Raw genomic sequence first — 72089 nt, forward strand, 5'->3', positions numbered from 1 at the left:
ATTGTAATGTGTAAATACCAATAAAAACATTTTTTTTTTTTAAATGATCTTGAACTGCTCGAGATTGTCACTGGTGGCCTGCTGGCATAGGTGGGCTCCACCGTTCTCCTTAGGATAGGAGGCAAGGGACCCCTAAAGATCTGAGTTGAGATTTTCAGTGATGGCCTTTTTCAGGGTCTCTTCTAAAACTTGTCCACTCGGTCCCCTGTCGTTCTTGGTCATCGATTATGCATTTTATTCTTTTAATGGCCTCAAGATCTTCTTGCCTTCCAATACGGTTTATTCTTGATCATTGTCGGGATCTTAAGGCCAACACTTCACGTATTAGGATTGTGTGGTCACTAGCCAAGGTTGGAGCAACTTCAAAGTAATTTATACACTTAAAGTGGGCTTCGGTCAGTATGAAAAATGAGAACCTGCCATTTAGTACACTGAGACCTGGTTGATTTAGGCTACCTGCTAATGCTTTGCCCTGATTATCAGGCCTTTGGTATTGCTTCCAAATTAGCGGCATGGCCCAAATTTCGTCTTCTAGACCCAGAAGGGTATCGTTTAGCTCTTCCCACATTAAGTTAGAGTTGAAATCTCCCATAATGACCCACATCGCATCTGGATGAGATTGTTTTCATATTCTGAGTGTTGGGAGAAGTGTTGCCAGTGTTGACTCTTTTGTTATGGTTTTTAGTAATCAAACAATAAACTTGAATTTGAATTTGACTCTCTGGTGTCCTTGGCTGGATGGAAATAGATGCACCTTATGATGAGAGAAGAAGTGGGACTTTTGCTTTCAGTATTATCAAAGGGTGCCAAAAGGAAAATATAATCACCCTTACCCGTACTGAGCACTATTGTTTTTACCATTAGATTATTTTCACAAAGATTGACACGCCTCCTGAGGCATGACCCCTGCCTGATATACCATTGCCAGACCTTCATATGCAGGGAAGTCATGCCAGACGGAATAATGGAGGGCCCATGTTTCATGGAGCTCCATATTGTCACATTTCTTCACTTGTACAATGATGTCATTCTTTCAGAGCCTCTTATGTTCCATGAGCTTATTTTCAAGGTGGTCCACACCTTGTATAGTTCTGTGTGCTAGGACTTAGGATTTGATACTTAGTGCTCTTGGTAACTGTCCCTTCTAGAAGAGAGGAGAGGTGCTCCAAATATGATTTAGCCACCTTGATAAGGGACACAGCCTTCTCTCTGTGATGCCAGGAAAGTATGAATACTTGACTTCATATTTGCATTCCTCTGTATAAGGTGGCAAACTCTGCCATTTGGAGCACCTCTCCTCTGCAAGGAATACCTCATTTCTGAACCACAACCTTACGGCACAATTGCATTCTGCCATATAAGCCCTAATGAAGATCCAACAGCTTGTGTTTTTGAGGAACGGAACACGTTGGCTGTTTTTATGAGCGATTATCTGTTGTAAGTGACCCTTTTTGCAGGGTTATCCCCAAACATTTTGCTTCTTCCTCCTTTTTTTTCCTGACCTGCTGTAGTTGGTTTTAGGACTCTGGGCACTTTACCACTGCTGATCAGTGCTAAAGTGCATATGCTCTCTGTGTAAATTGTGTTATGGATTGGTGTTTCCATGATTCGATATTTGATTTACTTGTTACTCCCTAGTAAAGTGCACTGAGTGTGCCAAGGCCTGTAAATCAAATGGTACTAGTTGGCAGTTCGGGCTGGACTGTTCCCATGAGGCACAGGGTCAGACTGATTTGCATATGGCCATGTCTGAAATGGGGTGGCAGCGTGGGCTAAAGAACGCTGATGGATTAAACCCAGATTTGTTGACTTTTGTGTGAGTGTTTGATTGGTTCAGATGCTCCGTCCATCACCACCCCCTTTTGTACCACTAGTGGGCCTGCAGCACTGATTGTATCACCCACATGAGTAGCCTTAAAAAGGAAACTCAGACCTGCCCTTGCAGAGTCTGCGCACAGTTGGTAACTGCCATGTCGACTTGGCCAGTGCACACACTTGATTTTTACATTCTGTGTTTAAAAATACCCCTTTTAGGAAGTAGGTATTTTCTTGCGCAGCCATCCTGTGAGCCTCTGCTGGAATGTCGATTGCTTGTCTGGGTTTTGGACGACAGCTGGCTAGGAGGCAAGGGTGGCTCCTGATAGTCTAGGTAGGTCAGGAAAGGGCTGAATAGACCTGGTCTGCGATGGGGGAAAAGGGAGATTTTCTTTCACCTCAAAGGGCCTTGTCTGCCTCTGACAATGCCGTCTCCACTCCCTGCCAAGAAATCACACCAGAGAAGGCAGAACTGGTTCTGGCTGGGCACAGACACCCTCTGCTGAGAGGATCAAAGGATTTTTGGATACAAATACTGGGGCCCAGACCCATGAACTTTAGAACTCTTTTGGATCAAGAAGGCTGACAAGAAGAAGAATCTCTGAGGAGTAACTACCACTTTGCTGTGTGCTTTGCTGTGTTGTCCTGCAGTCGCTGCTTCTGTCTTGGGCAGTGAAAGGACAGGACTGAACTTTCTGCAATCTGCTTTGTGAGTTTCTCCAAGGGCTTGAGGTAGAGCTTACCCCCTGTTTTAAGAAGTCTCAGGAACAACAAAGACTTCAAGCTCTTCTGCCCGCAGCACTGGGGACTGTCTGTTTTGTGCTGTAACAGAAGAAAAGCAACTCAACGCTGTCTACGATGCCGCTGCTGACTCCATGTTCTGATGGCATCACAGAGGGCACCACCGCAATGCTGCACCGCAACCCTGGTCTCACTGCCGAAGCCTGCTGAGGCCGCCAATGAGCTGCTGCTCGCACCATGACCTGTGGGCACCGCACTCCACACCGCCTCGCTTCACGACGACACCTTGACACTGCAGAGGGCACCACCGCAACGCCGGACTGCGACCCTGGTCTCACCGACGATGCCATCTGATGCCGCCACCGAGCCATTACTCGCAACGCGACCTGTGGGCAATGCACTCCCCATCGCCTCGCTTCACAACGATGCCTTGGTATCCTCGGCGACAACGCTCCACGCCGGAATCAACGCCGCTGCTTGCACCATGGTTCGAGGGCACCACTTGTAAAGTTACACGACACACCACCCTCATCCCACACCGCAAGCGTTGGCCTACCGACACCGGTGTAATCGAATCCAGTTCGTCAGCCAATGACAGCGCTTCAGCAACGACGACACCGCTGCTTGCACCGTGACCTGCTAGCACCATGACAAGCACAGCCTTAATCTCGCACTGCGACCCTGGTCTCACCGATTATGCCATCTGATGCCGCTACTGAGCACCGCACACCATACCGCTGCACTTCGCACAGCAGCACCCGACAGCGGCCAATGCCAGCACTCCTGACTCCAATAGAGAGGAGTTCGACCTGCAACAACTGTGACTTCGAGGACACCGACGACTCCTTCACCACCCTCTGGAACCGACGCATGTGGACGTCGTGTTTTCGGTAGCTCAATGAGAGGTCGCCGACGCTCTACATTTCTAAAAGGTACTGTTTGTGGTTCTTCCCGACACTGTAGCTGGCCCGCGACGCCGCGTCAGCCACAACTGTTTGGATTTGTTTACTCATGATGCTTTAATAGCCCCTGATGGAGCTATCGACATCAAGGAACTGTTTTTAAAGCGTATTTTGATAACCGTGGCTTTTTAAGTACTGTATTGTGGATTTTTATCATTTTTGGTCTTGTCTTAAATATATAAAAATATTGGATATTTTTCTAAACTGGTGTGGTGTGTCCTTCCGTAGTACTTACGCTGTATTATTGTTGGTTATGTGCAAATGCTTTACTGCCTCTAAGATAAGCCTGACTGTTCGTGCCAAGCTACCAAGGGGGTGATCAGGGATTATATTAGGAGTGTAACTCCCTTATCCTGACTAGAGTGGTGGTTTCTGCCTGGCTTTGATACATGCCCTAGCCTGCCAAAAATCCAATTTGTAACATTATCGATGTTGAAGCAAAGGAAGAAATGAAAGAAATCACAATGGACTAAATATGTTTTGTTTGGTGCACCTCATTATGTTCAATTTGCTCTATAAATCTGTAACCAGTGGCACCAAAGGGTTGACAGGTGCTGGAGTACTGTGCACAACCATTTTAAATACGGTAGCAGTGATACAGCGAGGTGCTATCTAATAGGTCGGTCACCTTGCATCGTCTTTGCTTTATGTGTTTAGGTGTATAGCCAAGAATCCCCTTAGGATAGAGACAACCCCATTGCCTGATGTGGGGGAGCAAAAGACCCCATCTTGGTCTCGAGATGGAAACCTATCGAGGGAAGTCAGACCACTGCATGCTGGAGTGTCTGCTTGCAGAAACGTCAGCATCTTGTGTCAGCATGGAAGTCTTTCTCCTCTGCCTGTCCCAGCAAAGATATGGTGCTTTTATTCCCTAAAAAAGGTACCCGCAGGGGTTCTACCTTTATGTGTCATGTCGGCCGAGGATGACGATGGTGATAAACCTTATACACATTTATTATGCGGAAGATGGTAATCTTGTTGTGATTCTGAGAATCCTCATGCATAATAAATTAGTCCAATTTTTAGGGGAAATACCCCACAACATTTATGCAGCACATAACTAGGTAAAAGGTCAATACCAAAACCTGTTAAGCAGTGCAATGGCAGGGAAAATGTAGGTAAAAGGTTAGGAGACCACCCAAGCCTATAATGGGGTACATTGTGATTCATAACAGTGGCTGCCCATTCAAGATACTGGTTTGAGCCTGGTTTGAGTCAGATTGTCCTGAGGGGCCATAAAGCAAAGTTTTTGAAGAGAAGAGTGATAAAATATTCCTACAAGTTTCTTAGATTTCCGGGGTTTGTTCATTACAACTTCACTGTTTACTTTAGTGTGATTTATAATATTAAAAACTCTATCTCCATCCCTCACTACTCCTTGCCCTTCGGCCTCATTGAAGACTTGGCCTAATCTTGTACCTGCTACCCTCCTGGAAATCTTAAGCAACATAAAGTCTGGCTCACCGATGGATCCCTTACCCATTTCGGTTTTACGTCAACTTGAGCCTTCTCAACTAGATGTAATTTGTACCTTGTTAAATGCTTCTCTTGATTTAGCCACGGTCCCTCAGAGCTGGAAGCATGCAATGGTAACCCCACTTCTTAAGAAACCCCCAATGCGGACCCAAATGTTGCTGCCAACTTCCGTCCAATCTCGTTGCTGCCGGCTTTTTCGAAAATTTTGGAACGGCATATTCATCTACATCTGTCTCGCTTTGTTGTCACTAATAATCTCCTTCATCCCTCCCAGTCAGGCTTTCATCAAGACTTCTCCACTGAATCCACTCTATTAGGAGTAACTGAGAATATTCGCCAACTACTCGATCGAGGTGAAACGGCTGCACTGATATTGCTCGATCTCAGTGCAGCCTTCGATACTGTCTCGCACAGTATCCTTCTCAGTAGCCTTGCCTCCTTTGGTATATGTGACAAAGCCCTGCATTGGCTTTCGTCCTTTCTTACTGACCGGACTTTCCAAATTTTCTCCAACACCTCCACTTCCAACACTTATCTTTCTCCTCATGGTGTTCCCCAGGGTTCTATCCTAAGTCCTCTTCTTTTCAATCTTTATGTTGTCCCTTTAGCACATGTTGCTTATCACTTGGGCTTAATCTTTTTACTTACGCTGATGATTCACAGATTGTGTTCTCCCTATCCCAAGTTGACCCTTCATCACCTTCTTCTCTACAATCTGGTCTTAGGGACATCTCCCGCTGGATGAGCTGTAATTTTCTTAAGCTCAACAGCGATAAGACGGAGGTGCTTGTCTTCGGTAACAAGCCTGACCTATGGAGTTCAAGACATTGGCCATCAACCATGGGAGACTTACCCATTCCATCGGAACGAGCGAGAAATCTCGGGGTCATTATCGATAGGGAGCTATCGATGAAGGATCAGGCTAACAAGGTTGCAGCCACCTGCTTTACTATTCTTAGGTGGCTGCGTAAAATCTTTTGGATCCTGCCTTCTGACACCCAGAGATCTGTTGTGACGGCGCTGGTGACCTCCAGATTGGACTACAGTAATGTGCTCTATCTGGGGGCAACCAGGGCGGTCATGCGCCGTCTCCAACTAGTCCAGAATGTCGCTGCTCGGCTTCTGTGTGGATGTCGGAAATATGATCCAATTTCCGAACGCATCAAACAACTCCATTAGCTCAACCTTGATAAACGAGTTAAATTTAAAACACTATGCTTTATGCATAAGATAAAGATTGAAGCTGCCCCCACCTATCTCCAATCTCTCGTTAAACCCTATGTTCCCACACGCTCCCTCCGTTCTTCCTCCCAACATTTTTTCTGTGTGCCTAAGTTTAGGCTCACCAGAGTGGGCGGTCGTTCCTTTTCTGTACTGGGACCCAGACTTTGGAATTCTCTTCCTTTAGACCTACGAGTGGAGCACTGCCATCTTCGCTTCCGCAAGGCCGTTAAGACCTGGCTTTTTGCTCAATAATTTCCCTTCGGAAAGCTGCAAAGCCTTTAAGTCCTGGCTTTTGCGCTTTAACTCCCTCTGGACTACTATGCTAAAATGTCAATCAGCGCCGGGAAACCCGCACGGGTAGCTGTTCGCGCTCTACAAGTCTAATAATAAATAAATAAATAATAAATAAATAAAATATGTAGTGCAAATAAGAACAACAATCTACTAACCTGGGGCATTCATATTTTAATGCTTATTTAAAGTTCCAACATATGTTTAATCAATTACATAACGACAAGCAAGGTGTTTTCTATTTCCTCTGAAACAGTAACACGGTGTACAAGACAAGGATACAGATGGAAGACAGACAGGTGGATCAGCTGGTATTTTCAAAAGTAAAACAGTCCTTGTGTCTGGCTCATCAAATACTCTTATCAGACACTAATGATGTGCTTCGGTCTCTGTATGATCCCTAAAGAGTGCCCCACCGCTAAGCAAGCTAGAAGGTATTGTCAGAGATGGGCTATGCAAATCTATCTTCAGAAGACCAGGGGAAGATCTTATCCAGGCACACGAGTCTGTCTGCCACACGTGACCTGAAATGTACAGGGGGTTACCCAATAATGTGTGCTCACTCAAGGCTGTCTAATGTTCTGTGTCAAGGGGGTTTGATCAGCAAGATGCAGAGGAGTCAGCGAAGCACATCCTTCCCTCATCGAAGAGTCCTTCTTGTAGTGGACTCTGGAAAGGATTCTTGATGCGAGATCTGTCCGGTGCCTCCAGTGACAAGCACGAACGGAGCATGAGCTAGTCATGGATAAAGGGTGGTGCACGAGTGGATTCACCTAAGGAGCAAATGAAGAATAAAATCAATACAATTATGAATCTGTAAAGATATAAACAATCAAGCTAACCACCCTCCATTGTAACAACTATCCTCATCTACTTTCTACTTACTGTTCGCTCCTACAATGTATATGCACTGGAGTTTATAAACAATATTTATTTTTATTTATTATTATTTTAAATAATTTAATTTAACATTATTTCCTATGGGGTTTTATTTTGAGTTCCTACTTGCATTGGTTTCTGTGAGGAGGAGGATGCAGTACCTGCAGTAGGCCATATCTGGTGTTTGACTTGTTACAGTTTCTTTTTGCAGTGGTATCATACACCCATATATTTGGCTCCACTTCCTCTTTCAGGAGGTTGAAATGTGTAAGTCTCAAAATCACTCATGTGTGCAAGGTTAACCTTGTGAATAGTGCCCATTGCGAGGTCATAAGCTTTGCATTTTGTGTATGGATTGTGTTCGGGCACAGCGGGGGTTTGTCGGCCTGCGCCCCACCACTGCGGACTGCACTGCTCACTGAACACAGCGTTTGGCTACAGAGCTCGGCTCTGGCCAAGCCATTTTAGGTTTGTTTTTATTAGGGTTTGTGAATCTCAGTGTTGGGTTTGCAAACCCATGGCCAGCTTCAGAGCCAGGAACCGTGACTCCAGGGCAAGTTTCAGGAGCCTACGCTGAACCCTCCATTGTGGTCTTGGACATGATTCCGGGTCCACAAATCCTGCAAAGATGCTCTTTAGATGTTCTTGCTGCTGCCTGTTAATGTATTTATATTCATGAAAAAACACACAGTTAAAGGAAAAAGCCCCAAATGTGCCAGTTATTGTTTGCAACACACTATCCATGCCAAAATTCATTTAAAAACAATTTTTATTAGGTTGATAACACAAAAAGACATTGCATTAGTAAGTGACATATCAGTCATAATCGTCTGCATTCCACAAGGTAGGCACTAGTTAAGCCAAATTTCCATAGGAAAGACCATTGTCTCATTTGTATATAGTTCTTTGCAGCAGTGTCATTGTAATCCATGCTTGGATGCTGAAGAAAAGTCCCTCAACAACTACCCCCTCCCTAGCCCCAACCAGCCTCAGTCCCCCCAACCATTCCCCCCTCTCCTCCCTCCCGCAACTCACTCCACCCTCCCCCCCAGGCGTGTTGTAGTGTCTTCACCGGAATGTAAATTTGCCTATAACCCTGAGCGTGCCTAGCAATGGGACCAATGGATACAATGTGGTATTAAGCATCTCACTTACGGGAAGGGGTAGCAGTTTGCCATCCGGTCAAGATGAGGCTCCAGTAAGCACTTAGATATACTATAGTGGGCGCACCTCGAGTCTATTTGCTGGGGCCTCACCATCCCCATCCTCAGAGGGCGTAAGTTCCATGAACAGTCTTCCCCAGGCTCTCGCCCTCTCTAACGCCTGTTCACTACCCGTTCTGTGTGCAATTTGTAGCCGGACAGCACCCTTGCAGTCTGCCCACTTACGAAATTCAACTCTCCATTTATCTAAACTGGGGCCCTTTTTTGCTTTCCACTGGGAGGTTATGGTTCTCTTGGCTAGTAGGAAACCCAGTGTAGCCAGGAGACCCCGCTCATGGAAAGAAAAGCTCCTTCAACAGAATGGTGAGTCGCAGACACGTCAACTCCCCCCTCTTTCCAACCAACCCAGAATGACTGGAACTCAGACACAGAGCCGCGAGGTGGACGCCAAAGAGAAGACGACGAGGACGGCTCCTTTAAGTCGGAGTGGTCCGAGCCGGGAGCCTCGCCCTGGGATGACGTTGCGACCTGCCGGTTGGAGAAAAAGAAGGAAGTCCAAGACTTGGCGTGTGACGACACCGAGGAGGAAGTTCGTGAGTGCCGAGACCGTGAACCAAGAGAAGGAGGACGCGAAGCCGAGTGGAGAAGCAGAGAAGCCGAAGAAGAGGATACGCCTGGAGGCCAAGGTTTCCACGAGTCGCCCAGCCACACTCACGGAGGAGTGCGGCTCTCCCAGGTACAACAGAGGTTGTCGAGCTGGGTCGGGAGGCGGGGCGGGTCCGCGAAGAGTTAGTGCCGGTATTCTTTTCTTCCGAAGCACTCTCCCTGTGACTCCCAGCATCTTCTGTTTCCCCTCCTCCCTTCTTATTGCACCTCCCTCATGTTAGTGCACTCGAGATCAGTCGATTCGTAAATACCTTCACGAGAGCACCGGTGACTCCCTCACCCCCTGGGTTCCCTGGCAATCTAGTATACAGACGGCTACCTGATTGTACCCCTCTGTCTTTTGTCTCTCCCGCATATATTCTGGAGGGAAAATCCTGCCCATCAAGACCTGAAGCTCCAGCCATCCTACATTGGTCGAGTAGCCCACCAGGAGTTGCCCTCAGAAGCGGGTCCCGAACATCGAGGCCACAACGGATCCCACTGCTCATACTCGGGAAAGGCTATCTAAGAAAAAGAAGTCCTTTGTAAAAATAGAACCTTACCTACCTAGATCCAGTCTCAGGTCCCTTTCTCCGACCCCGCCACAACTGGTGTCAGAAGTGGGATCTCCCCCTTCCAGCTAATTCAACAACTTATCAAGGGACAGGAAAAGCTGGAGTGGGCCATCGAGTGCCAAATTACTTCGGCGCAGGCGGACCGAGAAGTGTTTAAAAGGGCTATGACTGTTCAGCTAGAAGGCCTACAGAAAGCAATTAAAGAACCAGGAGCCACTGGGGTTACAGAGAGACGACCCCCTATGCCTCACCCGTCTGGTGTAGCGCTACAAAAATACATAACGGGAGAAGACCCCGGTGATTTTCTTACCAACTTTGAAAGGGCTGCAAGAGCGTGCGGGTGGCCCGAAGAGAAGTGGCTCTTTTTTTAGAACCCTTATTGACAGGGCCTGCCCAGGAGGCCTACCAAGTAGCTAACCCGACCGGGGACACTCCTTACAAGGATATCAAAATCCTGATCCTAGACCACCTTGGGCTAGATGAAGAAGCCTACAGGATGAGATTCCGGCGAGAAAAGGGAGTCCACGGTGAAAACCCCAAAGACATTGTTCTTTAGACTAAAAGCAGCTGCAGACAAATGGCTGCGTCCAGAAAGCCGAAGTAAGGAAGAAATAATGGACAGTATTTACCTCGAACAGTTTATGGAAGCCCTGCATTACGGTACGCAAAGATGGTTACGACAGCACTTAGGGCTCACCCCCGCCCAAGCTATAGAGATGGCTGTGAACTACTCAAGGGCTCAACCCCGAGCTTTGCCATGGGAGGTGGAAAAAACCAATCCTACACAAAAAACTGAAAAGATACCTAAACCGGAGTTGGAAGCAGCAAGACAACGTCCTTTCAAAATAGATGTCCCTCCTCTGAAAGTGCCCCAATGCTATGAGTGCGGTGAATGGGGCCATACCGCTCGCCTCTGCCCCAGAAGAAAACTCCCAGAGGAACCTATGGAGGTCGGTTACGTTCCTCGAGCCGTGATGTACACCATCGAGATGGGGACTTCCTTTTACGTATGTGTCACAGTGAATGAAAAAACCATAAAGGCCTTGCTAGATTCAGGTTGCAGGCAATCAGTTATACAGAATTCACTAGTCCTTTCAGGTCAGATCCTTCCCGGGCAAGTAGTACATATAAGATGCGTCCATGGGGATGTAGAACCCTACCCAGTAGCGCTCGTAACTCTGTATCCCATGGGTAGGCCCCCCCTGCCAAGTAAAGGTAGGAGTTATCGAGTCACTCCCAGAAGACCTGATTATCGGGGTAGATAATCCCAACTTTATGACCATGTTTAAAAAAGAAATGAGGGAAGCCCCAAAAGGAAAGGAAAGCCTAGCCCCAGCCCTGCTGGCGTTTGACTCATGGGTTTTGGATAGAAACTTCAAATTTGCCCAAGCCAATGATGCATCCCTGTTTAATGCCTGGGAAATGGTTCATGTTGGTCAGTCCAGTCCTACTGTATCCTTCCCAAGATTCATCATCGAAAATGAGTTACTATATAGGGAGAGCAAAGCCCACGAACCAAAGCAGTTGTTGGTACCCAAACAGTTTAGAGAACAAGTTCTCTATTACGCCCACACGCATATAACGGTCGGACATTCAGGCTCAGAAAATACCCTACAGAACATTCTGAAAAATTTCTACTGGCCTGGTATTTATAAAGAGGCCTCTGAGTTTTGTAAAACATGTGAGGTGTGTCAAAAACAAAACTTAAGCAAACCCCAGCAGTACCCCTACAGCCCCTTCCTATCATAGGGACTCCGTTTGAAAGGGTGGGAATGGACCTGATTGGGCCACTTCCTAGAACAGCTAAAGACAACATATATGCACTGGTGATAGTTGACTATACCACGTGGTTTCCTGAAGCTTTCGCCACCAAGAACATAGCGTAAAAATTCATAGAGTTGTTTTTCCGGGTGGGGTTCCCGAAAGAAATACTAACAGACCAGGGAACCCCATTTGTTTCTCGTCTCATGCAAGAAGTATGTAAAATCCTAAACATCCAACAAATTAGGACCTCGGCCTACCATCCCCAGACAGATGGTCTGGTCGAAAGTTATAACCACTCCTTAAAAACCACCCTGCACAAGATGCTGACTTTAGAAAATAAGGAATGGGATTTTCTATTGCCTTTGGCCTTGTATATACTCAGAGCGCAAACCCAAAGCAGTACGGGGTATTCTACTTTCGAGCTTTTATACGGGAGACAGCCAAGAACCTTGTTAGAGATAACAAGGGAGGCCTGTGAAAGTGAGGATAGTGCGGAACAGAGGTCAATACTGGAATACACACAAATGTTAAGAAGCAAGTTGGGAAAGTTGAGAGACTTGGCGTACTCCAACTTAGAGAAAAGTCAACAAAAACAAGCCGAATATTACAACAGTGGAAAGAAGTGGAGACGTATGAAAAAGGGAGACTGGGCATTGGTTCTGTTGCTCTCCTCTGGTAAGAAGTTTCACAAAGAGTGGATGGGACCCTAGCAGGTCATAGAAACCTTGGGCAACACCACCTATAGAATAAAAATATTGCCATCAAGAACCCAATGTTTTCACATCAACCTTCTTAAAAAGTGGTTGGGTCCCCTCCCAAAACCAGCCCAGTTTGGTTTGCCAATGACGGGAGTAACCTCTACCCTAAATCAATTACCCGTGAACTTGAGTTAACACCTGAAATGAAAGGAGAACTCCAGACGGCCCTTCAAGCTTTCGCCCCTATGTTCTCAGACCAACCAGGCCGTACCAACCTCATAGAGCATCGGATTGAAACAAAGGAAGGCGCACAAGTCAAATTAGGACCCTACCGAATACACGCGGCCAGGAGACAAGACGTTAGATAAGAGGTACAGGATTTGTTAAAATTGGGAGTGATACGCCCATCCCGAAGTAGTTGGTCATCCCCTATTGTCATGATTCCAAAGCCCAATGGTTATTCCAGGTTCTGCATGGGCTTCCGGGCCTTGAATGCCATATCCTCCTGTGATGCATACCCTATACCCCGGGTGGATGAATTGATCGAGAAAATCGGAGAGGCCAGATATATAACAGCGCTAGACCTAACAAAAGGATACTGGCAGGTGCCTCGCCGTGAAGAAGACAAGTGTAAAAAAGCCTTTCCCACTGATGATGGACTCTATGAGTTTAATGTACTGCCGTTTGGGTTCCATGGAGCCCCAGCAACCTTCCAGAGGTTGATGAATGAGATCCTACGTCCGTATGCGAAGTATTGTTCCGTATACCTAGACGACATTATGATTTTCAGTGCCTCCTGGCCCGAACATATTGAACACCTCCAAAACATTCTGACAGCTCTGAAAACAGCAGGTCTGCATGTCAATGCAAAGAAATCAAGGGCCGCGTTCTCTAGAGTGAAATACCTCGGATACATGCTAGGGGACATTGCGCCTCAAGAAGAGAAGGTTAAGACAATAGTAAACACCCCTTTTCCCTCCTCAAAAAGGAGTTAAGAGCTTTTTTAGGGATGATCGGATATTACAGAAGGTTTTTACCTAACTTTGCAGAGACAGCTTACCCCTTAACTGATCTCCTTTAAAAAACCACCAGTAAGGCACAGATACAACACCTCTCGGAGTCCAACAGACGGGCATTCACCCAACTAAAAAAGGCCATTACTACAAGTGCAGTACTGATATCCCCGAATTTTGATGAACCCTTTTTCTTAGCCACAGATGCCTCAGATACCGGCTTGGGAGCTGTGCTTTCTCAGATAGGTACAGACAGATTAGAACACCCAATACTCTATATAAGTCGAAAGCTGCACCCTCGCGAAACCAAATACCCAACCATAGAAAGGGAATGTCTAGCGATACGTTGGGCTGTGGACACGTTAAAGTATTATTTGGAAAGGAAACCTTTTGTCCTGTATACAGATCATGCTCCACTACAGTGGATGTACAGGAACAAATCCCGGAACCCTAGAATTCTTAGGTGGTTTTTATTCTTACAACCCAATTCCCTGATCATTAAGCATAAGAAAGGAAAAGAAAATGGTAACGCAGACTTTCTGTCCCGCTCTTCTTTTCTCTTCGATCGGGAGAAACCAGGGGGGGAGGTATGTAGCTGGGAGACCCCGCTCATGGAAAGAAAAGCTCCTTCAACGGGATGGTGGGTCGCTGACACGTCAACTCTCCCCTCTTTCCAACTAACCCAGAATGACTGGAACTCAGACACGGAGCCGCGAGGTGGACGCCAAAGAGAAGATTACGAGGACGTCTCTTTTAAGTGGGAGTGGTCTGAGCTGGGAGCCTTGCCCTGGGATGACGTTGCGACCTGCCGGTTGGAGAAAAAGGAGGAAACCCAAGACTCGGAGTGTGACGACACCGAGGAGGAAGTTTGTGAGTGCCAAGACCGTGAACCAAGAGAAGGAGGACGTGAAGCCGAGCGGTAAAGCAGAGAAGCCGAAGAAGAGGATACGCCTGGAGGCAAACGTTTCCATGAGCTGCCCAGCCACACTCACAGAGGAGTGTGGCTCTCCCAGGTAAGATGCATGTTGTCGAGCTGGGTAGGGAGGCAGGGCGGGTCCACGAAGAGTTAGTGCCGGTATTTTTTTCTTCCGAAGCACTCTCCCCGTGACTCCCCGCATCTTTTGTTCCCCAATCCCTTCCTATTGCACCTCCATCACGTTAGTGCACTCGAGATCAGTCGATTTGTAAATACCTTCACGAGAACACCGGTGACTCCCTCACCCCCTGCGTTTCCTGGCAATCTAGTATACAGACGGCTACCTGATTGTACCCCTCTGTGTTTTGTCTCTCCCGCATATATTCCGGAGGGAAAATCCTGCCCATCAAGACCTGAAGCTCCTGCCATCGTACATTGGTCGAGTAGCCCACCAGGAGTTGCCCTCAGAAGCAGGTATCAGTGTGGACATGTGAGGAAGCAGCCGAGTTGCCAGTATCTTCTCAGGATTTCATAATCCAAGTTGAGCATGGATAGCGGGTGGTAAGCCATTCTATCCCAAGGTTGTTTGCCCAGCTTTAATAAAGGAATAATGATCGCCTCCCTGGTGGAGTCAGGCAACCTACCTAACTTCTTGGCTTCATTATATAGGCACGCCAGGCTAGGGGCAAGGAGGTCGATGTAAGTGAGATAGAATTCTACTGGGAAGCCATTCGAACCTGGAGTTTTATTACGGGCCATACTTTTGATGGCTACCCGCACTTCTCGCACCTCAATGTTCCGCCCCAACAGTTTTGCATCTTCGTCCCCCAGTTGTGGCAAGTTCAGTCCCCCCGTAAAGCTCTGCAAATCTTCCTCAGACGGGAGCACACGGCTACGATATAGCTCTGTGTAGTAGTCAAAAAACAGCTCATTTATCCCTTGTTGATCAAAACGGGCCACTCCCATCTGGTCCCTCAACTCCAGTATGACTAAGCCGTGACGAGCCGGATTAGCCAACCAGGCCAAAAGGGCCCCTGATTCATCTCGCTCTGAGTGCGCCCGTGTGATATAGGCTTTATAATCAAAACACCGCAGACGTTCTACATTCGCTGCCACTGCTTCTTTTGCTTCTAATAATTCATCCTGCTTAACCGTATTTTCAGGGCACTCCTTCTCAAGGGTACGCAAGCTGTCATCATCCCTTTGAATGTCTTGTAGGAGGCCATTCCGAGTCCCAGCCACCGCCGAAATACATCTCCCACGCAGGACCGTTTTATAGGCGTCCCATTCAACAGTCACATCCCCCTCATTAAACTGAAAATATTCTTCAATGGCCGTGGCTATAGTGGTACGGAAGACTTGATCTTCAAGCGCGTCCGGAAGCAATCTCCAAGCAGGGATTCTGGGGCACAGCTGCGACCATGCCAACGGATGTATGTCGTTACAACGCATACTTTTACAACGCATACCTTTACAACGCATGTTTTACACAGCAACATCCATTACAACGCATTCCATTACAACGCATGCCATTGCAACAAATTCTTTGAAACTACCTTTATAACACATTCCACTACAACGGATACTACATTTACAACGCATACCATTACAACGCATACCATTACATTGCATGTATGGTAAGTATTGGATAGTGTAGGGGTAAAAATTACTATTCTAACTCCAGGGGGTGCAACAGTAGGGTAAGTGTTGGATAGTGTAGGGGTAAAATGTACTATTCTAACTCCAGGGGGTGCAACAGTAGGGTAAGTATTGGATAGTGTAGGGGTAAAAATTACTAATCTAACTCCAGGGGGTGCAACAGTAGGGTAAGTGTTGGATAGTATAGGTATGCGTTGTAATGGTGTGCGTTGTAATGACTGTGTTGTAATGACATGTGTTGTAGTGGTATGCGTTGTAGTGACATGCGTTGTAATGGTTGCGTTGTAATGGCATGCGTTGTAATGGATTTTGCGTTGTAAAAGTTTCTTTGTAAAGGTAGTGCGTTGTAAAAGTTGTGTTGTAAGTGTTGTTTCCCCATCTCAACTGGGCTAGCAACGGATTATGGTCAGAGATAGTTCTAGTGAGATACTCGCTACTGCAAATACCTCCGTGCACATCTGGGGAGCAAAGGAATGCGTCTAGATGGACGTGTAATTCGTGCAGGGCAGAAAAAAGGAGTAATCCTTAACCAATGGATCTTGGGCCCGCCAAGTGTTTACTAAACCCCAAGTCTGCTGCCAGGTAGAACGCGCCATAGCGAGTTTATGTGCGGGTGCATTCGGGAGGGGGGGTGTGAGCGATCTAGGTCAATATCTGTGATACAATTAAAATCGCCCCCAAGTAACAGCGACCCTGCAAGGACTGTCGCTAGCTTGTGTGATAGAAGAGAGAAAAAGGTGGGTTGGTCCACATTAGGTGCATACAGACATCCCAGTGTTAAGTCTCTACCATCTAGTTAACCCTGGATCACCACATATCTGCCCTCTGGGTCAATCAATTGTGTTGTGCATTGGAAGGGAACCCCAGCTCTAACCCAAATTAATACCCCCCTCGCCTACGAATTAGGAATGAGTGTATCTTGTGTCACCGATTCATAGCATGCATACCCCGTACGTTCCATGTGAGACATGTGTAGCCTAATGCGGGTCCCATTGCTGACAAAGACATAGACAATGTTCCATTACTTCCACCTCCATGACATGCCCGGGTCCCCGAACCAAACCCCATAATCAAAACATTCCCAACTCCCTCTCCCCAGGACAGGCCCCCAACGAGGCAACCCCATACAAACAAAGAAAATGCGCTTACAAAATCTACACAGTTAAGGCTGCTTGGAACGTCAACCCAATGATTCCAGATATCCTCTCAACCCCCTCCAACCTCCCATAGTTCAATATCTCTATCCAGGCCCCCCCATGGCGTGCTCAGGCAGTCCGCCCCCATACAGGTAAAAGGTCCGAAGGCCCAGTAAGCAGCGCAGATACATCGTGAATTCAGTCACACTGTTAATGCTGCTCTTTCAGCCAAATACCCCATCCTCTGTTTACGGGGTAACCTCTGGCAGATCGGCTTCCGAGAGTCCATGGCCGCTGCTTGAACTGGGGCTTTCTTCTCCACTCTTCGTGCGTTCCGAATTGTTACTGGCTGGACTAAGATCTCCGTGGCTGATGGCCGCCACCGCCAATACTGCCTTGTCCCGCTCCTGGTGCCAGTTCATGGGAGAGACTTGCCGTTGCGTCGGTAGTGTAGCAGGGGAGCGATTGCGAGGCAAGGCCGCAGGTGGTGAACGCGCGCCACGCTCCCCCGGGTTTCCAGCCAGTCCCAGGCGGCCGGCGGTGTGAGGAAAAAGTGCATACCTCTGTCAGCAGACACTCGTATCCGGGCCGGGAACAGCATTGCGTAAGGTAGATTTAGTTGTCGCAATTTCCGCTTCACTGTTAAGAAAGAGGCTCTTGGGCCCTGCACTTCTCTGCTGTAGTCCGGGAAGATCATTACTTTGCTGTTCCCAATTCGCAAATTCTGTAGTTCCCTGGCCCTCTGCAGAACATAGTCCCAGTCACGGTAATGTAGAAGTCTCACCACCATCGGGCGCGGTGGGGCCCCAGGCTTTGGTGGGCGAGCCGGAACTCTGTGCGCGCGCTCCAGCACGTAAAATGGAGAGAGGCCCTCCCACGCCACCTACGCTTTTATCCATGTCTCCAAAAATTGAACAGCATCGGATCCCTCCTCACGCTCCGGGTCTCCCATTATGCGGAGATTATTGCATCTGGAGCGCCCTTCGCTGTCTTCCGCTCTCACCTCCAATACGTGGACCTTCTGCACCACCTTGTTCAGCATCTACCGTAAGGCAGCGACCGTGTCCGGAATGTCCTTCATGGTTGTCTCGTTAGACGCCACTCGCTCCTTGAGTTTCCGGTGGTCATCCTTTAGCAGGGAAAGGACCGAGCCGATGGAATCCATTCTCTTCTCCAGAGCCTCCCTCGAGGCCATGATGGCCTGCATGATGTCACCCAAGGAGGGGTCCCGCGGCTGTGTGGATACCCTACCTCAAGATGCAGATTCCCTGTCTTCCATGTTGTGACCCGGGTCCTCGAACTGCAGTACCTCAAAACCCTTCTTCCTGGACACTCTTCCCATTCTTAGGATCACCAGCAGTAGTAGTTGCCCAGTCCCACAGAGTCTATGCACTCACTTCTCCTGAGGTGGTCCATGCCAAAATTCATATTAGTGAATGGAGCCTTTATTGCCCACCCATGTATCTTTACGTCTCTTTGACAGATCTGCTCAGAATTTGATTTAACAGGAAGCTCAACATTTTGTGTGAATTCCTCAAACTCTGACAAATGTATACTTTTAATACTTTTCAGATCCCTTAAACATGGTAAGTCGTTGCCACAGTTTGTGTCAATCTAAGAAGTAGTGCAAACATGATTAGTAAATATAAACATATTTAACCCTCCCCCCACCCTTCCTTTCACTCTCCATCCATTGGATATGCACATAGCTTGAGATAACCTGAACTACTGGCCCTGGTGCACCTTGCTAACTGCTTAATACTTATAATGCAGATTCATCAAACAGAACCAAAGTTATAAGCAAATCCGAATTCTATTGACGTCCTCTTTAACTCCGCCCCTGTCTTTGAGGAGGTGACTCAGTACATGATATACCGATAGAACCCACAGCCCTCCAAGCCTTTGCCAAGTGTTGTCAAGAGTTGTCACACGGCACTGGTTTAATTAGCACTTTTGTGCCCCCTTTTTACCTGCTCACAGTGAAGTTGCACAAAGTTGAATATACAGGGTACTCTCCACATACCATGTGTCTGTCAGATTTTATGCATCAACAAAGAAACCAAGAGGCGGACAGACAACTGCCCCCGCCTCCCCAGCTGGATCGACACACAACCTGAGATTCCTGCAGCTACAAGGAAATGTAAGCTGTCTCCCTTCCCTCCAGCCTCCCCTCCCCTCTCCTGGATGGATTGACACAAAACCTGACAAAGCAGCAGAACACCGACTCCCTCGAGCATCTGCACACATCTGTGCTCCCATGTCACACAGGGTCAGTGTTATTATAACATCAGCACTTGCCTCTCCCCTTTTCTACCAGCCTTTCCCCTCTGGTGGATGTGCCTGAAGTTGAAAATACAAAGAGGGCTCTCCAAGGATGAAGTGTCTGCCATATGTTGTCGCAGGGTTTCCGTTCTCTCACAGAACTGTGCACAGAGATCTAGAACCTGGGTGAGTTAGGGTGACCCACAACTCACCTTTGTTTCAGAAATCCCCTTACCAAGCTAGCTACAGTGTCTCATCGGTAGTAATAACTTACCAATGACTTAGACAATCCAGAACATGAACTTAGAATACCTCAGGTATCGTGGAACACATGAACACTCTTTCGTTATATTATCATTCCAAACCGAAACTGGGAGGCAAAGAATACACGTGCAAGTTTGAAATGTTTATTTTTCAATGCAGCATTCTCAAACGCAGTATCTTGTATAATATCAATATACATATTATAAAAATCAGAGTCAGCAGCATAGTCACTAATCCATAGTAAGCAAAAGGTGATAGCATTTTATGATGCAAAAATCTATAGAATTCTGTATCATCTATATTTTGCGCACCCTAATTAGCATATTATATTATATCTAAGAAGGTCTCATCTGGGTTCTTAGCAGGGCGGACCCATACCTCTAATTCTCAGTAGGAGGAGATCACATCAACAGCTACCAGCTCTCAGCATGCTCAGCATCAAGTGTGTTGATTCATTCCCTGTAACTGTATCTTAAACCCACGTAGAGCCAAATGTTGGCACAAACATTATTTGTGTTATGACTAACGTGGTGCGAGGATCAGGCCTGCAGCAACCTTGTGTTAGGTTATTCTGAGAGTGTGCAGTTCTCAGTGTGCAGACAGTTGTACCAAGTGTACCAAGCACGACTGATACCAGTGCAATAACATATTATTCTCAAATAAATCACATCTTTCGTCTAGGTTAAAAGCTACAATAACAATTAGGTGTCGTGTGCAAACTGAAGCAGAAAGAAAATATGGCGTTTAAACATTTAATAAGCACATGCTAACTTAACACAATATATAGAAACGTAGTAACCATATGACACCCCCCCAAAGATCCGAGGACTGTTAAAAGAGAAAAATATAAGCCAATACTCTATGAGAGGCTAGACATGAAAGCAGAGTTCAATGATATTGAGCCAAGCTAAATGTATGTAAATGTATGTAAAACTTAAAAACACAAAAATGTATGTATGAATGCCTATAGTGGCCACACAAAATATAAAAAGTCGAACTTGAGGCCTACTTTCAATTAATAGGCCTAGAACATATGAAAAAATCGAATGTTCGTATTGAAAAAGGCACCATTCAGAATTACTAAAAAGTCACGTGCCATAATGATGGAAGTGTTCAGAGTCACTCATCGTTGAATGAATATGCAAAATAGGTAGCTACAGCTTCCAACATGAAATCACTGCCATCATCCGAAAACAGTTCAGCCATCCAATTAAGCAATGGGAAAGAACATACGTGCTCCTCCAACACCGATTCCTCTAGCAACATCAGAGGACAACTCAGTGGGTTCTCGAGAACGCTCTGTGCCAGAAAGTCATGCGCCGCTGCGAATATGTCCCACTGACCCATTAGTCCATACATCGCTGCCACAGCCATAACCCTTTCGCCAGAACAGACCAACTCGTGAGCCACTACGGGGTACATCAGCTGATCAAAGTTGACGTCAGGAGAAGTCGGTAAACAGAGACACAAATCAATGGCCCAGTCGAAATCACAGCTCAGGCAATGAAACACAGGCTGGACACAGGTGAAATAGGAAAATCTGAAGGATAATCCAAAAGCTGTGCTTAATGTCGCAAGCGGCAAGGATCCATAATAATCAAGCATCCGGTTGCGAAACTGCATCAGTAGGGGCTGAGCGTTTCCTTGCGCAGGATGGGCATCCATGTTTTATAAAATAAAATATCACCAGAACGCCTGCAGCCAAAGCCAGCAAAACAGGGAATCCGCCAAACAGGCTAGCGAATATAGAATGAAAGAACGCAGGGATAATACCAAATACTTTTTCAAATGTAGTCACGAGACCACTGCTAACCATTTTAAAAAAATGAGCCAGGCTCATTGTGGAGGAGGCATTGAAGATTTGATGAACCAGCTCGCAGAAATGAAACGGCAAATCAGTACTTAAAAGTGCTTGTACTTCTGTGCGTGTGTTTGCTATGTGAAGGACATAAGTTTTGCGGGCAGAGCTCAGGGCCACCTGCTTTTGAGACAATAGGGCTCTTATACGGCCTAAACCATTGAACTCAGCTCTCAAGGTTGGTATTCTTGGCCAAATTAAAACTTCTGAATTCCCATGCGTGGGTGGGTACAACACATTCTTGCAGCAAACCACCCTTTCTGACACGGTAACCACATAAGCGATACCAGCCTCTAACCCACAACAAAACTCGTTATTCAAAAGTAAATATCTTCCGTTGGACAACAAAGTGAACGTGGGAACTATCGCAGGAACTGGTGTCCCTTTCAAAACACAGGCCAAATTAGGTTTGTCCTGATTACAAGAACCATGCAACTGGATGTGTCTGCATATTAGTGAGCGGTCAGGCGACTGTGTACATTCTTCACCATTCAGATTCACTTCATTTCCCTCCTTAAGGCATCTGTAAGTGTATGGTAAAGACCATGTCTCATGGAGGAAAGCGCTGCCTAATGGTTCATATCGCCCAATGGCTATATATTTCATACAATTTGTAAATTTATACAAAGCAAAAGGTAATGTTATAACACCATGGATAAGCCATGTCGCAGCAGTCACCTCAGCCACAGAAAATGGTAGGGATTCTAATCTTTCAATATGTAACATAGAAAACGTTGCATCTCTCATTGATAGCATGCGCTGTTTTTCAGTCAGATTAAATGGGGCAAATAATGATGAGACGTTCATAAAATTCCATGGCACTCGACCAGACTTAAGAGTCTGTAGTGTCCACGCAAACTGCATCACAGAACGCAATTGATTTTGACCATGATATAACACGGACACTTCATCATGTACAATGTCAACAACAGAAGACACAATATTGTTTAACGTGTAAATTCGGGAAGAAAGCGTGTTAATGCTGTTATCAACAACTGCAAGCACCTTCTCTAAATTTGCTTGATCAATAGCTCTCAGGCGTTTAGCAGCCTCAACCTGGGTAACTTTCCAAATTTCATTGTAAATCGCATATAGCCATCGTTTAGATCTACCTTTAGCTGGGCCTTTTATAAAATCGTTCAAATCCACATTATCATTTAACAGAGATAGATGTAGTTTAACTGCAGCTAATGTGGAATGTTGTAACCAATTCTGACACAGCTTCCCCACAGAATAAGTCGTGACAGTATAGTCTTCTTCAAAATGGGGATCGAGTCTGACTTTTGTGAACCCTTTAGCCAAACCCAGAAAACGGCGTTGGCAAGAATCAGCACTCCTATGCCACACCAGCCAACCCTTGGAATCCAAACTGGAAATGTTAAAGGATGAATTGTGTAAAAGAGTTTGCAACTCATGAATGGACAAATCAGTAGAATTACCCCAACCTATATATTCCTCTAAATCTGGGATGGTCGGTGTATTTAATTTTTTAGAAGTAGCCAATCCAAAGCATGTTGTTTCGAAAATGGATGAATTTAAAAACAACATGTGATTCGGGATGAGACATGGACGGTGCAAAGCCTCAGTGCCTTGTACCTGCCAATCTTTGGTACCCCAAACCGATTTAAGGTCAATTGTTCCTTTCCAAAACTCGTAGCCATCTACAGCCAACCTGTCTAGAAAGGACTTCGAATACAGCAATTTTGTATCGGTAAGTCTAACTTTGGACATGGACTTTTGTGTCATTTTAAAATAAAATGACTCGGGATTAGATTGATTAAAGTCTGTAAAATAGGTGTATTTTTTCAGAAACGTATTGGAACTGCCCCCAAATGGAGTAGGGCAATGTTCCCATTGTGTATAATTTACAGCAACCCTCCTGGAATTTGTTTTATGTAAAAAATGATTACCATAGTGTTGAAAACAAAACAAATCACCATAATTAATAGAATCTGTGTACAGATCCTCAGCATCGAAGGCAGCATAATACTTTAAATCAGAGAATAATGCTTCTACGGCCTGAATATCCCAATCATCAGAACGTATATTTTGTTTAATTACATCTCCCATGTTTACTCTAAGCACATTTGGAACATTAATTACTTCAGTGGGCCCATGTATCTGAAACCTAACCGCATCCCACACAATCCCATCAAGGACAGGCCAAGCAGTAATGTTAACTGTATTTAAGTTTCGTTTCAGTCTGTGCGCAGAATGTGAAGAGGAAAGAGGGGCCAATGTTCCATTAAGGTACCGAATTCCTGTTCTTTCTTTAATGTAGTGACCATCAATCAGGCGGAAAAAATAAAACACAAAACAAATTGACATAAAAAGATAGAATGAAAAAAGGATCAACCAAATGTATGTCCAAGGCGGAATTAAAAAATGTTTTTTAAACAACGTGGCATATCTTGCAATGTTTGTGGGTTTCTTTGAAGGTTCCGAAACAGAGTCAAAAGAGAATCTGGACTGGCCTGCCAAACGGGTCTGTAAATCAGGCATCGATAAATCAGCAGGATAAGTGTAGTTTAGCTCATCAATGTTAGTATCAGGAATAGTATTTAATAAAGGACTGGATATGGCAGGCATCTCGAGGGACACCTCCTGTTCTGCACCAGATGTAATAGCCAGCACAGAGTGCCTCACCATGGAAGGACAGGATACAGCCGGTGTCATGCTATGAAGAATCGGCCACCCTGTGTGTCTTGACATTGTCAATAGAAATAAATCTGTTTTCCTTACGACCTGGAAGTGGTGGTAAAATGACTGTTCTTGTGCCCTTCACTCCAAGAACTCGAAACGGTGCTCGATATGAGGGACCAAACTCTTTCTTGTTATCGATCTTCTCTCGAACCAGTTCTCCAACTTGGGGTAGCCTGCCAACTACCGGGATCTGCAGCGCATCATCCGATGTGGAGGGCAAATGTTCCTTTGCAAGACTGTCTCTGGTCTTTTGTAGATTCTGTAAAACATTGCAATGTTCATCTACGTCAAAGGACGTGGCCTGGGCCTTGCTGTCTAGCCCATCGAGGTCAGGTACATACATCTTGATACCAAAGAGCATTTCGTATGGGGTCCGCCCACCCAGAGACCTTCTAGGGAGATTATTAAGCGCACGCTGCACGCCTATGAGGTGGGCTAACCAGTTTCTGCCAGTGCCTATAACTCGAGCTGTCAAAGATTGCTTTAAGTCGCGGTTCATTCGTTCAACTACACTATTACCCTCAGGTCTGTAGGGACTCGAAAATTTGACTTGGACCCCCATCGAAACCATAGCATCCTTGTACACCTTAGAGGCAAAAGCCGGACCCTGATCCGAATGGAAGGTACCACAGGCAAAAATTCCCACAAAGACTCGCAAATCCTTAATGACAGTACGTGAATCAGCACTCCGATGTGGCCATACCCACACAAAGCGTGTGCATGAATCTACTGCTACTAAGATGTACTTGTATGCAGTATCAGAAGAAAATGGACCGCAGTGATCCAAATAAACGCATCCAAGCGGTTTATTCGAGATGTACAACTGCGTCTGAGGCGGACGCGCAGCAGTTGAAGGTTTAATCTGCTGGCAAATGTCACATTTAAGAACATAATCGCGCGTCTGTTTGTACAGTCCCCGCCACCAGAATCTTTGTTGTAGCTGAGTTACAGTGGCTGAGACGCCCGCATGCGCAGACGCCACACCTTCATGCGCCGCTGTAATCAAAGCAGCTCTGCGATCCGAGTTGGGAACTAGACGTTCGCCAACTTCAGGGATTTTCACATAAGGAACCTTATCGGGACTTAAGTGGTATGTGTATTTAGAAGGGAACCCCGCAGGATATTTATTTCCCGTCTCCGTAGCAGCAACTGCTGCCAAAATGTCATCATCTATTTTGCTTTTGGACCTCGTGACCGCTGCAACTAAGTATTTTGATACCGCTGACTTCGCTGCTTCATCAGCAAGCGAATTGCCAACAGCGTGGACCCCCACGCGCTGATGACCGAGAGTATGAATCACAAACACGAGTGGCAGCTTCTCTTTCAGTTCCGCCACTCGGACCCAGATCATTTTATGTTTTATTGTGCTACCTTTGGAGTCACAAAATTCATTTTGAATCCAAAAGAACAAGTTCTCATTGTAAGACTGGACACAGTAGTAAGAATCACTTACGATCAAAGTCGTCACACTAGGATCAGTGTACTCCAATGCAAGCATCAGAGCACGAACCTCTGCCAATTGTGCGGTGCAGTCCCCAAGCGTCTGCGTGTGCACGACACTGGACTTGAACTCATCGTTCACCATGGCACCGACCACAATGGCGCAAGCGGAAACGTAGGCATGTTTAGAGCCATGCGCAACCTGCACCGAACCATCAGTGTAAATGATGCAATGGAAATCCTCGAACGGCCGCATTGCTAAAGGAGCAGGATGAACAAATTCATACTGTAAATACTCCTGCGACCGTAAAGTGGCGTCAAAAATAAACGTGACATCCTGGGACGTCAAGGATGCAGCCCATTGAATCCACCGAGGGTGCAAAGCTTTGGAATTAGGTACACTGGCTTTCGTAACCGCCTCTAAGGCAGGACACGGGGTAACAACCAACATGCGCTTTCCTTGGGACAGGGCACGTTCCTTAAGAATTGCCATCTGCACAGCCGTTAAAACTTTCTCCACAGTGGAAAAACGCAATTCAGCCGAAGTGTACAAGTGTGACTTGTAAGCAATAGGTACTGTGTCTCCTTCATTAAAAGTCAGGTACGTGAAACCCACCGCCCCAGGGATAATTCTTATCACCAGGTTGGTTTGGTTATCACGAGTCTGTAAGTATTCAGAAGCGAGCAAATCAGCCTGCAAAGACTGCAGAATGGCCGAATGCTCAGGCAGCCAGCATGATTTGGAAAAAGAGGGTTGTATCAGAGCATACAAAGGCTTGATACGCTGGGCATATTCCGGAATGTATGTCCTCCCGAAATTCAGAAAGCCCAGTAGAGATTGTAATTTTTTCAGTGTTGTCGGAGAGCGCAACTGTGCGCATTTCTCCAGGAAGTGGGGTGCTAAACCCTTCCCTTCGTTGTTAAGCTCGTAACCTAGAAACAACACTGTGTACTCTGCAATGTGCGATTTTGCAAAGTTAAACTTGTAACCTATGTCAGCAAAGTTACAAATTATGCTATTTACCCGACACAGATGCTCCCAAAGATCGTCGTCTGTGAGATAAATGTCATCCACATACGAACAAGCAACTGGGTCGAAGCTCTCCAGCAGAGAGACAATGCGTGCGGAAAATACTCCAGGACTGTTCTTGTAGCCCATTGGGAGTCGCCTAAACATTTTTTGCACACCGCCGCATGTAAAACTGGTCCATTGGGAACTTAGACCGTCTAATCTATGGGCATAAAAACCATTGGAAATGTGGAGCGTGGTTTTGAACCGTTTACGCTCAAGACTATTCACTAACGCAGAGCCATGAGTATTCTGTACTGCGCAGTTACGGCAATGCGAATTCAAATGCCTATAATCCAAAACCAAACGATATGAGACGTCCGGCTTGTTTACAGTAAAAAGGGGATTATTCATCGGTGACACACACGTTTCAATTACACCTTGATATTCCAATTGTTCAAGGATAGCTGCGACTGAAGCTTTTGCTTCACGCCGTATGGGATATTGAGGTTGAGGCTGTGGCTGAGACCGTAAAGGAATCTCGTGACTTGGTGACAATTTATCCCAGCCACATTGATTGCGGTACACAGCCGGCGCAAGCGCCAGAGCCCACTCTTCTGCAAAATGCAGCGCTTCCACTCTCGGCACAGTGTGCGCGAAGCTGGGTAGGATTACCTCCTCCCCTCGCGGAGCTGCGAGAACAAAAGGTGGGGGCCAGTCAGCCTCCGAAAGCAAAATGTCATACGTAGACGAGAGATTTTCCCAAAATACCCCTTTTACAGTTCGCTGCATGTCACCTTCAATTAACAGGACAATTTCAAAAAGACGTTCAGGAGGAGCAACATGCGTATCAGCAGTTTCAATCACAACATAAGAATCAGTCGCTGTCACCTTCAACAGTGGACGGAGGGCCTCTCTCACTATGGTAATCTCTGCTGCGCTGTCCAGCAAGGTCAGAGCCCACGTCAGATTCCGAAGCCGCGTTCTCACTATCTGGGGCATAACGATGCGCGGTCAGGGCAGCGACTTTCTTTGTAGCAAACTGTGGTCTCTTGGGCGTAGAGCCTTCCTGCTGATCTCCACCGGCACGCGGGCGGGGCTGACCACGTCCTTGCTGGCCACCCCGGCCCCTGCCGCTCCCTCCACCACCGGTTGATGGAGCCGATGAGTCCTGAAAGGAACGAGGAGAGCGTTGGTCAGAAGCCTGAAACCTCTCAGGCGATTTAATCATCGCGCGGTCGCGCAAATCATAAACTCGGTCTGACTGCGCAGGCAATGGAGACGCAGGAGCAGAAACCTGTGTTTGTTGTTGTTGTTGCTTACCCTGATTCTGCTTTTTAGGCCAATTTTGTTTCTTGGACTTTTGTTGACCACTAGTGTCCAATGTCTGACCCTGGGGCTGTTTCTTCTCCTTGTCAGGAAAAGCTTTAACCCCCATTGCATTGCGGCCCACCATTTTGTAAGCAGCCACAATTATCCTTGCTAACCGTCGGGGTCGTTCGGCCTCGGGAACCAACGCCAATGCGTTAGCAACCTGAAAGTTCACTGCATCCCCCTTGACATTCGCAAGGATCAGATCACAAACTACATCAAAGGAGCCACACAGGCGCATACCCAATTCAACAGCCGACTCCGGTCCGTGGTCGTCTTGAACACGTTTAAGGACCCCACCTAGATTGGTCACAGACGGGGAGCCATAGCACCTCGAATAGACCGCTGCAAAAGTCTTGCCCCAGGTCTCACAGTCAACAAGGTCAGGTGCCAAATCCTTCGGTAAACTTAGTGTAAGAATCCGGTGCTTATCACCCGGATTCGTGTTGGGAAACACAGCTTCCAGAAGGCCGAATTTCTCAGCAAGCCAGAACGGATAATCATCCTTTTCCTGGGGCTTTTTACCCATCACGGAATTTACCATGACCGGATTGATTTTCAGACCAGCATGTTCTGCACGAAGCTGTGCGCCCCTAGGGGCCGCGTCCTGAACATTACGGCTTGTGTATTGAACAAGCGCTCTAATCACTTCCACCGCGACCTCGTGAAGTCGCCGCAGATCAGCCACGTTACAAGTGGCGCGTCGAGGGTGAGGAGTAAATCCAGCCAAAGCGGGCCAAGTAGTGCCCGGAATGGACAAAGGACCTAACCTCGAAGCGGTTAAAGCGTGCGGTAGGGCCCCACCAAACCAAACTCCATGCTGCCAAGCATCAATAGGAACTTCCAGTGCCCTGTACGGAGCGTACGCAACTGGTACATCCGAAGCAGTGTATGTGTGGAACACACCAGAAGTAGCGTCCACTGCCGGAAATGTCACCCACGAATAAAACAGTTCGTACGGGTAAGCATGTTCCGCACTCACCACCAGTACCACAGCCAAGCCTTCCAAAGGAACATCATACATCCGCAAATGGTCACGCACCGCAATGCGACTATGCTGCGGGATGTCCACGGCTTGTGCCATGTCAGCACAGGAAAGCGAAAACACAAAGATCACTTTGTAGCACAACTGGGTAGTAATTCAAAGAAACCGTTTTAGTTAGATTCAAGCTTGAAAAAACCTATTTCAAAAATAGGTCGGTTTTTCCGACACTGCAGTTTTCCGGAAACGGAAATGTAGGCGTCAAGGTCTGAATGATATACTACTCGAGTGTCATGATATAAGGCCAATCAACGTATGGGCGCCATGTCGCAGGGTTTCCGTTCTCTCACAGAACTGTGCACAGAGATCTAGAACCTGGGTGAGGTAGGGTGACCCACAACTCACCTTTGTTTCAGAAATCCCCTTACCAAGCTAGCTACAGTGTCTCATCGGTAGTAATAACTTACCAATGACTTGGACAATCCAGAACATGAACTTAGAATACCTCAGGTATCGTGGAACACATGAACACTCTTTCGTTATATTATCATTCCAAACCGAAACTGGGAGGCAAAGAATACACGTGCAAGTTTGAAATGTTTATTTTTCAATGCAGCATTCTCAAACGCAGTATCTTGTATAATATCAACATACATATTATAAAAATCAGAGTCAGCAGCATAGTCACTAATCCATAGTAAGCAAAAGGTGATAGCATTTTATGATGCAAAAATCTATAGAATTCTGTATCATCTATATTTTGCGCACCCTAATTAGCATATTATATTATATCTAAGAAGGTCTCATCTGGGTTCTTAGCAGGGCGGACCCATACCTCTAATTCTCAGTAGGAGGAGATCACATCAACAGCTACCAGCTCTCAGCATGCTCAGCATCAAGTGTGTTGATTCATTCCCTGTAACTGTATCTTAAACCCACGTAGAGCCAAATGTTGGCACAAACATTATTTGTGTTATGACTAACGTGGTGCGAGGATCAGGCCTGCAGCAACCTTGTGTTAGGTTATTCTGAGAGTGTGCAGTTCTCAGTGTGCAGACAGTTGTACCAAGTGTACCAAGCACGACTGATACCAGTGCAATAACATATTATTCTCAAATAAATCACATCTTTCGTCTAGGTTAAAAGCTACAATAACAATTAGGTGTCGTGTGCAAACTGAAGCAGAAAGAAAATATGGCGTTTAAACATTTAATAAGCACATGCTAACTTAACACAATATATAGAAACGTAGTAACCATATGGCAATGTCATGCATGTCAACCAGAGCCAAAGATATAAGCAAATCAACAAATGGCTTCCAACTGACAAGATAGAAAGAAGACAAACAAAGTGTGAACCCTTTCAAGGCTTTTCTGTACCATGTACAAAGGAAACTTGTACTGCTGCTGCCAGAGCTGCACCTGCACCATGTGTGAAGGAAGCTTGCACTGCTGCTGCCAGAGCTGCACGTGTACCATGTATGAAGGAAGCTTGCACTGCTGCTGCCAGAGCTGCACGTGTACCATGTATAAAGGAAGCTTGCACTGCTGCTGCCAGAGCTGCACGTGTACCATGTGAGAAGGAAGCTTGCACGGCTGCTGCCAGAGCTGCACGTGTACCATGTACGAAGGAAGCTTGCACGGCTGCTGCCAGAGCTGCACGTGCACCATATATGAAGGAAGCTTGCACTGCTGCAGCCAGAGCTACATGTGTACCATGTAAGAAGGAAACTTGTACTTCTGCTGCCAGAGCTGCACGTGTACCATGTACAAAGGAAACATGCACTGCTGCTGCCAGAGCTGCATGTGTACCATGTATGAAGGAAGCTTGCACTGCTGCTGCCAGAGCTGCACGTGTACCATGTGAGAAGGAAGCTTGCACGGCTGCTGCCAGAGCTGCATGTGTACCATGTACGAAGGAAGCTTGCACTGCTGCTGCCAGAGCTGCACGTGTACCATGTGTGAAGGAAGCTTGCACTGCTGCTGCCAGAGCTGCACGTGTACCATGTGTGAAGGAAGCTTGCACTGCTGCTGCCAGAGCTGCACGTGTACCATGTGAGAAGGAAGCTTGCACGGCTGCTGCCAGAGCTGCATGTGTACCATGTATGAAGGAAGCTTGCACTGCTGCTGCCAGAGCTGCATGTGTACCATGTGTGAAGGAAGCTTGCACTGCTGCTGCCAGAGCTGCACGTGTACCATGTGTGAAGGAAGCTTGCACTGCTGCTGCCAGAGCTGCACGTGTACCATGTGAGAAGGAAGCTTGCACGGCTGTTGCCAGAGCTGCACGTGTACCATGTATGAAGGAAGCTTGCACTGCTGCTGCCAGAGCTGCACGTGTACCATGTGAGAAGGAAGCTTGCACTGCTGCTGCCAGAGCTGCATGTGTACCATGTGAGAAGGAAGCTTGCACGGCAGCTGCCAGAGCTGCACGTGTACCATGTATGAAGGAAGCTTGCACTGCTGCTGCCAGAGCTGCACGTGTACCATGTATGAAGGAAACTTGTACTGCTGCTGCCAGAGCTGCACGTGTACCATGTATGAAGGAAGCTTGCACTGCTGCTGCCAGAGCTGCACGTGTACCATGTATGAAGGAAGCTTGCACTGCTGCTGCCAGAGCTGCACGTGTACCATGTATGAAGGAAGCTTGCACTGCTGCTGCCAGAGCTGCACGTGTACCATGTATGAAGGAAGCTTGCACGGCTGCTGCCAGAGCTGCATGTGTACCATGTATGAAGGAAGCTTGCACGGCTGCTGCCAGAGCTGCATGTGTACCATGTATGAAGGAAACTTGCACTGCTGCTGCCAGAGCTGCACTTGTACCATGTATGAAGGAAGCTTGTACTGCTGCTGCCAGAGCTGCACGTGTACCATGTATGAAGGAAACTTGCACTGCTGCTGCCAGAGCTGCATGTGTACCATGTACGAAGGAAACGTGTACTGCTGCTGCCAGAGCTGCACGTGCACCATGTGAGAGGGAAGCTTGCACTGCTGCTGCCAGAGCTGCACGTGTACCATGTGAGAAGGAAGCTTGCACTGCTGCTGCCAGAGCTGCACGTGTACCATGTACGAAGGAAGTTTGCATTGCTGCTGCCAGAGCTGCACGTGTACCATGTACGAAGGAAGCTTGCACTGCTGCTGCCAGAGCTGCACGTGTACCATGTGTGAAGGAAGCTTGCACTGCTGCTGCCACAGCTGCACGTGCACCATGTACAAAGGAAACTTGTACTGCTGCTGCCAGAGCTGCACGTTTACCATGTATGAAAGAAACTTGTACTGCTGCTGCCAGAGCTGCACGTGTACCATGTATGAAAGAAACTTGTACTGCTGCTGCCAGAGCTGCATGTGTACCATGTATGAAAGAAACTTGTACTGCTGCTGCCAGAGCTGCACGTGTACCATGTATGAAAGAAACTTGTACTGCTGCTGCCAGAGCTGCACGTGTACCATGTATGACGGAAGCTTGCACTGCTGCTGCCAGAACTGTACGTGTGCCATGTATGAAGGAAGCTTGCACTGCTGCTGCCAGAGCTGCACGTGCACCATGTATGAAGGAAGCTTGCACTGCTGCTGCCAGAGCTGCACGTGTACCATGTATGAAGGAAGCTTGCACTGCTGCTGCCAGAGCTGCACGTGTACCATGTATGAAGGAAGCTTGCACTGCTGCTGCCAGAGCTGCACGTGTACCATGTATGAAGGAAGCTTGCACTGCTGCTGCCAGAGCTGCACGTGTACCATGTATGAAGGAAGCTTGCACTGCTGCTGCCAGAGCTGCACATTTACCATGTATGAAGGAAGCTTGCACTGCTGCTGCCAGAGCTGCACATTTACCATGTATGAAGGAAGCTTGCACTGCTGCTGCCAGAGCTGCATGTGTACCATGTATGAAGGAAGCTTGTACTGCTGCTGCCAGAGCTCTGCCTGTTGTGGGTGTGAATGATACTTGCACAATTTCTTTCCCTGTTCTGTGTGTAAAGGAAGCTCACACTGCTACTGCTAGGGATGTGTTTGTTGAGTGTGAATGATGCTTGTACTGCTACTGCAAGATCTGTGCCTGTTCTGTGTGTAAAGGAAGCTTGTACTGCTACTGCAAGATCTGTGCCTGTTCTGTGCGTGGAGGAAGCTTGCACTGCTGCAGCCAGTACTGCCCCTGTTCTGTGTGTGGAGGAAGCTTGCACTGCTTCAGCCAGTGCTGCCCCTGTTCCGTGTTTGGAGGAAGCATGCTCTGCTCCAGCCAGTGCGTCGCCTGTTCTTTGCGTGAAGGAAGCTTGCACTGCTGCAGCCAGTGCATCGCCTGTTCTATGCGTGAAGGAAGCTTGCACTGCTGCTGCCAGTGCTGCCCCTGTTCTGTGTTTCGAGGAAGCATGCACTGCTGCAGCCAGTGCTGCCCCTGTTCTGTGCATGAAGGAAGCTTGCACTGCTGCAGCCAGTGCATCGCCTGTTCTATGCGTGAAGGAAGCTTGCACTGCTGCAGCCAGTGCGTCGCCTGTTCTATGCGTGAAGGAAGCATGCACTGCTGCAGCCAGTGCTGCCCCTGTTCTGTGTGTGAAGGAAGCTTGCACTGCTGCAGCCAGTGCATCGCCTGTTCTATGCGTGAAAGAAGCTTGCACTGCTGCAGCCAGTGCGTTACCTGTTCTATGCGTAAAGAAAGCTTGCACTGCTGCAGCCAGTGCGTCGCCTGTTCTGTGTGTGGAGGAAGCTTGCACTGCTGCAGCCAGTGCTGCCCCTGTTCTGTGTGTGGAGGAAGCTTGCACTGCTGCAGCCAGTGTGTTGCCTGTTCTGTGCATGAAGGAAGCTTGCACTACTGCAGCCAGTGCGTTGCCTGTTCTATGCGTGAAGGAAGCTTGCACTGCTGCAGCCAGTGCTGCCCGTTCTGTGTGTGGAGGAAGCTTGCACTGCTGCAGCCAGTGCTGCTGGTTCTGTGTGTGGAGGAAGCTTGCACTGCTGCAGCCAGTGCGTCGCCTGTTCTATGCGTGAAGGAAGCTTGCACTGCTGCAGCCAGTGCGTCGCCTGTTCTATGCGTGAAGGAAGCTTGCACTGCTGCAGCCAGTGCTGCCCCTGTTCTGTGTGTGAAGGAAGCTTGCACTGCTGCAGCCAGTGCGTCGCCTGTTCTATGCGTGAAGGAAGCTTGCACTGCTGCTGCCAGTGCTGCCCCATTCCGTGTTTGGAGGAAACATGCACTGCTGCAGCCAGTGCTGCTACTGTTCTATGCGTGAAGGAAGCTTGCACTGCTGCAGCCAGTGCGTCGCCTGTTCTGTGCATGAAGGAAGCTTGCACTCCTGCAGCCAGTGCGTCGCCTGTTCTGTGCATGAAGGAAGCTTGCACTGCTGCAGCCAGTGCGTCGCCTGTTCTGTGCATGAAGGAAGCTTGCACTGCTGCAGCCAGTGCGTCGCCTGTTCTATGCGTGAAGGAAGCATGCACTGCTGCAGCCAGTGCGTCGCATGTTCTGTGTGTGAAGGAAGCATGCACTGCTGCAGCCAGTGCTGCCCCTGTTCCGTGTGTGCAGGAAGATTGCACTGCTGCAGCCAGTGCTGCCCCTGTTCTATGCCTGATGGAGTCTTGCGCTGCTTTTCTGCATCTTAATAAAGTTCGAAGGAACCTTTTTTTGCACTGGGACCCCTCACCATGGCTCGGGCATGTCATGTATTGAGGTTCATTATTCTACATATATAGATATTTCTCCCGAACCTTAGCATCAGGGATGACGTCTATCTATCAGGTTGGCCTGGGCCTGATCTGGGCTCAGTTGTGCAGTGTGAAGTTGACATCTGTTTATTCTCTGAGAACTCTGACAATGCCATGGAATGCGCCCTCTGCCCTCCAGCCCTACACGTCTGAATGTATGTTCAGTTTACACTTATGGTAAATATCAGGCCCCTGCTTTGTGCCAGTTCCAAGGGGCTGCCGGACCCAAAGCAGCCACAAGTGTGTGAGGCCCCTCCCTCCAGGTGTTGCCATGGAGACCCCTGCCTTGCCCACGTACCTATTGGAAGGCAACTCAAGATGCAGCCTTCGACGAGGCAGCACATGTCCGCATCGCACTCTTCGTTCTGGTCGCAGTCATTGCGGACACCACCTTCTTCCTCGCACATCTCCCTCGTAACCTCTGTCGGAGGACAGCCGCCTCCCTCTGTAATGAACAAAATGTAAGAATCGGTGAGTCTGCGGCCTCATCACCCAGATCCAGCCCCTGAAGAGTTTTCATGATCTTTGGAGCCAGATTGTACAATGCAGACGACGGCTGAGCACAGAGAGGGGCTCTACAGCTCAGGCCCGGTTCTAGCGGGGGGGGGGGGGCAGACCCACCCAAACAGGAGCCTTGGGCCTCACAGTGAGGGCTTGAAGGCCGGCGCGCACCGCACAGGTCGTGTGTGTCAGCCTGGGCCGAGACAGCTTCCCGGGCACACACACACACAGACAGTTTTAGAGATGATCGCAGCCGCACCGAGTACTTTACAGGTCTTTAAATGTTAACAAGGCCTTGTTTATTTTTTCACCCCTTCATCTCTGCATGGTGAAAGGCGACACATCCTTTATTTGACGCTGGTAACCTTTGGTAACCTTTGCCTACTGTCCTGCTGAGTTATTTCTTTTTCTATGCCGCCCAGGAGAAAATAAGTTTGTTTACTCCTAGTCACCTGTCCTGACCCCTGCAGGCTCATCAGGTTGTGACACAAAGTTTGACTAATTTATTAGGAAAGAGAATGTGTTATTTTCTTTTTAAAATCTGCACAGGCCCAGCAGTATCTGCTTCATTTAAACAGTTTTTATCAATATAATGCAGGACAGCAATAAGACGATACAAAATGCCCAGATAACGCTGGTAATTAACGATCCTTCTGGAGAGCAATCATTTGTCTATTAGTAGTTGTCAGGTTCTAAGACCTGGAGGGCGCGCAGGCTGAGGGCGCGCCATTAAGGACTCACGCGGACACCTTGTTCCGTTTGTCGCGTGGTCCCGACTAACCCGGGGACACGCCCACCTTTATTTATATAATCTACGCGGCGCCGTGCGCCACCGCGTGTGCGTACGTCTACGTACGCTAATCAACTAGACCGCAACTGTGCGGTCACAACATTACATTCCTTTTCACCTTTGGTATGAACAAATATCCCCCCCCCTTTTTTTTTTAAGTCTTGCTCTGAGTGTCCCAAACAAATAACAAAACATGGCCATCCGGCCTGTTACCAGTCTCTTCAGGATCTCTCAGCCCACTGCATAGTCCGCCATTCTGGAGGAGGGCACCGGGTTTCTTCTCAGCCCATAGCCGGCCGCTTGGCCACGGAACAGCACTCTCCGGGGTGGTTCACTGGAGGGAGTGCTTGTGTCCCGGGGGCTCTGGGGGTTCTCAGGGAGAGTGGCACTGGAGGTGCCGGAGGCTCGAGGTTCCTCTGCAGAGTCCATGCCCCACTCTTGTATGGCGGCTTCGGGAGTGCTTTCTGGCCGGGTTGGTGATGCTGTTGATCCTCCCTTTTTCTCTGAGCTGGATGGATTGTTCTGGGGTTCGGCAGCTCTTTTGAAGAACGATACATTCCTGGTGACCGTTTCTCCTTCTCGTTGGGCGGTGACCATGGTCCCGTTCCGGGCAGTGACAGTCCATGGTTGCGGCTCAAACGGGAGCCTGAACTTGCTTCCTGGGTACCTGTCTCGGACGTACACTCGGTCGTTTTCGGCAATGGATGACTCTTTGGACTTCCGCCGGAAACTAGCATAGTCGTTGGATTTTTTCCTGTTGTGCACAGTCCTCCATGATTCTGCACTGGCGGGGTCCCAGGTGGGGTGATTTGGGAGGGTGTCCCGGATTATGCGTCCCATCGTGGACGGACCTGGGGCTGCCTCAGTGGTGCGGTGGGGGGTGAGCCTGTATTCTCGGAGGAAGGAGTAGATTCCCCTTTCCACCGATGTTCCCTCAGCATGGGCAATCCGGATGGTTTTGTTCAACGTGCGCATAAATCTTTCCACTTCTCCATTTGATTGCGGCCATCGGGGTGTTATTTTCCGGTGTAGGATCCCCCACTCCGCTAGATACTCCGCAAACTCCTGGCTTTGAAAGGGGGGACCGTTGTCGGTCTTGACTCTCACGAAGATGCCATGGGTTGCGATGGTTTTCTCGAACTTGGCGATCACCTCTTTTGCGGTGAGTGATGTGATGATCTCCACTTCTGGATATTTCGTGTAGTCATCCATGATGACCAGCATGTGTCTTCCATCGGGCAGGTGACCGAAGTCGGCACTGACGTGTTCCCATGGTCTTTCCGGGCCAACTTCTGTGATGACTGGCGGTGGGTTTTCTGGGAGTCCCGCTGCTTGGCACCACTGGCACTCTTTGACGGCCCGTTCTACCTGCGAGTCCATGTCTGGAAACCATAGCTTGGCACGAAGTCTGCTTTTTGTTTTCACCACTCCCTGGTGTCCTCGGTGAGCGAGGGCAATGGCTTGCTGCGTGAGGTTGGCCGGCATCACGATTCTGGGCCCTCTCAGCACGCAACCCTGGCTATCTACTGACAGCTCCTCCTTGACCCTCAAGAACGCTTCTAGGGCTGCTTTTGCTTGCGGTGTCCTCTGGCCCAGTGACGCTTGGAGCGTTTTCCACTCGTTGGTGCGTATGGCATTCGAGACAATCTGGAAGATCTCGTCATTTTGGGTGGCTTCGATGATCATTTCCATGCTCATGGGGAGCGGCCTGGATCTTTCGACTATCGCATTCACAAATGACTCAGTGTCTTCAGCGTCTTCTCTCTCTCCCGGGGTGGCTGCCCTCGGATGGCGTGATAGAAAGTCCGCTGGGTTGGTGGCACCCGGTTTGAATTCTAGTAGGTAGTCATATTCCTGCAGCTGCAGGATCCACTTCTCAATCCTGGGCGGTGGTTTTGATACTGTTCCCCTGAATAGTGGAATTAGGGGTTTGTGGTCTGTGGAGACAGTGAACGGGTGTCCATACACGTACATGTGGAAGTGTCTGCACGCCCAGTGGATAGCTATGGCCTCGCGTTCTATCTGAGAGTATCTTTGTTCCGTCTCTGTCAGCGATCTGCTGGCGTATGCAATCGGTGCCCAGTTATCTTCTCCTTGACGTTGCGTGAGGACGGCACCCAGACCGAATGGACTGGCGTCGACGGCGATATTGGTCTGCTTGGAGGGGTCGAAGTACGAGAGCGTCTTCTCTGCCGATAGGGCTGCTTTCGTGTTTTGGAATGCGTCCTCCTGCTCTTCGCCCCACTGCCAAGGGGTGGAAGTCTTCGTGAGCTCGCGAAGAGGTCGGGTGATGTTGGAGAGGTCCGGGATGAAGCGACCACAGAAATTGACCATTCCTAGAAAACTCCGCACCTCGGAGATGTTTGTCGGGGCGGGGGCCATTTGTACATCTTTGACCTTCTCTGGATCAGGGGCAACGCCTTTGTCTGAGAAGGTGTATCCGAAGAAACTGATGGTGTTGCGGAGGAATTGGCATTTTTCGCGGTGCAGGGTGAGGCCTGAATCCCTGAGTCTTTGCAGAACTCCCCTCAGCCGCTGGTTGTGTTCTTCCACAGATTGGGCGTATATCAGCAGGTCGTCGCTGACGTTGAGTACGCCGGGGAGCCCGCTGAGCACTTCGCGGATAGTATTTTGGAAAACTTCTGCGGCACTCGATATGCCGAAGTTGAGCCGGCGATATCGGCGTAGGCCCACATGGGTTGAAAAGGTAGTGATGTACCTGGAGTCTGGGTGGAGTGGAAGCTGGTGGTAGCCTGAGCGGAGGTCGACTTTGGAAAACCATTTGGCTCCATTGAGTTCGCTCAATATGTCGTCAATAGTGGGTGTCAGGTGACGCTCCCGCTTGACTGCGGCGTTGGGTAGGCGCATGTCCACGCATATGCGCACCTGCCCTGGCTGTTTGGGCTTTCTCGCTACTACGATCGGTGACACCCAGGGCGTAGGCCCATCAACTTTCTCAATTATTCCTTGTCTCTCGAGGCTCTCGAGCTCTTCTTCGACCTTCTTCCGGAGGTGGAAGGCAATTCTCCGGTGCCGGAGTGCCACTGGTTGGATAGACGGGTCAATGTGCAGCGAAACTTCTTTCCCTTTCAGGCACCCGATGCCCCTGAACATGTCGTCAAATTCTTCGATGATGGTATCGAGTTCGTCTTCTAGGACAGCCATGGCGTAGAATATGAGTTGAAGTTCCTCGGCGGCTTTTCCGCTAAGTAGCATGCCACTCCCTTCTTTTGTCACATATACGGTGGAAGGAACCGTCCTGTCTAGGTGACAGATGTCCGTTTGGAAGCACCCGATGAGAGGTATCGGGGTTTTCTGTCCGTAGGCGAACACTCGGATCTTTGCTTTGCTCAGGGTTGGCTTGTCCCGCAGTTGGTTGTACACGTCTGCTGCCATTAACTCGATGGAGGCCCCTGTGTCTATAGTGGCTCTCACCTCTTGTTGGTTCACCCTTATGCGGCACTTCGGGAGGCGCTTCTTCTTCCTGGCCGGCTGATCGATGGCAAACACATAATGTACGGGGTAGTCATGGACATCGTCATCCATATCTTCGCTATCGGGGCTGTCTCTTATGGCGTGCGCTGCCTCCGTCTTCGGTTTCGAGGACCTGCATACCGATGCGAAGTGGTTCCATCGCCCACACGCGCTGCATTTCTTGCCATTCGCCGGGCAGTCTTTTGCTCTGTGAGGTGTGCCTCCACAGTATCCGCACTCCTTCCGCCTTTCCGGTGGCTTCTTCCCTCCGAATGACCTTTGTTTGGGGCGGACAACATGCACTTGTTCAGCGACGTTGGATTGTTCGCTTTTAGCCGGTCTGTGTAGTGCAGCCTCCATGTGCGAGGCTCTCGCCTTCGATAGTTCCTTGGAGCGGCCTAGTTTCAGGATCTCCGCCAGGGGTTTCCCATCTTCCTGGAGAATTTTGACCCTGAGATCGGAAGAATACATATTCTGGATTATCTGACCACGTATTTCTTCTTGCTCCTCCCTGAATCCACAGGTGCTAGCGAGCTCCATCAATCTCCCGTGGAAGGCATCAAGCGACTCATCTGCCTCCTGCCGGGCCTGGCGAAAGAGGAAGCGGTTGTAGTCTTTGCTGACCATGGGTTCGAAGTAGGCGTTAAGCGCTTGCAGGAGCGTGACGTAGGTGTGTGGCGTGGCTTCCGTCAGCGTTTTGTAGATACGGTGAATGTCCTTACCTCCTAGGTGCAGGAGGAGTGCTCGGCGGCGGTCCCTTGCTGTCCCCGCACCTTCGAAGTAGAAGTTGAGGCGCTCCGTCCAGTCCTTCCATCTTGGCGCCAAGGATGCAGGCGCGCCGTCGATCACGAAGGGCTCGATTGGGGGGATGGTCGTCATCGTTGCGCGGGCACTGGAAGCTCCACTAGGGGCGCTGTGCTCTGCGAGAGGCGAGGCTCCTCCACGTGGTGATGGGCGCCACTGGCCGGGCAGTCGCTGCTGGGCACGTGTTGCCGATCAGCGACGACGTGCGCCGCTCTCGCGAGCCAAAAACGGCATGCGCTATGACCAGGGGGCGCTGCGAGATCATGAGGCAGGGCGACTCCGAGGTGGTTCCAGTCACCTGTCCTCACACGGGTCACGGCCAGGGCCTCGCCGGGCCAGGCGGGGCAGTGAAGTGAACCTGGGCCGGATCGTCGATCTGGTGAAGGCTGTGCGGGGGGCACAGCGTGGGGTCAAACACCCCTCGTCGCCATTGTCAGGTTCTAAGACCTGGAGGGCGCGCAGGCTGAGGGCGCGCCATTAAGGACTCACGCGGACACCTTGTTCCGTTTGTCGCGTGGTCCCGACTAACCCGGGGACACGCCCACCTTTATTTATATAATCTACGCGGCGCCGTGCGCCACCGCGTGTGCGTACGTCTACGTACGCTAATCAACTAGACCGCAACTGTGCGGTCACAACATTACAGTAGTTTTTAAATTCAGATGAACTGTATTTTATGTGGATAGCTCAGTGGGTTGCTGCCTTTGTCACAGTGATTCGTGTGTTACTTGCAGTTCAGAAGTTACAATCCTAACATAGGGCAGTGACCAATGAACGGTCACCAAAGAGCTGCATACAAACATGAATGGTACAGTTAGAACTTCCCCAGTCTTTCATCATTCTAATGTTGCTAAAAAGAGTATGTTTGGGAAGATATACATTTTTATCAGTAAAGCTGACCCCCATGATTTACATACCTGTATGATTCATTGTCTCTGTATAATGTGTGTGTGGTGTAAAGTACTGACACACACTACAGTGATATGGGTAGCGCTGTACAACAAATCAAATGCATATGAGAGAGGGGCTACGGAGAGATGAGAGGCACTGGTGGAGGGTGGCAGTGAGGGAATCCGAGGAGGAGGTCAATAGGGGGAGGCTATGGAGAGATGAGGGGCACTGGTGGAAAGTAGTAGTGAGGGAGCCAGATGACGAGTTCAATAGGGGGGGCTTCGGAGAGATGAAGGGCACTGTTGGAGAGTAGTAGTGAGGGAGCCTGGTGACGAGTTCAATAGGGGGGCTGCGGAGAGATGAGGGGCACTGGTGGAGGGTGGTAGTGAGGGAGTCTGAGGAGGATGTCATGAGGGGGAGGGGCTACGGGGAGATAAGGGGCACTGGTGGAGGGTGGTAGTGAGGGAGTCTGAGGAGGAGGTCATGAGGGGGAGGGGCTATGGGGAGATATGGGGCACTTGTGGTGTGTGGCAGTGAGGGAATCCGAGGAAGAGGTCAATAGGGGGGCCATGGAGGGATGAGGGGCACTGTTGAAAGGTGGTAGTAAAGGTATTTGCTGAGAAAGAGGTTATTGGTGCGGCACCAAAAAAGAATTTTGCATCAGTGCTAAAGCCGGCCCTGCCATGCCCTTCTGTTTTTATTTATTTAATTAGCAGTCGGGCCATAAGGGCCACTGTGGAACATACTTTAAAGTGCCTGCTAATTATATTTACTGCTATATTCAATGTTTTAAGTATGAAGGTGATTTTACTAATGTTTTTACCCGGAAAAATGAAAGTGGAGCCCGATGGTGCCTGATATGGGGCTGTGGCCCAAGGTCATGTGTGAGATAAGGGGCACTGGAGAAGAATAGTGGCTAATCAATCCTGTAAGGGAACGTGTTGCAGAGTCCGTGGTCAGGTGGAGGTAGTAATGAAAGGAAATTCTCCCTGAAGGCTCGCACAGAGGGAGCCCGAGTTGTGTCACTTGCCTGATACTCCCAACTCAGAAACCTCTAATTCCCATCAAAGTAACATTACATGGAAAAAAAACACTTTTTGAGAGTGATAACATTAACAAGAGATTTGCAAAAGAGTGAGTTTTACTGGGCCTTGTAAGACTAAACATAAAGGAGGGCCCTGAAACAGGACTGCCTAGACATAAATGCAACAAATCAAGTCCGCAGTGGCCCACCCAAATGCACCCTTGGCCCACCCAAATAAAAATTCCTGGAGCCGGGCCTGCTACAGAGTCCAGCCTTAGACAGTTCACCAAAAGCATTAGTGTGCAGGCACACCTATCCGTGAGCATGCGTCAGTGTGCAAGACAACCCTGAGGAAGCGTCAACGCGCACACAGCTCCCTCACAAGACAGCTCGCAACCTCTCCCTCATCTGCTGCGGCTGCACACAGTTCCCTGCCACTGAAGCTCGCACCCTCTCCCTCATGTGCTGCAGCTGCACACAGCTCCCTCCCAAGGAAGCTCGCACCCTCTCCCTCATGTGCTGTAGCTGCACACAGCTCCCTGCCAAGGAAGCTCACACCCTCTCCCTCATGTGCTGCAGCTGCACACAGCTTCCTGCCAAGGGAGCTTGCACCCTCTCCCTCATGTGCTGCGGCTGCACACAGCTCCCTGCCAAGGGAGCTTGCGTCCTCTCCCTCATGTGCTTCGGCTGCACACAGCTCCCTCCCAAGGAAGCTCGCACCCTCTTCCTCATGTGCTGCAGCTGCACACAGCTCCCTGCCACTGAAGCTCGCACCCTCTCACTCATGTGCTGCAGCTGCACACAGCTCCCTCCCAAGGGAGCTCGCACCCTCTCCCTCATCTGCTGCAGCTGCACAAAGCTTCTTCCCAAGGAAGCTCGCACCCTCTCCCTCATGTGCTGAAGCTGCACACAGCTCCTTCCCAAGGAAGCTCGCACCCTCTCCCTCATGTGCTGAAGCTGCACGTAGCTCCCTCCCAAGGAAGCTCGCACCCTCTTCCTCATGTGCTGCAGCTGCACACAGCTCCCTCCCAAGGGAGCTCGCACCCTCTCCCTCATCTGCTACAGCTGCACACAGCTCCTTCCCAAGGAAGCTCGCACCCTCTCCCTCATGTGCTGAAGCTGCACACAGCTCCTTCCCAAGGAAGCTCGCACCCTCTCCCTCATGTGCTGAAGCTGCACACAGCTCCCTCCCAAGGAAGCTCGCACCCTCTTCCTCATGTGCTGAAGCTGCACACAGCTCCCTCCCAAGGAAGCTCGCACCCTCTTCCTCATGTGCTGCAGCTGCACACAGCTCCCTGCCACTGAAGCTCGCACCCTCTCACTCATGTGCTGCAGCTGCACACAGCTCCCTCCCAAGGGAGCTCGCACCCTCTCCCTCATCTGCTGCAGCTGCACACAGCTTCTTCCCAAGGAAGCTCGCACCCTCTCCCTCATGTGCTGAAGCTGCACACAGCTCCTTCCCAAGGAAGCTCGCACCCTCTCCCTCCCCTCGTGTGCTGAAGCTGCACGTAGCTCCCTCCCAAGGAAGCTCGCGCCCTCTTCCTCATGTGCTGCAGCTGCACACAGCTCCCTCCCAAGGGAGCTCGCACCCTCTCCCTCATCTGCTACAGCTGCACACAGCTCCTTCCCAAGGAAGCTCACACCCTCTCCCTCATGTGCTGAAGCTGCACACAGCTCCTTCCCAAGGAAGCTTGCACCCTCTCCCTCATGTGCTGAAGCTGCACACAGCTCCTTCCCAAGGAAGCTCGCACCCTCTCCATCATGTGCTGAAGCTGCACACAGCTCCCTCCCAAGGAAGCTCGCACCCTCTTCCTCATGTGCTGCAGCTGCACACAGCTCCCTGCCACTAAAGCTTGCACCCTCTTCCTCATGTGCTGCAGCAGCACACAGCTCCCTGCCACTGAAGCTCGCACCCTCTCACTCATGTGCTGCAGCTGCACACAGCTCCCTCCCAAGGGAGCTCGCACCCTCTCCCTCATCTGCTGCAGCTGCACACAGCTCCTTCCCAAGGAAGCTCGCACCCTCTCCCTCATCAGCAGTGGGGGATCCTCCTCCACCATAGCAGAGGAGCCGCCCCTGGGCAGTGTGTGGAGAAGCCACACAGAGTCTGTACTCACGAGCTGCGCACATCTGGAGCACGGGGCCCAGCACGAGGGCCAGGGCGAGCAGGTAACAGCCAGCGCTCTTCATCTTGATATCCGAGGGATGCTCTGAACCCCAAGTGGTGGAGCCACCATATTTATAGGCCTCTGCCTGTCTGTTTCGCACCGCTGGCCAATGGGGGGTGGGGGATGGACCTGTTTCTTCCACTGACTCCGCCTCCCATTAAGAGTCACCGCCCCCTGTCCTTGCCTGCCCCGGTGTTTGACGTCCTAGAGCCGGTGCCAGCATTTCCAGCGCACAGCAGAGCACAGCAGGGTGTGTCCGCGCGGGCAGAGTTCCATTGTAATACACACCCCCACAGCATGAGCTGAGAGTCAGGGCTGGTAACACTCCTGCTGGCAGAGACCTTTGACATGGGCAAAGCTTGAGAGTCAGGGCTGGTAACACTGCTGCTGGCAGAGACCTTTGACAGGGGCAAAGCTTGAGAGTCAGGACTGGTAACACTCCTGCTGGCAGAGACCTTTGACATGAGCAAAGCTCGAGAGTCAGGGCTGGTAACACTCCAGCTGGCAGAGACCTTGACATGGGCAAAGCTTGAGAGTCAGGGCTGGTAACACTCCTGCTGGCAGAGACCTTTGACGTGAGCAAAGCTCGAGAGTCAGGGCTGGTAACACTCCTGCTGGCAGAGACCTTTGACATGGGCAAAGCTCGAGAGTCAGGGCTGGTAACTTTCCTGCTGGCAGAGACTTTTGACATGGGCAAAGCTCAAGAGTCAGGGCTGGTAACACTCCTGCTGGCAGAGACCTTTGACATGGGCAAAGCTTTAGAGTCAGGGCTGGTAACACTCCTGGCAGAGACCTTTGACATGAGCAAAGCTTGAGAGTCAGGGCTGGTAACTTTCCTGCTGGCAGAGACCTTTGACATGGGCAAAGCTCGAGAGTCAGGGCTGGTAACACTCCTGTTGGCAGAGACCTTTGACATGGGCAAAGCTCGAGAGTCAGGGCTGGTGGCACTCATGCTGGCAGAGACCTTTGACATGGGCAAAGCTTGAGAGTCAGGGCTGGTAACACTCCTGCTGGCAGAGACCTTTGACATGGGCAACGAGGGCTCTGGCCCGGGGCCCCAGCCTTCCAGGGGCCCCTGATAGAGCCATCTCTGTTCTAGAGTCTTGCCCTGATAACCTTGTTTTAAGGACCATGCTCCTTTCCTTTCTCTTTATTTTGGCCGTTGTGTGAGTGTTTATTAAAGACATTTTTCAGAGAAATGTTTGTTTATATTTCATGCAACATCCATAAAAAAGTTTCTTCCAGGTCAAAACAGGACCTGACATCAGAGAAATAGGAGAGTCTCACGGAGATTATTGTCAGAGTATTACTGAGGGACTGCTATATTACAACATTGAAAACACACGTCACATTTTCTGAATATTAGATGTATTTAGATTCAGAATTTGGACAGTGCACTGTCAGTGACCTGGACAAAGAGGGCATGAAAGAGCTCAACTGGATCATAAGTTCAAAGCTGTTCGAACAGGGCCCCCCTAAATCTTTAAGATGCCACTGCCTGCTGGTAGAACCCCTATGGGTGGGTTCATGCCAGTTTAGGAAAGTATATGATACCAGATAAAGGCCTGGAGGTTCAGACACTGACGGAGTAGCCAGGACAATAACATACTCGCCACTTTGTATGACACTAATTAACAGAGCAGAGTGAGCGACCCTGGCCTTCCTTCTGGACGCCAGTAAGAACTGATCCTCTGGTGGAAATTTGAATTTAATTTTGAATGTTAAAGCATGAAAGAAATGTGTCTAACATTTCTTTTATTCGTTCTTTCTTTTTAATCTTCTTTTGTCCTTATTTTCTTCTTTTATCTTGTCCTTCTTTCTGTCCATCTTTCTGCTATATTTTCTATTCTTTCTTCTGTCCAGTTTCATTTTGTTCTTTTTTTCCATATTTCTGTTTGTGTCCTTTAATTTTGTCTATCATTCTTTCTGTCTGTTCTTCTTTATATTCCTACTTTGTCCCCTTTCCATACTTCCATATTCTCATTTTTACATACTTTTTTGCTCCTTTCTTCTTTTCATCATGCTTTTGCCCTTCCTTCTCCCTTTCATAGAATCCGGTCTTTCTTTTCCTTCCATGTTTTTATTCTCCTCTTCTGTCTTTTCATCTTTCTTTCCTTATTTGCTTTCTATTATCTTTCCTTTCTTTGCTTTCTCATTCCATTTGCCTCACACTTTGTTGAAAAGAAGAATCTCCACACAAGTTGAAAGGTAAGCACAACCTTTATTCTGTCACCCGATCTCCGGACTGCCTGTGGAATCTCAACATTCCAAAGCAAGCTCCACTGGAAGATACCATAAGGTAAGGGTACATAGGGGTGTGCAGAATATACCACTAATAAACAAATGTATGTAAGAAGATTACAACACACTTCTTTTTGTTTTTCCATTCTCTCTCACTATCACCCTCCTTGTCTATCTAGGCACCCCTTGGACCCACCGCACTGCTGTTCATGGTAACTCTTCTTGCTGTGTTGATGGTTTCTGATTTTGTCTTGTGATGACCTGCGAGTACCAGATCGGAGTCAGAGGAGGCGATGAAAGCCTTTAGTCTGTCCCTGTGGCGCCCCATAAAGGTGATGGAGCCGAAGCTTCACTGCGCCCTGATCCCCAACCACAGCCGACGCGGCACCTCAGAAGATGATAGAGAAAAGGGAGGCAGGGAATTGTGCAGGACACCGGGACAGCATCAAAGATGAACCGTCAGGATAAAGACAGCCATAGAAACATGCCACTGACGCAGTGTGCCCTGTGTAACCGTGCCCTGACGAGGACTGGTGCAAGACACGGGACAGCATCAAAGGTGAGCGGTCAGGTTAACGTGGCCCACTGTATGCGGCTCCAGATGTTGGGTGAAGACAAAGCAACTCAAAGACATGATGGACGGGATGCTGAACATTGCCAAACATTCACCCCCAGGACAGAGGTCTGGGTTAATCCATTGTTCTTTGCTCACCACGTCATTCCAGTTTGGACCCGATATGCAAACCAGTCTTGACCCTGTTGCTCATGGTAACTTGCTCGGCACACACAGATCTCTGCAGCAGGTGTCTGAACCCTGTAAGATATTTTACAATGTATCCTCTCTGAGACCAATGACTTACTCTCCCCAGATTTGCGGTCACATTTGTCCTAGTTGTCAATTTCTTTCCACCAGATTAAAAAAAAAATCCTTTGCTGACTGTGATGCTCTTGTTTTTAACCCCAACCCCTCATGACTTCACTTCCTTTCCCCTGCCACACCTTAACCCCAATTTATGGGTTCCTAGAGTAAATTTTTTCCAATTCCAATATTGAGTTGAGCTACTCACAAAACATGCTGCAGCCATGAACTGTACAGCAAGACACAGGGGAGGAGCTGCAAAGCGTGGACCAAGAGGGAACCCCCAGAGCCTGGGATTGGGGGGGTGAGGGGGGCTGGGGAATCCACGGTCAGAACTCTCTACCTGCCTGTCTCTCTCTCTCCCTCTCTGGTGTTCTGTTTGTTTCAATGTATCTCACTCTCTCTCTCTGTTGACTGTACCTCTTTCACTCCCCTTTTTTCTCTGTATCTCTCTCTGCCTGTCTCTCTTTCTTTCTCTCTTTCCATATTTCTCTCTCTCTCTCTGCCTGTATCTGTCTTTCTCTCTGTGAGGGTTAGTAGTTGTGTTGGTGCTGTCACTGGCAGCGCCGCCAGGGTCAATGGGTGGTGCACGCTGCATGGCCTCCTGACAAAGGCCCTGGCACTTGATTTTAATTTTACAAATCAAGCCCTGCCTGTAGGGGAAGAGTGTGCCATGCAGTATAGTCTGAAACTTGCATAGACTATCAACGGCAGCTTCAGAAAGGAGAAAACAAAAAGACCTCGGGCCAGAAGAAAAATGAGGCTTGGGTGACAAATGCAAAAACAACAGTTGATGGACAGAATGGGGAACAATGTCATACATTCACCCCAGTACAGAGATCTGGGCCTAAACCCATCCTTTTTATGCTCACCACACCACCCCAGTTCAGACATGGCCATATGCAAATCAGCCTTCAGCCTGTGCCTCATGGGAACAGTCCAGCCCGAACTGCCAAGCCATATCTTCCCTGGACCGGAATCAAGCATCGTAGGCCATCAGCAAGCCACAGCATGGCCAATTGACCTGCAGTCAGTGGGCCCTGAGAAATACTAACTAGGCTTAACCCCAGTGCTTAATTTGTAAAATTTGAAGTCCAGGTGCTCAAATGTTTGTAGGAGACCACACCCACTCTCCCCCGGCCCCACCCACTTCCTCTATTGGCTCCACCCACTTCCTCAACTGGCACTGCTAAAAGTCAGATGTAATACCCGATCTTAATTTCAGCAAGGGAGCCCTTCTCCAAGTAAGGTTTTGATTACAGGTTCCCCTGTTCTGTAAAAATGTTGAAAAACAGTAAATCAAAAGTGTATTTAAAACACAAAGCCCCTTACGACCTTTACAAATTACTCCAACAGTCCTACCTTGTGATACATCAAATAGTGATTCGCAAAGTCAGAGATTTTTGCCTAAGCAATTCTGTACCCTAAATGTGAAATTTTTCCAACACGTGTGGAGGGAACTCTGTGTACATAAATCTTTTACTCAAGTGCAAATGTGGGAGTGGGAGGAAAATTGAGAACATCTACTTAAAAGTGGGAGGAATAAAGAAAAAAGTAAAACAAGGAGGCGCACTAGGAGGGCAGGTATCAATATATGAAGAACATTAACCTGAAGTAAGTAAAAAAGATGTATTGTGTTAGGGAGTGTTGTTAAGGGTGCAATGTACATTTAGGTGGGTGTAAACATTGAAGAGATGTAATGCTTGATGATAGGAACTAATCTATTATGTGTTTAAGAGGCAGGGGCTGATGGGTCAGGGTCAGGTTGTGAACAGGGGCAGGTGCGTTGGAAGGGTTATTAGGTTATGCATGTGGTTGTTCATCACAAGTTTTCGGAGGTGTATGACTTAGCACTGCAGCTTACAGTGTGCTCCTTTCAGTAAAGGCCTGTGTCAGCTATATGATCTTGGCATGTTCCCTTGCAACCTCTTTCCCAGACAAGTGGAATGTTTCAGATGTAGCTCAATGAGGTCTTGGAGACTTTTGTCTAAATTCTACAAGACAAGATCAGTGCTCCATCGACCTTATGAGGTTTGCCTGGTATGTGTCAATACTTACCAAGTAGGTAAGTATTTGTGCACATGTTGCCCCTCATTTCAGGGATGTCACACCACACAGAGTCCTGATGGTCAATAAAGCATATCCTCCGTGAAAGCACCTCTTGCCCAAGCCAACCCACACATGAGGCCATTTCATTTGCCTATCTTTTTATACTCCACATTCAGGGTTGACCAGAGTGAAAGGCAGCCACCATACATTTATTGCAGTTTCCGGGTATAACCCATTAAAATGTTTTTACACACCTCAAGGATCTTGATGGGCATAATGACAAAACTTGTCTGTCAGAAATGGTGGAACATGACTGTACTGGATATAGTGAAATAGGCCTTTTAACCCTACAAGGGCTTCTGCAATCAACATCTAAATTATGTAATGCCTTGTAATGAGTATACTTTATTTGCGAGTCACCAACTGTCTGTTTTCCACAATCTGGACCAACTAGATCAGCTGATAGATATTTTAAAAATAATATGTGGCAAATATTTGCATAGTTGGGATTTTGTAGGGCTACCGATTTTATTACTCACATCTTCAAGGGGAATGTTAAGAATACATAAATGTGCCCTGTAGCTTCAAATTTAAATTGGTAGCTCTCCACTACTGTGGAAACTAAACAAATCCAGAAGAAGGAGCACAAACATATGTGGTGTTTCTTGGAAATATATGGGCACCAAACCAGGCAATTTTTGTGTTTCACATATCCTACAAAACCGGCCTCAACCTCTGCTCGGATTCCGGAGATCCTTCCTAATGTCTGCATTTCATGACACCAGGGCAATGGGAGGTTTTATTTAAAACACACACACACTTTGTGGGAGGACAATACACCGCAGACCTTCTTTGCTGAGGCCTTCCCTCCACCTCAGGGTAGGAAGCACCCCACCAGACTCCGCACCCCAAATCACAAGACATTTCAGGATTTATGCAAATAAAACGACCAAGAATTCATGGAGAAATTGCTTTTTATGTTCTCACTACAATCAAAAGGCACTACTTTTCTTGACAACATGACCTGAGGAAGGGCTGAAGCCCATTGATGAAAGTCAGATTAAATGTTACCACCTCCATAATCTTAATTTTGGCAGACAGATTTTAAGTTTGTTATAGAAATGTACTTGGCAGGTAGTGAAAGTCATTTATTGAAGTTCATATTTGCTAGTATGATTCTGACTCATTTCGCTGAAGCGCATGATATCAACATAATTATGGAATTATACATTCTTAAAATGTAATATTGCAGACCGCAACTGAACTCCATAGCTAGAGACAAGGGAACAACAGAAGGACAACAGCCAGAGGGTGATTCTTTGGCCCTGATCGAGTGGTGAGGGGAAATTAAATGTAATGTACAGCTCATGATAAATGACGGATTTCCAGGCGGTAGTACTAGTGAGGTGAGGTCAATGTTTTAAACTCTAAGTTTTCCTCTGAAAGTAGGAGTTACTCTCAGTCATATTTCTCCACTGAATTCTGCATATAACAACATTCACTGCAGATTTCGGGCTGTACATTTCGGCTGGTTTGACCCTCCAAAATTTGCCAAGAGAAAATGATTCAGGTTACGGTAATCCCTGACTTACTTTGAAAGTTTCTGGGAAGCCATTTCCATATAGATCATAATATAGCGCCCACCTTGTAAATAGGCAGTTGTGTATTCCCAGTCATCAATAATCTACTTTACTCTGTTGCTGTCAACAAAATGCCAAGCTCACAGGATACCATGAGCCCAAAACATGAAGCATTCTTGAGTTGCATGGCTGTGATGAAAATATCCCTAGTTTATTTTGACCCAAGTTAACAAAGTCGAGATGTATGTTGTATTCTCTGCACTTATGTTTCTCTGTATCCCTTTAAGTCCTGCATTCCATTTTCCCTGATGTCATCTTCTCCTATGTTCTGTCTTGTCAGTTAGCTCCTGCTTTCTGATGGGAACACCAGCTTTTCTCTATGGTGCTTAATAAACAAGTATTAAGCCTTACATCTGTCTACTAACTTCATTTACAACACATGGCGACGATGAACAGAAGGAGCTAAACAACCATAGAGGGAGGAGAACTCCACTGGTGAAAAGAACCACGCGGATTTCTGAAGAAACAGAGAAAATCAATTCTGAAGAACACGCAAGTCTTGAAACAAACAAGGAAAATATACTGCCACATATGTCTTGAGACAGACAAGAAAGATATATTGCCATCCTAAAAAAAAAACGCTTGGAACTGAAGCCTACAATGGTTTACGTTTTGAATTGAAGTCTGCAAGCCTCCAAAGCAACTGGTGAGTTTGAGAGAACATAAACAAATCCATGCCGTGTGTCTGTTGTGACTTTGGTGAACTTTAATCTTAAAGGCTGCACCCAGCCAAATGAACGCTACGTTTGGGAAAGCTGTACTTTAAAAAAAAAAGAGAAACTCCTGTGCACTCCTAAGATTTAAAGAGGATGTAAACGCGACTTCTGGAGCGAAAACGGAGTGACTTGTATAGTATTCAGGCTTAATATTTGACTTTTTTTTTATTATTTAATCTTGCCTAAACTGATAACCCCAGCACAAGCATACGCGTTGCATCTTTTAAACAGACACACGAGCACACTCCTCGAGCGGAGAAGCACAAGTGACTCACCGTTTGATTTTCAGCCATTGTCTCTCTTCAACCGAGCCGCGTCAACAAGGAAGCATCCAACGCAGGAAGTGATGTGCCGGCGGTGACGCGACTCCAGCGAGTAACGTGCCAGCAGTGACGCCTTCACGCAGCGTCCATCTTGGATTACCGGGTATCCTAGCAATGGACATCGCAAGTGGAGATTGTCCCTTGAAACAATTTACCGAGTAGTTAGAAAACTGCATCAAACCAAAACGAGCGTCAGCGAGAGAAATTGAAGGGTGAGTGCCTCATCAGCAAGAGAAATTGATGGGTGAGAGCCCCATTTAAATCAAAACGAGCGTCAGCAAGAGAAATTGAAGGGTGAGTGCCTCATCAGCAAGAGAAATTGAAGGGTGAGAGCCTCATTTACAAAATTGTTTTTACAAGACTTTAGACAGTGCACAGTGAAAGCTACAAATTGAAGGGTAAGAGCCTCATCAGCAAGAGAAATGGAAGAGTGAGAGCCTCATTTACCAATTTGTTTTTACAAGACTTTAGGCAGTGCATAGTGAAAGCTACCACGGACATTATTCTTTACATTAGACAGGTAATGAAAGAGTAGTGAAGCACACATATAGCATATGTTAAGAGGTGACATTTCATTCCAGTTTGACTATCTCTTCATTTTAAAAATACTGTGTTTTTTTTTTTTTTTTTAAATGGAGAATTTAAATATTATTGCACCTCCATTGTTCTTACAAGCCACAGGGGATCCACCCATTGAGTGGGATGAATGGATAGACATTTTCGAGAATTACATCGAAGCACTTGATGGGAAAGATTTCAGTGCAATTAGGAAGAAAGCCCTCTTGTTAAGTGCTTTGGGCAGGGAGGGTCAGCATTCCTTTAAATACCTTCCTGTGGCAGTCAACCAAGATGGTAGGGCGATAACTAACGTATACACAGAAGCCAAAGCTCGGATGAAAAAACAATATGCAAAAGAAGTAAATATCGTTATGGCGCGACACAAATTTTACACTCAGCCTCAAAGGAATGAAGAGTCTGTAGATCAGTTTGTGGCTAGGCTACGTGAGTTGTCGATAAAATGTAGTTTTGGTGAAATAAGAGATGAAATGATAAGAGACCAGCTGATAGTACAGTGTCGAAACAAAAAGATGCAAGAAAAACTGTGGGCAGCAAAAAACCCAACCCTACAAATGGCCATTGACATAGCAAAAGTAGTTGAGGAATCGAATGCATGCATGAAAGAGATGGAAAAGAAAGATAACGCAAAAGGCAATGCTCAAGGCAATGATGTTTCGTGTGTTGATCATGATGAAGTTGCTGTTGTGAACAAGAGGAGTGTGGATCTGGGAGGAAGTAGTCAGAAAAGATTTAACAATGCATTTTCAAGTAATGACAAGAATAGATTCCAAGGAAGAATGTGCAGTAGGTGTGGGAGTACTTTTCACAATTCGGACTTTAGGAGATGTTTTGCAATTGACAAGATGTGTAGGAAATGTGGGCGGAAAGGACATTCTGCGAAGATGTGTAGAGGTACAAACGTTGATAAAGTAGCTGTTGTTGAAAACAAGGATGAAGTAAGAGACTTCATTAGTGTTGAAGGTGCGAACAAAATATTGTGTTTGGGTGGGGATGGTGTGAATGAGGGTGAGCCTGGGAGGAGATTCAGACCAAAAGCCCTGTTCCTTATTGATAAAATCGAGGTTCAGCTGATGGTTGACCCTGGATCTTTATGGACCATTATTCCCAAGGATATGTTCCTAGCAAATTGGAAGGATGTGCAGTTGTCTGCTAGCGACATTAATGCCTGTGGTTTTCAGGGTGAAAGCATAGATGTGATTGGGTTTATGGTGTGTGTAATAACATTCAAGGATCGTTCAGCTGAAGGGAAGGTGTATGTAGCCAAGTCTGGTCCTGCAATTTTAGGATGGGGGCAACAGTATGACCTTGGGATAATAATAAATCCCAGAGCAGCACAACAAGTGATGGTGGTAGACAGCATAACCACGGATTCGGTAGTGGATGGGATGAATGGTTTGTTTGATGAGCATATAGGAGAGTTAAGGGGCTATGTGCATAAGATTGTGTTGAGGGACGATGCCATACCCATGCAACACAAAGTCAGAAAGGTTCCATTCATCGCACGTGAGGAAGTGAAGAAGATGTTAGAGGAAATGCTAGATCAGGGTGTGATAGAGCAGATTGAAACGTCACCTTGGATTTCCCCCGTGGTTATTACAACCAAATCCGATGGAAAATTTCGTTTTTGTGTGGACCTTCGCACCCTGAACCAAAACATTGTGGTAGACAACTTTCCCTTACCGAACATCAATGAGTTGGTTCTATCACTAAAAGGTGGGAAGTATTTTTCCAAGTTAGACCTTCGCAGCGCCTATCATCAAATAAAACTACACCAAGACTCTAAAGCACTTACGGCGTTCATAACAACCGAAGGAATATACCAATTCACACGAATGCCTTTTGGACTCGCCTCTGCAGCTGGGGTATTTCAAAGGATGATGGGTGTTGTATTAAAAGGTGTGAACAATGTCGTGTATTTTCAGGACGATGTCCTGATATTTGGAGCGACTGTTGAAGAGCACAATGTGATCTTGAAGACCGTTTTAGAAAGGATGGAACAGGCAGGTTTGACTCTCAAGAAAGAGAAATGTAAATTTGCAGTGGAGGAGGTTGAATATCTTGGGTATACATTGTCTGTGGATGGAGTAAAACCTAAGAGAGACTTATTAGACTCCATTAGAAATGCACCATCTCCGTGCGATAAGGATCAGTTGAGGTCTTTCCTCGGCCTCATCGAGTACTACGCTAAGTTTGTAAGGGATTTTGCTGAGAAAACCGAAAAGATCAAGGTGCTGTTGAGGAGTGGTTGTAAGTTTGTGTGGGGTGTGGAACAGGATGAGTGCTTCAAAAGAATCAAGGTGGAAATTTGCGAGGCGGGCATTTTGACACCGTTCGACACCAACCGTAAGTCAGTTCTGACAGTGGATGCAAGTGCTGTAGGTGTTGGTGCGGTCCTGGCTCAAGTACACGATTCTGGTCTTAAAACTGTAGCGTTTGCCTCAAGGACACTCACTACAGCCGAGAGAAATTACTCTATAATCGAGCGTGAGGCTTTGGCCGCGGCATGGGGTTGCGAGTATTATAGAATGTACCTGTGGGGGTTTAAGTTCACGTTATTGACAGATCACAAACCCCTGGTTAAAATACTTTCGCCTGGCGGCGCTGGCAAAGGCTCTGCCAGGTTAGCTAGACTCGCTGCCAGGATCCAAGAGTACTTGTACACTGTGGAATACATTCCCGGTTGGAAGAATTGCCAAGCGGATGGACTCTCTAGACTTCCACTACCTTGGGAGAGGGTAGACAAGTTAGGGGTAGAATCTCTCAACTCAGAGGGTTCTGTTGCCGCTGTAGATGAAGTTGTAGATATGTGTGCTGGGGCAATTAGTAGAAGTTTGTGGAACACTTCAATGACTAAAGATGTGGTGTTGTGTGAAGTCAAAGATTTGATAGCGAAGGGCCCAAGGAGAGAGAGTTGCCTATCTCCCGCACTTCGTCCTTATTTGAAGGTTCTGGATCAATTGTCTATCTTGGACAATGAGGGATTCATGATCTTAATGGATGACAAATTCATTCCTCCACAAGATGTGCAATTTACTTTGTTTAAGCTGGGTCATGAGGGTCATTTAGGGCAGTCCCTTACCAAGAGGAGAATTAGAGACAATTTTTGGTGGCCCGGAATGGACTCCGAAATCTCGCAGTGGGTGGAGAGATGTACCGATTGCTTGGAAAGTGAAAAGAGACTTAAGGTGGGTAGCCATACTGGTTGTGGCTCAATAGCAGACCCCAAGTGCCCTTGGCACACCATATGTCTCGACTTCATTGGCCCATTTCACCAGTTGAACCAGGATATGAGGTTTGGGCTGGTGGTAGTTGATGTCTCTTCCAAGTGGTTGGTAGTCAAATTCATGAGGGAGATCACTACGAGCAGCACTATTGCTGTGCTAGGTGAGATCTTTAGAGAGGAAGGTTTCCCCACAAGGATCATTACTGATAATGGGACGCAACTCACCTCCCTGGAGATGGCTAATTTCTTGGGAAGATGCGGTATTATTCACTCAAGGACCTCACTTTACAACCCCCAGGGAAATGGCATAGTGGAGAGGGCCAACCGAATGGTTAAAGGTGCCATTCAAATGGCGATTTCTTCCCGAATGGATGTGAAGAGTTTGGTTAATGACCTGGTGTGGGCCTACAGGACTACTGAAAATGGTGTGACTGGTTTGGTCCCGTTTTCTGTCATGAGGGGACGTTCAGCGGGTACTAAACTAGTGGCTGCGTGGATGAAAGAACTTCTGAACGCTGATCCTCCTGCTGGTCCTGGTGAGCCTGACACCGTTTGCGAATCAGATGGCGCGTGTAAATTTGCTGTGAATGATTGGGTTAAAGTCAAACCTGGTCGAGTGGGTGTCGGACTGACGAAGTTCTGGGGTCCATTTAAGGTCAAGTCTGTACACAAGAGATTTGTCACTTTATTTAACGGTGAGAGTTGGAACTTGAGGCATGTGGCACTGTATAAGAAGGCCGAGCGAGAACCGGTGAGAACCAGCGAGCCCAGCGCAAGTGGTATCAATGAGTTTCGTGCTAGTAGAATCCAGAGAGTGAGAAGACCCCCAGGTCATTTACGTGACTTTGTTTGCAAGTAAGGTCTCTCTCTGTAACGAAGGGCATGGTCTTATCATGTTTTTTTATGTTTTTTTTTAACTTACTTTCGTTTTTTTTTCCATGTTTCTCTATATGAAGGGAAGAGGATATGTTGTATTCTCTGCACTTATGTTTCTCTGTATCCCTTTAAGTCCTGCATTCCATTTTCCCTGATGTCATCTTCTCCTATGTTCTGTCTTGTCAGTTAGCTCCTGCTTTCTGATGGGAACACCAGCTTTTCTCTATGGTGCTTAATAAACAAGTATTAAGCCTTACATCTGTCTACTAACTTCATTTACAACAATGTACCTCTCAACGGAAACGTATACAATGTTTTCTACATTGCCCATTGGTTGACATGAATTCCTTTTCGAGCTATGGTGCTTTATTTTCTACCTCTAAGTGACTACCGTCCTTTCCACAGGTTGTTTCTAAAATCTCACCGGCTCCATTGTACGTCTTTCTCGCCCTTGTTCTGCCGGGGTTTACTTGTTTGAGGACGCAGCGAAGGCCTCTTGACATCTGTGACCATCTTTGCACTAATTGACTGAGGAGAACATGAGTGACTGGGATACAGCCTTCGAGGAGCTATAAGAGCGAAGTTCATAGGGCTCCACTGGGACAAGGGCAGCAGAAAGGTCATGGAAACGCCGAGCAGAAAAGCGCTATGAATCCCGAGCGGCTCAGAGAGAAATGGGGACTGGCACAAGTTCGCACAGCAGGAATCGCCACTGCGCTCGCAAACAACCTGAGCCACAGGCTTGATGACGTAGGATAGAAATATCCAGATTCAGGAAGAAAGCATTTCATTTCCAAACAGCATTTAATTTCATTTAAGCCAAGCGAGCCTAACATTATCAGACGGAAAGGGGTTAAGGGCAAGGCCCTGCCCTTCCAGCATCCTGACCTGACTAGTGCCCCCCCACCCGACCCCGGTGGCATGATTGCTCGGGTGTAGCTTTATACCAGGTCTGTTTTGAAATCGTCACTGCGCTCAAGAAAAAGCAGAGTTCATTTATTCTTTACTTCCTGGTTGACTTTACTGGTGGCGCTGCCTACATTAAGAGATCTGCTTCAAATAGCAGCGCCTGCGTTGAAGTCGCGCTCGACTGGCTCTCTCACGCGGTGGCGGTGCGCATGCGCCGGGGCTTGGAATTCAATTGGAAAAAAAGAAGTTACGCAGGCCGCCGCCGCCCCTACCCCCACGAGATCAGATACTGCCCCATCAGTGGCCTGCCCACCGGTACCACTGAACCGAAAGCAAATTTGCATGGATAAGGAGGATTTATCATCGACGCTCTCAGCACAGCAACATTCTCGGGAGACTGTAACCGTGTTTGAAAAACACAGCAGTGACTCAGGTAATTATATTTACTTCGAATTTTGACTGCACATGCAGTCAGTGCAGCCGAGTCATTGATGCGAGGAGTTGGCAGTGGCAGTGTAGACCCGGCCCTGATTAATAAGTGGAGGTGCTAAGCACCGAAAAGCACTGGCACAAATTAAGCACTGCTTAACCCACCACTCTTACAAACCGAAAATAATCTGTGCTCACCCTCCGGTGGGCTGGTGCAGAGCAGGCTGGATTATCATCAGAGGCAATTCTAAAGTGCATCACACTCACACAGAAACACAATGAATACACCACAAATGTAATCCTATACAACGCAAGAATCAAAAACAACATGTATCTTACAGACCATGACCTAAGGTCATGTGGGAGATGTGTTGTGCTCGGTCCCTGTGAGGTGACTGTCATCGGGACCCAGTGCACAGGTCCATTTCTTTTGGGTGAAATACAAACTGAGCGATACACCCACCTGGCAATCGGGCAGCATTAACTTTACCCCCACCCGTAAGGCTAGTCGTCACAGAGTGGGCCGCGCTGGTGGGTATTTTATGGTGCTATTGAGTCAGTTTCACCTCCCAGGACTCTCGGTCCTCATGTAAGCTCGTGCTCCTCAAAACACATTGTCAATCAGACCAGAGCGCATGAATTCCAGGTAGCACAAAGCACGGTGCTCGGGCAGGGTAGAGCTCTGGTGGGTTTTGATGATTCGTTTAATTGACAGACTCCAAGTCCAAAAGCAATAGCAATGGTGCAAGTTTTTTCCGGCCTGAAACTCTGAGAACAGCGGGAAAGACAATATTTCGTGGGAGAACACTTAGGGCACAAAGAGGAGCAGGTAGGCCAGCGCACACAGTGACTTGTAGTAGAGTGGCAGTCCCTCTTGCAGCTCAGCAGCAAGCAGGGCAGCACAACAAAGCAAGTAGTGCAAGTGGTGGTTCCTCCTGGCAGTACAGCTGTCCTCTGGCAATGTGCAGTTTGTAAAGCCAGCAGTCCACACAGTGTCTACAAAACATGGGGTCAGAGCCCCAGTACTTATACTCAAAAACATCTTTGATGAAGTGGTGACTTCAAAGGACCCCTTGGATGTGCACAACAATCACTTTCAGCTCAGCCCTGGCCCCAGAAGATCAATAGGGGTAAATCAGCCCTTTGTGTGAGGGCAGGACACAACCTCTTGAAATGTAAAGTGTGAACAACCTCTCTCTCTCCCAGCCCGGGGAGACCATCAGTATGATGGTGAATGCAGATGTAACCCTGTCACACCTTGCCCTTCCTGTGTTGTGGCTGTCTGGAAAGTATGCACCACATGTAGCTGTCACCCAGCCGTAGCTGCGTATTGGAGTCGGGCTTCAAAGCACAAAGAGCGATATGCACAGAGAATTGGCTACTTTCTAAAAGTGGCATTTCTAAAATAGTAATGTAAAATCTAACAGCACCAGTAACCAGATTTTATCACCACCATTCTAAACGTACCAAGCATGGCAATACTACTCCCTTCCGATCAGGAGCTACGATAAAAAAATCAATAAGGGAATTCCCATTGTTAACAAATGAGAGGAGTAGGTCTCACATCAGTGAGAGAATTGATTGTTTATCTTTACCAGGACATGCCACACATAAAGGCACATGTTCTTTTATGTTGACCACCCCCTTCTCGGGGGTGACCTAGGGCTTACCTTAGAGGTGACCTATGTGTAAAAAAGGTTTGAAAAGAAGTTTTAAATGCCAGGCCACAGTGTTCGTAAACTGCACACACAGGCCCTGCAGTGGCAGGCCTGAGTCAGGTTTGAAAGGCTACATTTGTGGGTGGCATAAGCAGTGTTGCAGGCCCACTAGTAGCATTTAATTTGCAGGCCCTCAGTATATGGTATACCATTTTACAAGGGACTCACAAGTAAATCAAATAGGACCAATCATACCTTGTTTATAGGAGAGAGCACATGTACTTTAGCACTGATTAGCAGTGGTAAAGTGCCCAGAGTCCTAATGACAACAAAAGAAGTCAGGAAAATAGGTGCCGGAAGGCAAAAAGTTTGGGGATAACCTTGGAAAAGGAGCCAGGTCCAACACAACACAATTTAATTGGGCTCAGCTATAGGGTTATGATTGCACCTACTATTTGTAGGTAATCATTACAGTAATTACACATATTTTAAATTATATCAGCAATTAGGAAACCACAAATTAAACATGTTTTTTGTAATTCTGCAATGTGATTGAAACACAGATTTTCTTAGAATCAACAACTTTACTTGGTGATGCGCAAATTATTAATTTTCATGAAACACAATTTCCACACATTATTTCAACAGAAAATGTGCTTTCTGTAAATGAAAGTGCGCTACTACACTAGTGCTCATAAATGCATCACCAGCTTCATGCCACACCTGTGCCACTCTTCCGCTGAATGTGCATGGCACATGTGCTGCACTGTTTTTTGTATGACGCTTGGATCTTTCACAACCCCTATGATCTTAGGGATATAATATTTAAAACCCTGTCAAGCGCCACACATCTCACGTTAGAATAACACACTTTCGGTAATTTTCCCAGATTACCCGAGATTGTCACGCAAAAGAGTTACACTTGGGAGAGCCTCCACAGCTGATGAGATGAAACTGTGTGTTGAACCATGTCCTGAAGTGGGATAAAACTGTGCAGTTCCAATTTCCCACTTAGCTGGGACACCTAAAAGCTAAACTCTGAGAACTGTTTATCAAAGGCCACAAGATGGCGCTAGTGTACAATGGAAGGTATAGGATTCTTTCTATATTACGACGTGGAAATATCCCACTAGAACAGAAACTAATTTTTGTTTTGTGTTAATTCGGGTTGATTTAGAACAATGAAAAGACCCCAGCTCGCCTATCAGCCCTAGGCCTCAGGGAAAACAACCTGTGATGGAACTGCGACAAGGAAAAGGGGGACCTAGCACACCTCATCTTCTACTGTCCAAAAATTAAAGGGTTCTGGGAATGTGGGCATCACTGGACGAGTCCCTGGACCCCTACGAACTCCCGTGAACTCAGCTGAAGAAGGGCGCCTGCCCACAAAGCATATCCCCACAGGCCCAGAAAAGACCCACGCCTAAAGTAATCTTCTTGTATACTATCTCCTCCCTTCTCTCTTCTATTCTCTTTCTTTTCCCTTTCATCCACTCGTATTCTCCTAGAAAGACAGTGGAAAGGGGAACAGCCAAACATGTATACCACTTACCTGTATCCTTGGCAAAGACAGCCAGTTTGGGCTGATACCCTGTAATGGTAAAGCGATGATAATTGTATTTAAAAATGTAATAAAATACTTTGAAATCAAAAAAAAAAAACATAATAATTGACAAATTCAAAGATAATCAAATAGGACAGGAGTAATAAATATAAAATCCAATACATAGCAAGTATAATCCTATTGAAATATATGAGTATGGTGAAAAATACATGTTACGCTGCAAAACATGTAAATGTATAAGGTGCACATGGGCAGAGAAAGGTGGGAAGAATAAGAATATATATAACTATGCAATAAAGGTTAAAAAGCTAATAACAATAGAAACTCTAGACATTATGAAAAAGAGAAAAGCAAATATTACTTATACATATTTGTATACTGTAAAATAATAATATATAAAACGGCAGATGAGTGAGTTAAAGGGGGCTTTCTTACTTCAGCAGACACAGTAATGGTTTTATTTACAAGTGAACTAGAGAGGAATGAATAAGGAGGAAGTGGAAGCCATAACAGATCTCTCTGTATAGCCAACATAACACGTTCACCCATAGGTATCTTGGTGCTGAATAACAGATGCTGATTGCTACCCAACTAAATGGTACTCATTTTATCGACCTCACATGAATGGAAGGCTGAGTGGACCCTCCTGGATTTGAACCTGAGACCATGAGGTCAGAAGCAGGCTGCTGCAGTGGATGCACTAGTCCACTGAGCCACTAGACCCAGCACAGTACAGGTGAGACATAGTTACGGTCTAATCTATGAAGAAAACCTATAGCGTTCCACCAAGATCGAAAGCTAACATCATGAGCCTGTTTCCAAATGGATGTTATTAAATGTAAGCAACAGCTAATAATAAATCTATCAGCTTCTAGGAGTTAAGTGAGGCCACTGAGGAGTCAACCTGGAAGCTAATTTGAGGTAACGAGGAAGTTAATTCCCCATACACTGCACACAGTTATTGTTCTCTCTAGGTAAATGTTCTAGTCTGAAACCATTGGCATCAAGGGATATAAGGCTAGTAGGTTTTACTAAAAGTAAAGCAGGGAAGGAGGACACAAAAGTTTTAGTTTATTCGGAAATGATGAAAGACGCATTTGAGAGAGCGGAAGAGGCGGTGTCAAGTGAAGGAATTAAATTGGTTCCCAACAATGAAACAGTAGATGCGGGTGACTCGAACAACCCCTTTCTGAAGCACCGGCAGGTTTATGGAACAGCGAAGTAAGATTGACACAACAAGTGAATCGGCATAGAAGACAGGTAGAGAACAATAAAGAAGGAACATTAAAAGTCACCGTTTCACAGTACTGGTTCAAAGAAAACTAGAAAGCAGAGGGAGTTGGGATTTGTAATGCTATCTTAGCCTCCCCTGCCTATAATGTGGAGAGGTGGCTGAGCGAGCTGTTATATGGCCGTTAGGGTCATTCTCGACATTGCTGAGTTAGCATGAGCTCTGCAGCCATGATGCTGCTTTTGCGCACGTTACTACATGACTTTATTTTGCAAGACTCTGTTTGTGCCTTTCACATGTGAACGGTCTGCTATCTGTGCTCTCTGCTTATCCTGGAGTTTATTCTGAACATGATGTGCAAGGTCGATAAACATGCCCCTTGTTATTCTGTTCTGGTCAGTCCCTATTACCTAGACAAAACATGCTACACACAGCTGCACTGCTGGAGAGCTCGTGCTTTGATATTACGGAGTTGCATGTTGTTCACACACACTTGGAGGGAAATCTTTCCTTGGAGAAGAGCCATGCTGTTCCTTTGATGTAAAGCTGCCATCTAGGCTCTAAGGTGTGGGGTTTGCTGACAAAGCCCAGAGATCTTCCTTTATATAATAAACCTCAACTTACCAAGGGGAGGGTGGTTAGGCCTTATAGTTTTTTTTTTTTTTTTTTCATAAACTTTTATTCGATTATAAAATTGCATAATCATAAAAAGTACAGTTTTATAAAAAATTCTGGAGTTAATGCGTTAAAATACATGTTATAAATTAGAAAACAATTCCACGACGAGTTTTTGTTACTAGTTTTAAGAAAGTCACTATCATTTTAGCTTCATGCGGGTTTCTCGGTGACTGAAGGTAAGCGAGAGCGGTATATGTACATCTAAGTCCACTTAGACGAAGAGGGGGAAGGATCCACTTCTTCCTGGCTGCTTTATAGTACTTGCAGAACAGTACAACATGGACAGTTGATTGATTGGAAACCCCGTCACAAGGACAGCAAGTCAGGTTCCGGTACCAGTTATTCGGTTCTGGAATGAGACCATTCGGAAAAAAAGGTCGAACCGTAGTCTTGTTAGTAGGAACTTTTCATAGTTCGAGAGAAAAAACAACAAGTAGGGCTGCAAATACTTCTCAGACTGTAGTGAGCAAATTTTTTCATTTTGTTTTTTAACTATCTCGGCCTGGTGGCGGAGTTCTCTTAGGTGGCCCATGCAGAGTTCCTTCAGCTTTTTCTTTGAGATGTCCTCTATTGATGGTGGATCGGAAAAGTATTGCTCCCGATCAAGGTCTTGGAGAAGTTTGTGGATGTAATTAAGCCAGGGTATTTTCCTCCAGTGGGCTAGGCCAAGGCATTCGGTAATGAGGGAACGCGTTATGTGACTTTCAGGATTGCACCATATGCGGTGCCAGAGCATAAGAGGCTGGCATCGTATGGTGTCTGTCACGTATTCCATCCCTAGCTCCCGATGTGCTGTGAAAATCGGGGAGCTTTGGGGAAGGGCAAGAACATATTTGATAAAAGCGTTCTCCGTTACCTGGAGTTGGTCTATGTTTCCGTAGCCCCAAATGCCTGCTCCATAGGTGGCCACGCTGTGGCATTTTGCGTAGTATATTGTTAGCAATTCCGATGGCGCTGGTTTGCCGAGTTTTCTGGAGAAGGCGCTTAATGCCGACACTGCTCGGCGGAAATTGAGATTTCTAGTTTCGATTGCCTTACGCCAAGTCATTGTATCATCCACAAGTATACCCAAGTAGGGGTATACCGTTGTTTTTTCCAGCCTGTTTTTGTTGATATACATGGATTTGGAGGATCTATGTTTTGGTCCGATGGTCATTGTAAATGTCTTTTTAATATTTACTTTTAGTCCCAGGGAATCCATGTATGCCACATATTTGTTCAGCTGCCGCTGGAGTTGATTAGCTGTCCGGGCCAGGATGACCGAGTCGTCGGCATACAGGAGGATGGGTATTGGGCGGCGTGCTATCTGCGGAAGGTCCTGGCTCCCTTCCAGCATTGCTTGTTCAATTCCATTAGTGTATAGGTTGAACAGGAAGGGAGCCAGTACGCACCCTTGTCTTACTCCTCGTGTTATTTTAAAGGGGCGTGATAGTTCGCCTGCAATACCGTAACGAACTCGGCCTTCCGCGTTGGTGTAGAGTTCCCTAAGGAAGGCTAATATGGATGGATCCACTCCAAGGTTTGTCATGGTCTCCCACAACTTGGCATGCTGAACGCAGTCGAAAGCCGCGCTCAGGTCTACGTAGACCAGATAGATTTTACCTCCTTTCGCATGGGCGTATTTTCCGGCCAGGAGGGTCAGGTTTAAGGCCTGATCCACCGTCCCGAGCCCCTTCTGGAAACCGTATTGCAGGTCTGTGATGATACTGTTCTCCTGGGCCCAAGATTGTAGTCGGTCCAGGAGGATGGGTATTGGGATTCTTTCTATATTACGACGTGGAAATATCCCACTAGAACAGAAACTAATTTTTGTTTTGTGTTAATTCGGGTTGATTTAGAACAATGAAAAGACCCCAGCTCGCCTATCAGCCCTAGGCCTCATGGGGAAAAGACCTGTGCTGGAACTGCGACAAGGAAAAGGGGGACCTAGCACACCTCATCTTCTACTGTCCAAAAATTAAAGGGTTCTGGGAATGTGGGCATCACTGGACGAGTCCCTGGACCCCTACGAACTCCCGTGAACTCAGCTGAAGAAGGGCGCCTGCCCACAAAGCATATCCCCACAGGCCCAGAAAAGACCCACGCCTAAAGTAATCTTCTTGTATACTATCTCCTCCCTTCTCTCTTCTATTCTCTTTCTTTTCCCTTTCATCCACTCGTATTCTCCTAGAAAGACAGTGGAAAGGGGAACAGCCAAACATGTATACCACTTACCTGTATCCTTGGCAAAGACAGCCAGTTTGGGCTGATACCCTGTAATGGTAAAGCGATGATAATTGTATTTAAAAATGTAATAAAATACTTTGAAATCAAAAAAAAAAAACATAATAATTGACAAATTCAAAGATAATCAAATAGGACAGGAGTAATAAATATAAAATCCAATACATAGCAAGTATAATCCTATTGAAATATATGAGTATGGTGAAAAATACATGTTACGCTGCAAAACATGTAAATGTATAAGGTGCACATGGGCAGAGAAAGGTGGGAAGAATAAGAATATATATAACTATGCAATAAAGGTTAAAAAGCTAATAACAATAGAAACTCTAGACATTATGAAAAAGAGAAAAGCAAATATTACTTATACATATTTGTATACTGTAAAATAATAATATATAAAACGGCAGATGAGTGAGTTAAAGGGGGCTTTCTTACTTCAGCAGACACAGTAATGGTTTTATTTACAAGTGAACTAGAGAGGAATGAATAAGGAGGAAGTGGAAGCCATAACAGATCTCTCTGTATAGCCAACATAACACGTTCACCCATAGGTATCTTGGTGCTGAATAACAGATGCTGATTGCTACCCAACTAAATGGTACTCATTTTATCGACCTCACATGAATGGAAGGCTGAGTGGACCCTCCTGGATTTGAACCTGAGACCATGAGGTCAGAAGCAGGCTGCTGCAGTGGATGCACTAGTCCACTGAGCCACTAGACCCAGCACAGTACAGGTGAGACATAGTTACGGTCTAATCTATGAAGAAAACCTATAGCGTTCCACCAAGATCGAAAGCTAACATCATGAGCCTGTTTCCAAATGGATGTTATTAAATGTAAGCAACAGCTAATAATAAATCTATCAGCTTCTAGGAGTTAAGTGAGGCCACTGAGGAGTCAACCTGGAAGCTAATTTGAGGTAACGAGGAAGTTAATTCCCCATACACTGCACACAGTTATTGTTCTCTCTAGGTAAATGTTCTAGTCTGAAACCATTGGCATCAAGGGATATAAGGCTAGTAGGTTTTACTAAAAGTAAAGCAGGGAAGGAGGACACAAAAGTTTTAGTTTATTCGGAAATGATGAAAGACGCATTTGAGAGAGCGGAAGAGGCGGTGTCAAGTGAAGGAATTAAATTGGTTCCCAACAATGAAACAGTAGATGCGGGTGACTCGAACAACCCCTTTCTGAAGCACCGGCAGGTTTATGGAACAGCGAAGTAAGATTGACACAACAAGTGAATCGGCATAGAAGACAGGTAGAGAACAATAAAGAAGGAACATTAAAAGTCACCGTTTCACAGTACTGGTTCAAAGAAAACTAGAAAGCAGAGGGAGTTGGGATTTGTAATGCTATCTTAGCCTCCCCTGCCTATAATGTGGCGAGGTGGCTGAGCGAGCTGTTATATGGTCGTTAGGGTCATTCTCGACATTGCTAAGTTAGCATGAGCTCTGCTGCCATGATGCTGCTTTTGTGCACGTTACTACATGACTTTATTTTGCAAGACTCTGTTTGTGCCTTTCACATGTGAACGGTCTGCTATCTGTGCTCTCTGCTTATCCTGGAGTTTATTCTGAACATGATGTGCAAGGTCGATAAACATGCCCCTTGTTATTCTGTTCTGGTCAGTCCCTATTACCTAGACAAAACATGCTACACACAGCTGCACTGCTGGAGAGCTCGTGCTTTGATATTACGGAGTTGCATGTTGTTCACACACACTTGGAGGGAAATCTTTCCTTGGAGAAGAGCCATGCTGTTCCTTTGATGTAAAGCTGCCATCTAGGCTCTAAGGTGTGGGGTTTGCTGACAAAGCCCAGAGATCTTCCTTTATATAATAAACCTCAACTTACCAAGGGGAGGGTGGTTAGGCCTTATAGTTTTTTTTTTTTTTTTTCATAAACTTTTATTCGATTATAAAATTGCATAATCATAAAAAGTACAGTTTTATAAAAAATTCTGGAGTTAATGCGTTAAAATACATGTTATAAATTAGAAAACAATTCCACGACGAGTTTTTGTTACTAGTTTTAAGAAAGTCACTATCATTTTAGCTTCATGCGGGTTTCTCGGTGACTGAAGGTAAGCGAGAGCGGTATATGTACATCTAAGTCCACTTAGACGAAGAGGGGGAAGGATCCACTTCTTCCTGGCTGCTTTATAGTACTTGCAGAACAGTACAACATGGACAGTTGATTGATTGGAAACCCCGTCACAAGGACAGCAAGTCAGGTTCCGGTACCAGTTATTCGGTTCTGGAAATGAGACCATTCGGAAAAAAAGGTCGAACCGTAGTCTTGTTAGTAGGAACTTTTCATAGTTCGAGAGAAAAAACAACAAGTAGGGCTGCAAATACTTCTCAGACTGTAGTGAGCAAATTTTTTCATTTTGTTTTTTAACTATCTCGGCCTGGTGGCGGAGTTCTCTTAGGTGGCCCATGCAGAGTTCCTTCAGCTTTTTCTTTGAGATGTCCTCTATTGATGGTGGATCGGAAAAGTATTGCTCCCGATCAAGGTCTTGGAGAAGTTTGTGGATGTAATTAAGCCAGGGTATTTTCCTCCAGTGGGCTAGGCCAAGGCATTCGGTAATGAGGGAACGCGTTATGTGACTTTCAGGATTGCACCATATGCGGTGCCAGAGCATAAGAGGCTGGCATCGTATGGTGTCTGTCACGTATTCCATCCCTAGCTCCCGATGTGCTGCGAAAATCGGGGAGCTTTGGGGAAGGGCAAGAACATATTTGATAAAAGCGTTCTCCGTTACCTGGAGTTGGTCTATGTTTCCGTAGCCCCAAATGCCTGCTCCATAGGTGGCCACGCTGTGGCATTTTGCGTAGTATATTGTTAGCAATTCCGATGGCGCTGGTTTGCCGAGTTTTCTGGAGAAGGCGCTTAATGCCGACACTGCTCGGCGGAAATTGAGATTTCTAGTTTCGATTGCCTTACGCCAAGTCATTGTATCATCCACAAGTATACCCAAGTAGGGGTATACCGTTGTTTTTTCCAGCCTGTTTTTGTTGATATACATGGATTTGGAGGATCTATGTTTTGGTCCGATGGTCATTGTAAATGTCTTTTTAATATTTACTTTTAGTCCCAGGGAATCCATGTATGCCACATATTTGTTCAGCTGCCGCTGGAGTTGATTAGCTGTCCGGGCCAGGATGACCGAGTCGTCGGCATACAGGAGGATGGGTATTGGGCGGCGTGCTATCTGCGGAAGGTCCTGGCTCCCTTCCAGCATTGCTTGTTCAATTCCATTAGTGTATAGGTTGAACAGGAAGGGAGCCAGTACGCACCCTTGTCTTACTCCTCGTGTTATTTTAAAGGGGCGTGATAGTTCGCCTGCAATACCGTAACGAACTCGGCCTTCCGCGTTGGTGTAGAGTTCCCTAAGGAAGGCTAATATGGATGGATCCACTCCAAGGTTTGTCATGGTCTCCCACAACTTGGCATGCTGAACGCAGTCGAAAGCCGCGCTCAGGTCTACGTAGACCAGATAGATTTTACCTCCTTTCGCATGGGCGTATTTTCCGGCCAGGAGGGTCAGGTTTAAGGCCTGATCCACCGTCCCGAGCCCCTTCTGGAAACAGTATTGCAGGTCTGTGATGATACTGTTCTCCTGGGCCCAAGATTGTAGTCGGTCCAGGAGTAGTCGACCTGCAATCTTGCCCGTGGAATCCAGAAGGGAGATCGGCCGGTAGCACGCGGGATCATTACGATCTCCTTTCTTAAATATTGGCAGGAGGGTGGAGGTAGACCACGATGGGAGAAGTCCAATTTCGGTAACTGCTGTCATTACCCGGGTAATTATTAGTGACCAATGCTCGCTGTTGTATAAAAACAAGTCCATAGGTACCCCGTCTGGGCCGGGAGCCTTGCCGGTTTTTGACGCTTTGAGAGCCTTTCTAACCTCACTTACAGTAAAGCGTAGATTAATGGGTTGGAAATTGTTCTCTGCTTCTGCTTGATCTTCGGTTTGAGGGAGGTCGGTTAGTGAGCCAAAAATTTTCGTAAAATGCTCAACCCAGTCGTTCTCAGTTATTGCCACATCTAACTGATGTGGATCTGCGGTATTATCTAGAAGGGGTGATCTGATGGTCTGCCAAAATGTGGTGCTGTCTTTTTTTAGTGCACTCTCATGAAGTTGACACCATAGATCTTGTTTTATCTGGCGCCTTCGTGTTTTCCGGGCATTGTTATACTCTTTCCTTCTGTGTGAGATTTCTTGGGCATCTCTGGGTTTCTGTCGAAGGGCTTCTTTAAGGGACGTGAGGGCCTTTCTGCAGTCGGAATCAAACCATCTCCTCGTTGGAGGTTTTGGTTTGTTTGCAGTGTGTTTAAATAGCTCGTCCCTTATTGCTCCTTGAATATTGTGAAAGGAGTTGATAATTAATTCAGGGGAGGCCTCTGCGGACAAGCAGTCTCTAATCCATGGTTGCGTTTTTACAAGTATCCGTTGTGAGGAAATTTCAGGGTCAATCTTTGACCATTTAATGACATACCCATTCTTCTTCTTTAGTGTTAGTGATTGTTGGTCAAGAGAGCTAATTTTTGTTGTAGAGGGACCCGCTTTACCCATGAGGAGGTCCATGCTCAGGGGGTAGTGGTCGCTAATCGGGCTGGACCCTACTTTATAGTTTTTTAGTGATCCTTTACAGGTATTTGAGGCTAAGATGAAATCAATAGTTGACATACAACCGCGCCCATGGAAGGTAGGTAGAAATTTCTGGACCGGGTCAACTAGTTCATTGGCAAAATCTAGGTCCAGAGTGAAGAGAGTTTCGTTGAGCTTGTTTCCACTCGGAGTATGTGCAAAGTGTGGAATGGGATTTCCGGATTCGGTCTGTAGACCGCAGATTCCACTTTCATGATTTGGGCATATTGTTTGATTAAAATCGCCTCCCCAGATACAGTTTATTGTCGTATTTGAGTTCGCATCTTGTATTGAAGATACGTGTGCTACCATTTCATCCAGGTCAGAGCAGCATTCCAGGGTGCCTGTGTTATTATAATAGTTTATGATTATAAATAGGTTTCTTGATGCTGCCGTCTGGTGGGTAAATTGGATGATTTGGTAAGTGGGTGTTTCTTTTGTTAGTTTTACTGTAAGTGGTAAGGTGTTGGAAAAGTAGATCATGAGCCCGCCTTTTGGTCTTCCCATGGTGCTTGGCGTAGCTTTAGTAAAAAATGTCTTGTAGCCCGCTAGATGGAGAGGGGATATACACCAGGTCTCTTGTAGGCACAAGATTTGGTGGGTCCTTGCTGTATTCAGCCATAGGGGACATGATATTTTTTCCCTTAGGCCTGCTACGTTCCAGTAGGCTATGCCTATGCTCATGACCTCTTTAATTTCCTTGATAGCAGGTATAGTTACCTTGGTGGTGTGAGTTTCGGTAATTGTATCAGGCTCGATATTTAATCTTTGGCTGGTATATGCTTCTGCTAGATGGGAGCGGGTCGAGAATTTATTTAATTGAGGCAATGTTGACTCTGATGTGTAAGGTGATTCTAGTAGTGGTGTCGGATATTTATCAGAAACAGGTTGATATGCGGAGTCTACGTTATGGTGGTTAGATTTGACCATAGATGGTCAATCGACCATTTCAAGGCACTCAAAACGGTTTTGGGTCGGGAAGCCCTGCCATCCTTCATGTGCCTGATAAGGTCTGTCCTGCCAATAGGGTATTTGGCGTTCGACATATCTACCTCTTGGTCCTCCCCTATCTAGATAGTCGCGTGGGTACTCCCTCTGGCTCCATGGTGTTTGACACCAAGGGTCCTGATTTCGTAGATCTTCAGAGCGATTTTTGGGATAGTGGTGCCATTCCCATGATGGAAAATTGTGATGTTGTTTCGCTGGGGGATAGAAAAAGGAGAGGTGGCGGGCGTCTATTCCCCCTTTTTTATCAAGTTGGGGCCAAGCACAAATGTGATCTACAGTTGCGGGATCTCTACAGGTTACGATGATGCAATCACCGCGTATTGTCTTTTTTGTTTTGCCTATCCAGGCTACCCTACGGGCTGTAGTGATCCCTCCCGAGAGATGGGATTCAAGGGGTCTGTTTATACTAAGCCACTGCATGGTCTTGTTCTTAAGTGACCATGCAGTTTCTGGGGTGTCATCTGTTAGCTCGGGTACTCCGGTTAAAACTATTGTGTAGGGGGTGGCTTCCGGAGGCATGTGAGCGGGGCGTCTAGCTGTGGGAGGTTTTTTCGGCGTGTTTTTGGGTGTATTCTTAGGTGTGTTCTTGGGTGTTTTTTGAGAAAGCGATGGGGTCAATGGCTGAGGGTCAGGCTTTTCTGTGGTGGGTCTACTAGAATCTGGTTTGGCTAAAGGACCTGGGGTGCTTGCCGTGGCCTTGCCTGCAGTTATTATTTGCTGTACTTTTGGATGGGGTGGTTTCCCCTGCTGGGAAAGGGACGTGCTTACGGTGGATTTGGGTATGGTAGACGGTTGTTTTAAAGTCTTTTGTACTGAAGATGATGTGTTTGAATGACTGACTGTTTTCTGTACATGTGTTTGGTTTTGCTTTTTTGGTGGGTGCGAGATGTTATGTTGACCCCTTACATCAATCCGAGTATTCGTATCTAGGAGAGTGGCCGAGATTATTGTTAATTGAGCTTCAAGATTTCTAATACTTAGTTGAATAGGCTTTAAATACTGGTAGAGCAAGTCCTTGGTTGTAGTGAGAACTTGTGAGGTGA

The 72089-nt window shown here is 47.2% G+C and overlaps 1 long non-coding RNA gene across 1 annotated transcript; it reads right to left on the minus strand.

Moving 5' to 3' along the window:
* Positions 1 to 6663: 6663 nt before the first annotated feature.
* Positions 6664 to 44255, minus strand: LOC147709782 (uncharacterized). Its single transcript, XR_015296571.1, has 3 exons — positions 44129 to 44255; positions 34826 to 34972; positions 6664 to 7282 (listed from the first exon to the last, which is right to left on the minus strand). It is a non-coding gene; the product is annotated as an uncharacterized LOC147709782 (long non-coding RNA).
* Positions 44256 to 72089: the final 27834 nt, after the last annotated feature.

The sequence above is a fragment of the Lissotriton vulgaris genome, chromosome 6 (assembly GCF_964263255.1).
Source record: "Lissotriton vulgaris chromosome 6, aLisVul1.2, whole genome shotgun sequence".
NCBI classification, from domain to species: Eukaryota; Metazoa; Chordata; class Amphibia; order Caudata; family Salamandridae; genus Lissotriton; species Lissotriton vulgaris.